The 71,105-nt window shown below is 49.1% G+C and overlaps 1 protein-coding gene and 2 pseudogenes across 1 annotated transcript; 2 read left to right on the top strand and 1 right to left on the bottom strand.

Annotated features, from left to right (window-relative positions):
• Nucleotides 1-14,185: 14,185 nt before the first annotated feature.
• On the bottom strand, nt 14,186-22,003 carry Tfap2c (transcription factor AP-2 gamma). The gene is made up of 7 exons (XM_075963950.1): nt 21,956-22,003; nt 19,926-20,411; nt 19,770-19,821; nt 18,149-18,365; nt 17,614-17,732; nt 15,571-15,715; nt 14,186-14,696 (listed from the first exon to the last, which is right to left on the bottom strand). The coding sequence occupies exons 1-7, from the start codon at nt 22,001-22,003 to the stop codon at nt 14,411-14,413; spliced, it is 1,353 nt and encodes a 450-aa protein (XP_075820065.1). The 3' UTR covers nt 14,186-14,410.
• Nucleotides 22,004-31,101: 9,098 nt separating this feature from the next.
• On the top strand, nt 31,102-31,518 carry LOC142845193 (large ribosomal subunit protein eL34-like; annotated as a pseudogene).
• Nucleotides 31,519-43,642: 12,124 nt separating this feature from the next.
• On the top strand, nt 43,643-44,493 carry LOC142845192 (small ribosomal subunit protein uS5 pseudogene; annotated as a pseudogene).
• Nucleotides 44,494-71,105: the final 26,612 nt, after the last annotated feature.

Genomic DNA, 71,105 nt, shown 5'->3' with positions numbered 1-71,105 from the left:
GCAGGGATGGTTCAACATACAAAAATCTGTCAATGTAATCCACTATATAATCAAACTGGAAAAAAAAACCATGATCATCTCATTAGATGCTGAAAAAGCCTTCAACAAAATACAACATCCCTTCATGATAAAGGCCTTGGAGAGAGCAGGGATACAAGGAACAGACCTAGCCATAATAAAGGCAATATACAGCAAGCCAACAGCAAATATTAAACTAAATGGAGAGAAACTCATAGCGATTCCACTGAAATCAGGAACAAGACAAGGTTGTCCACTCTCTCCATATCTATTCAATATAGTTCTTGAGATCCTAGCTAGAACAATAAGACAACAAAAGGAGATCAAGGAGATACAAATCGGAAAAGAAGAAGTCAAACTCTCACTGTTTGCTGATGACATAAAAGTTTACATAAGTGATGGTCAAAATTCTACCAAGGAACTTCTATAACTCATAAACTTTTTCAGTAATGTAGCAGGATACAAGATTAACTAAAAAAAAAATCAGTAGCCCTCTTTACACAGATGATAAGCAGGCTGAGAAAGAAATCAGAGAAACATCACCCTTCACAATAGCCACAAATAGCATACAATATCTCAGAGTAACTCTAACCAAACAAGTGGAAGGCCTGTATGACAAGACCTTTAAATCTTTGAAGAAAGAAATTGAAGAAGACACCAGAAAGTGGAAAGATCTTCCATGCTCTTGGGTAGGGAGAATCAACAGTGAAAATGGCAATGTTACCAAAAACAATCTACCAGATTCATTGCAATGCCCATCAAAATCTCAGCAAAATTCTTCGCAGACCACAAAAAAACAGTACTCAGTACTCATTCCCCGATGGGGAGCCAAAAAAAAAAAAAAAAGAACAGTACTCAACTTCATATGGAAAAGCAAAAAACCTAAGATAGCCAAAACAATCCTGCACAATAAAGGAACTTCCGGAGGTATCACAATCCCTGACTTCAAACTCTACTACAGAGCTACAGTACTGAAAACAGCCTGGTATTGGCATGAAAACAGACAGGAGGACCAATGGAACCAAATCAAAGATACAGATATTAATCCACACACCTATGAACACCTGATTTTTGACAAAGAAGCAAAAAATATCAAATGAAAAAAGAAAGCATATTTAACAAATAGTGCTGGTATAACTGGATATTAACATGTAGAAGAATGAAAATAGATCCATATCTGTCACCATGCACAAAACTCAAGTCCAAATGGATCAAAGACCTCAATATAAAGCCAACCACACTAAACCTCATAGAAGAGAAAGTGGGAAATACACTTGAATGCATTGGCACAGGAGATCACTTCCTAAATATAACCACAGCAGCACAGACACTGAGAGAAACAATTAATAAATGGGACCTCCTGAAACTAAAAAGCTTCTGTAAAGCAAAGGACATGGTCAACAAGACAAAACGACAGCCTACAGAATGGGAAAACATCTTCACCAATTCCACATCAGACAGAGGACTGATCTCCAAAATATACAAAGAACTCAAGAAATTGGCCATCAAAAGAGCAAATAATCCAATAAAAAAAAATGAAGTACAGACCTAAACAGAGAACTCACAACAGAGGAATCTAAAATGACTGAAAGACACTTAAGGAAATGCTCAACATCCTTAGCCATCAGAGAAATGCAAATCAAAACAACTCTGAGATTCCATCTTATTTTTGTAAGAATGGCCAAGATCAAAAACAACGATGACAACTTATGCTGGAGAGGATGTAGGGTAAAGGGAACACTTCTGCATTGCTGGTGGGAGTGCAAGCTGGTACAGGCACTTTGGATATCAGTATGGCAATTTCTCAGAAAATTAGGAAACAACCCTCCACTTTTGGGAATATACCCAAAGGATGCTTAATTGTACCACAAGGACATGTGCTCAACTATGTTCATAGCAGCATTGTTTGTCATAGCCAGAACCCAGAAACAACCTAAATGCCCCTTGACTGAAGAATGGATAAGAAAAATGTGTTTTATTTACACAATGGAGTACTACACAGCAGAAAAAAATAATGACATCTTGAAATTTGCAGGCAAATGGATGGATCTAGAAAACATCATATTGAGTGAGGTAACCCAGACCCAGAACGTCAATTATCATATGTACTCACTCATATGTGGTTTTTAGACAAAAAGCAAACAAAACCAGCCTACAAATCACAATTCCAGAGAACCTAGACAACAATGAGGACCCTAAGAGAGATATATATGGATCTAACCTACATGGGAAGTAGTAAGTATAAAAAGACAAGATCTGAGTAAATTGGGAGCCTGGGGACTATGAGAGAGGGTAGAAGGAAAGGGAGAGGAAGGAAGGGGAGCAAAGAAAAATGTATAGCTCAATAAAATCAGTAATAATAATTTACCTCCTGCTTGGGAGGTGTAAAGATTTGAAAACCTGAACACTGCCAGGACCCCACACCCAACCAGCATCATTTAGTTTCTCCTCTCTCTTTCTCTCTTTCTCTTGACAGCGTATCTCTGTGTAGGCCTGGCTATCCTGGAACTCGCTCTGTAGGCTGGCCTCAAACTCACAGAGATCTGCCCGTCTCTGCCTCCAGAGAACTGGGACTAAAGGCGTGCGCCACCACTGCCCAGAGTCTGGTCTTAAACTCCTAATCCTCCTCCTTCTGCCTCCAAGTGCTGTGATTATGGATATGTGCTACCATGCCCAGTTTATTCCATCCAGAGGATGGAACCCAGGGTTCCCTGCAATCTAGGCAAGCACACCCCAGACCCCATAACCCGGTCTCCAAAAAGTCTTTACTAGGGAGTAATGGCTTCCAACCACATCACAGCAGGGCTGAGGGAAGGGGCGGGGTTCTGTGAGCTGGAGCTGACTAGAGAAGTCTCTGCCTGAGCTGCAGCTGCTGAGAGGCAGTAATCCTGTCAGAACACAACGCTAGGTGGACAGGGTGTGGCAGCTGGACGCAGACAAGGCCAGCTCCCAGCCTAGAGGCCAGCCTCGGGTTTCTCCAGCTACAGAAGGGACAGTAGCTGTCGGGCTACACACCTGATCCTTCAACCAGGCACAAGTCAGTGGTCCTAGCACCTGCTATGTATTGAGCCTAGAGCAGGCAAGCAACTAGCAGACCAGGTGATGTCTGTTCTCTTCTAAGAGCCCTGATTTTTAAAAGGATGAGGCAGCAGGTTCAGCGGGGTGAAGAGAGTTAACTAAGACCACAGCCACAGTCCTGGATCTGTAACGGGAATGACTCAGCAGCCGGTTTTCCCATCCAGAAAACAGGAGTCATTCACTCCCTACCACGTGCAAAGTTCACTTACTGAACAGAGAGGTAACTTAGCTCTGAAGAGTGCTTGACTAGGTGCTCAAGCCCTGGGTTCAGTCACCTGCAATGCGTGGTGGGGCACCTCTGTCTTCAGGAGTTCAAGGCCAGTCTGAGCTGCGTGAGACCTTGTCTCAACAAAATAGCTCATTTACTCCAGTGATCCTTTACCAAGTCCCCGAAGAAGGCTGCACGCCAGCTCACACTGCCGGCCACAGCCAGCAAGTTCAAACTGGTGTCAGCTGTGGGGCCAGACTGTGGAACACACAGGACTGATAACCAGAAAGGCCCAGAGAAGGCCGCCAGCCTGTGTTCTCAGCGGGAAGCATGACCGCACTCTTCATAGGCTGACCGGGGCTGGGGTGGCTGTTTTGTGGAACCACCGCACCCATCCATTGTATTTTGGACATGTAGGTTTTTTGTTCATTTGTCTGGTTCATTGTGTTTCGTTTTTGTGACAGGGTCTCACTCTGACACCAGGCTGGCCTGGAACTCACGGGATCTACCTTCCTCTGTCTCCTGAGTGCTGGGATCGTAGGCGTACAATTCCCTGCCCCTACATAAAGCTTGCTTTAATTTAGCTTTGTTTAGGTTTTTTATTTTGCTTGTGAAAAGTCTTGCTATGTAGCCCAGGCTGTCCTGAAACTCACTAGGAAGCCCAGCCTTCTCTAAACTCAGGGTGATGTTCTTGTCTTTGCCTCTGGAGCACTGTGCCACCTACTTCACGTGTTTCTGTTTTTCAAGACAGGGTTTCTCTGTGTATCCCTGGCTGTCCCCAGACTCGCTCTGCAGACCAGGCTGGCCTCAAACTCACAGAGGTCTACTTGCTTCTGCCTCCCAAGTGCAGGGATTAAAGTTGTGTGCCACGGCTGCCACTGTGTGTGTCTGTGGTTGTGTTAGGTTTTGAGACAGGGTCTCCCTAGACAACCCCGCCTGACCTGAAACTTGCCCGTGCAGAGCGGACTGACCTTGAATTCGTGGAAACCGGGAAATCCACCTGTCCCTATCTCCCTACTGCTGGCATTAAAGGCGTGGCCACCCCGCCCAGCTTTGTAAAACTGGGTGGGTCTTTGGTTATTTTGTTTTTGTTTTTTCAGTTTTTTTCCTTTCTTTCTTTCTTTCTTTCTTTCTTTTCTTTTTTTGTTTTTGGTTTTTCAAGACAGGGTTTCTCTGTGGTTTTGGACCCTGTCCTCGAACTAGCTCTTGTAGACCAGGCTAGTCTCGAACTCACAGAGATCCGCCTGCCTCTGCCTCCCGAGTGCTGGGATTAAAGGCGTGCGCCACCACCACCCGGCTTTTCTTTCTTTCTTTTTTTGAGATAAGGTATTAGTCTGTTCCCAGGCTGGTTTATAATTTCTGGCTCAAGTAATTTTCCTGACTCAGCCTCCCTAGTAGGTAGCACTGAAGGTACAGGCCTCTAAGCCTACTTAGCTTTAACTTTTTTTCCTTGTGTATGTGGTATGTATGCATTATGTCCGTGTATGTATGCTTTCATGCCTGTGGTCATATATGCAGCTGCCTGTGCACACAAAATAGGTGTGTGCATGGAGGCCTGAGGTGGATGTTGGGCGCCTCCCCTTCTGCCTTACATCTTAAATTGGGGTGTCTTAGCTGATCCCTGAGACTCAACTATCCTACCCAGACAGATTGCCCCAGGGACCCAAGTCTTTTTTCTTTCTTTTTCTTTCTTGTTGTTGTTTTTCTGAGGCAGGGTTTTCCCGTATAGTCCTGGTTGTTCTGGAACTGCCTCTGTAGGCCAGGCTGGCCTCAAACTCAGAGATCCGCCTGCCTCTAGGTATGTGCCACCACCACCCGGCTCAAGTTTTCATCTTTTGAGCATCAGAATTTCGGTCAATCTGTCCATCATTCAGTCCATCAGTGAGTCATCATCAGGAGCCACGGGAGCTGGGATTTGAACTCAGGCCCTTATACCTGAGTGAAATCTCTTCAGTCCCTAGTATAGCCTTATATATATGTAATTTAAAATATACATTTTATAATTTGTTATTTTCCATGCTTTAGTGTTTTGCCTGCATGAATGTCAGTGTACCACATCCTTGCCTGGGGCCTGAGGTTGTGGGAGCATAGAAGTTAAAGGACAATGTTACAGGGGTTGGCTCTTTCCTTCCACCCTGGTTCCGGGGATTGAATTTATTTGGGTCGTCTATCTTTCACAGCAAGCATTTTTTACCTTCTGAGCTATCCCACACACCCAGTTTTTACACTATTTAATGGTTGAAAAAACACTGAAGCAAGAATGTTTCCAGACAGCTGAAAATTATGTGAAATTCAAGTTCTCCTCTGTGACTCTGTCACACACCTGCACTTACAGAAGGTCTCAGGAGATGCTCCTACCCCAGTAAGAACCAAGCTCAGCCCAGGCTAGGCAGCACTGGTAAGACAGCCACCCTCTCAGAGCGTGTGTGCTGGGAGTACACAGAAAAGAAAGAGCCGACAGGGCTCTGGTCTACGTCAGTGAAGATGGCTTGGGAGATAGCCTGACCTTGAGATCAGCTTTTCTCTGGACGACGGGAGGAAGAGCAGTCTCCAAGGCAACAGCAGCAGGTGCAAAGGACCTGAGACAGGATGAGCTGGGGTCTGGGTTGGACCAGGAGAGAGGCTGGCAGGGAGCCAGGGCCAGGTCCAGCCTGGGCTGGAAGAGAGTCATGAGTGCAGGGAATGAGTGCAGGGTGCTCTGCGTCAGTCTGGGCTCAGGTGAGAGCAGACACCAAGGAAGCAGAGCATGGCAAGGTGTGGCCCCATTATTCTCTGTCACTTGGGCTACCTGATGGGGAAAAACCTATAGTAGGGCAGAGGGCACTCAGGATACCTGACACGGATGAGTGGAGTGGTGGCTGTGGGTGAGAGGAGGCAGTGCTGGAGACTGCGTGACTCATAGCCTTGCCTGACACTTCCATCGAAAGGGAAAGTCGAGGAGGTAACCAGCACCCTCTTAAATCATTTTGCAAAGCTTACTCTGTGTGTGTGTGTGTGTGTGTGTGTGTGTGTGTGTGTGTGTGTGTGTGTGTGATTCAAGGCATACACCACCATGCCTGGCCTGGTATCCTGTTATGCCTTCAAAAGTTTCCTACTGTCAGGTGGTGCTGGGGCACGCCTTTAATCCCAACACTCTGGGAGGCAGAGACAGGAGGATCTCTGTGAGTTCAAGGCCACTGGTCTACAAAGTGAGTTCCAAGGAAAGCTCCAAAACTACGGGAGAAACCTTGTCTCAGGGGAAAAAAAGAGAAAGCTCCCTCCCACCCTCCTTCTTCCCTTTCTTTTCTTTCTCTTCCTCCTCCTCCTCCTCCTCCTCCTCCTCCTCCTCCTCCTCCTCCTCCTCCTCCTCCTCCTCCTTCTTCTTCTTCTTCTTCTTCTTCTTCTCTCTCTCTCTCTCTCTCTCTCTCTCTCTCTCTCTCTCTCTCTCTCTCAGACAAGATCTCCCTATGTAGTTCTGGCTGTCCTGGAACTATGTAGACCAGGCTAGCCTCAGACTCACAGAGATTCACCTGCCTCTGCCTCCCAAGTGCTGGTATTAAAAGCTTGTGCCACTGTGCTAGAGACAGTCTTAAATAGCCTAGGTTGCCCCAACTTTTTATCTATCCTGGGGTAACCTTGAACTTCTGCAGTCCCCATCTCCTGAGTGTAGAGATTACATATGTGCATCTCCATCCACACCCAGCTTGCGTGATTCTAATGGAGCCCAGGGTGACAGGTGTGCTAAGTGCCAGCAACCCTGCTCTTTTTCTTTTGATTGTTTTACTCCCTCAGTTTAAACTTGGATTAAAATCTGAGCCTGTGAGGCAGATGTTCTGCTATGAACCATGCCCCCAGCTATGATCCCACACCATCCTCTTTTAAAAATTTTTATTTTTATAATTTATATCTTATTTTTATTGTATATGTTTTGCCTGCATGTATGCATGTCTACCGTGTGTGTGTGTGTGTGTGTGTATATATACTTTATGCCTGAGTAGGTCCAAAGTCCTCTGGCACTGGATTAACAGGTGGTTGTGAGCAGTCGTGTGTGTGCTGGGGATCAAGTCCAGATTCTCTACATGAGCAGCCAGTGTTCTTAACCATTTCTCCAGCTCCTTCTATTTCTTTTTGATTCTCTGAGTGGGGATAAACTATGAAATACGTACAACAGAGCCTGGGCCTTGCTCTCCAGGGTATTAAGATTCCCAGTGATTCTGACAGACCATCACCTGTCTGGGTGTGGCAGACATAGAAAACATAGAAACAGAAAAGACAGAGAAGAGAGACTGGACCGCCCAGATGGCTCAGTGGGTAAAGGCACTTGCTGCCTGCTGTGCCTAGAAGAGGAGCCATGAGTTCTACACTCTGCCTCCCCAGAGCAAAGGCTGGTGCACGTGCACACACACACACCCCACACACATACCACACCACACAGACACACCATACGCACATAGACAAAACATACACACATAACACACACACACATACGAATCAATCAATCAATAAATATAACAAAAATCTAAAAGAATAGAAAAAAGAGAAAAGGCTGAGTCCCGGCACTCAGAATGATGCCAGAATCTTGGCGATAACAAGATGAATGGCTGGATTCCACCTTCTTCTCACTCCCAGGCCGAGCTCCCACCCCTAGACACAGTCAGAGGGAAGGATGTATCTGGTGACAGGATGGCTCGGCCACCCAACACAGGTATTTCCCTAGAGACAGGAAGGCACGGAGATGTGAACATGACTGTTCTCAGTCGCTCTCTTTGGAAAGACAAGGGAAACAGCCCGAGTGTCCATCACCTCCGACGTTAGGCCAGCAGCCATGGCGGAGGCGCACAGAGCGGCAGACGAGAGATCCAGACTATTGCTTGGTATAGGCAGCGGCCCGACAGATCGCATGTGTCTTGTGCTGAAGGAAAGAATCGCACTGCATGCACTTTACTGACAGAACAAAGTGACCACGCGCTGAAGAGTGACTGACCGAGGGGAGCCTGATACATGCTGTGATCTCAAGTTGTCCTCTGGCCCTCACATGTGTGTTGTGGCATGCTACCCCTTACCCTTGGGCATACAGAATAAATTAAAAACATAAAAAAAATAAGGTCTCACTATGTAGCCCCAGCTGGCCTAGAACTTGCTATGTAGGCCAGCTTGATCTCAGACTCACAGAGACCCCCATCTCTGAATGCTGGGAGTACAGACATCTGCTATCTTTAGCTCTTTTTGTTGCTTTGTAACCAGTTGTATTGGATGAGGGCCACGCCACTATGATCCATCTTACTATCTGAAACAACCCTAAGTCCAAATAGGGTCATATTTTGAGGTACTGGGGGTTAGGACCTTATTTGTGTGTGTGTGTGTGTGTGTGTGTGTGTGTGTATTTCATGCACATGGGTGTGCAGGTGCATGAGCCTGACGTGAACATGTGTCTTCCTCTATCCCTGCTGTGGTAGTTTGAATGTAATTGGCCCCTATAATCTCACAGGGAGTGGTACTTTTAGGAGGTATGGCCTTGTCATTGGAGGTCTCCTATGCTCAAGATACCATGCAGTGTAAGAGTCCACTTCCTGTTGTTTTCTGATCAAGATGTAGCTAGCACCATGCCTGCCTGCATGCTGCCGTGCTTCCTGCCACGATGATAATGGATGGAACCTCTGAAGCTGTAAGCAAGTCACCCCTATTAAATGTTTTCCTTGTAAGAGTTGCTGTGGTCATGGTGTCTCTTTGCAGCAATAGAAACCCTAACTAAGATCGAAGCTCACCGGTTCGGTCTCCCTGACTGGCCAGTGAGAGCCAGGCCTCTTCCTGTCACGACTTCCCCAGTGCTAGTACAGACCGCTCACCATGCCTGGCTTTTTAAACATGGGTTCTGGAACTCTAACTCGGGCTCTCTGGTTTGCTGGACGAGCACTATACCGACAGAGCTCTCTCCCTAGACTCTACTTTAACAGATTCTTTGGGGAACATAAACCTACCTAAGAAATCCCAATGGCTTAGAGCCAGTGAGGGCTAGATGCCATGACATCTTTTCAACCTTTCTCACTTGTGAGGGTTATTTGTAAAACCCCTCCTTAAAAAATGTTGAAACTCTCCAAATAATACATACGCACACACACACATATATACACAAACACGCCACTCTAAAACAGCTTTGACCTCAAAAATCTTAACAAAGCTATACGTTGGCTAGGTCTCTAAAATCAGCCTTTCAATTTCAATTTCTACTCTTTTCCCCTATTCATTTCATCCAGGGAGATGTTGTCCAAAAGAACCAAGGAAATTACTCGTGTTGCTGGGCAGTGGTGGTATGCGCCTAGGCAGGCAGATCTCTGTGAGTTCAAGGCCAGCCTGGTCTACAAGAGCTAGTTCCAGGACAGGTTCCAAAGCTACAGAGAAACCCTGTCTAGAAAAACCAAAAAAAAAGAAATTGCTTGTATCATTGTGCCAAAACCAGCGAGTGATCCGTGAAGTACGGACTCTACTGTAAGTCACTTAAAGTTCCCGAGGTCAAGTTCATCTCCGCAGAAGATCAAGTTTCCTGTTATCAACAAAGACGCTCAAGGTGTGATTTGCTTCTTGGCATCAGAATGGACATTAGGTAGACTGCCAACCTGGGTGTCACAGAGCCAGGAAAGGGTTAGGTTTTGATGGCACCCAGAGCCTCCATCCTTCCTATAGGAGAGAGACCCACAGGCCTCAGGAGGCAAAGGGGGCTGTGGACAGGAAGAGAAGCCCAAGGCCCATCAGCTCTGACAGAGGGAAGTCAATATATCATCCAAGAGAAACTTCTAGTCCAGAAGGGACATTTGTAAGTCATAGCCTCGCAGTGTGGAAAACAGAAAGACCTTCCTCCATTGCCACCCCCAGGGGAACTCTTCACAGCCCACTGGGCTCAGTTGGTTGAAGGCGACCTTGCAAAGGGTCACTGCCAATACAGGACCCAGAGAGCCCCATTATCCGCCCAGCACCAGGCCTTCATTTGCCAAATAGGTTTCAGGGAATCATACGCTCATCACACAACAGATGGACAAGTCACTTCAAAGTCATTCCCAGGCACGGAAAGGCAGGCAGATTTGACTGTGACTTTGGGACACTGTTCTCCCCCTCTGCAGGAAGTGAAGACCTGAGAAATTCCGAGGTCATCAGAAGGCACCGCAGCCTCCTCAGGAACATACACTAGCCTGCGTTTTCCTGGGGAAGCAGACAGTGGGCTCCAGGGCCCCAGGCTGTGCCTGGCCCTCAGAGAAGTCTCTTTGTTTCTCACCCGTCCGTGACCCTACCTTGTTTCGCTTTGGTTTTTAACGGTTCAAATCCAGGAAGTTGAGGTCCCAGGGCTCAGCCTCACATCAGACCCCCCAAAAGAAAAGAATGCCCGCCATTGTTACGGAATCATCTCAAATGAGAAACAGCCGCCTTGTCTCTTGCCTAACCCACGGCTCAAATCACATGCACATGGAAGATAAGACAAGCGTGAACAGCCACAGAAAACACTCTCCCTGTCCTCCCAGAGAACCTACAGGTGTGCTGTATGCAGGGGAAGGGGGCACCTGGTAGGTGCCAGGTACCCGGATGCCAGCTAAGAGATGTACAGTCCTGCCGAGATTTCCCTTATGGGCATGGAATTCCGGGCAGCGTGTGCCTTCAGACACAGTGGGTTTCCTTCAGCAAGCTGGGACAAAGGAGCCTGTTGAATACTTTTCCCAGAGGGCAGCGACAACATATGCCTTAAAAAAGGGAAGCTCATAGTTGGGCATGGTGGTGCATGCCTATAATCCTAGCCCCACCCCCAGAGGTGGAGATAGGAGGATAGTAAGTATAAGGCCAGCCTGAGCTACATAGTGTATTTCAGGTCAGTCATAGCTGTATAGCAAAACCTTGTTTCAAAACACCAGAGAGCTGCCAGGGAGACAGCTCAGTCAGCTAAGTGTTGTGCACCGTGAGGACTGCAGCTTGGGTCCCTGGCACCCATAAAAAAGTCAGGCAAGGAGCGCTGGAGAGATGCTTCCGCCATTAAGAGCACTTGCTCTTGCAGAGGACCTGGGCTGGGTTCCCTCCACCCACATTCGGCGGCTCACAACCACCTGTAACTCCAGTTACATACAGGCACACGCAGTACACATGCATGCCACCACTCACACAGACACAGAACGTAAAAATTACGAATAGATTTCTTTTAAAAAGCTGGGCTCAGCAGCACACACCTAGAATGCCAGAGCTGGGGAGCTAGACGGGAGGCCCCTGGAGCTCTCTGGCCAGCAGCCTAGCCGAATCAGTGGGCTGGCGGTTCCCTGAGTGATTGCCATCTCCGAAATTAAGGTGGAGAGCTATAGAGGAAGACACCTGACGTACCCTCCGCAAGCATGCACACACGCACCCTCATGTGCACACATACACCAGACACAGAAATAAAAGCAGCAGTGTGTGGGATGGCCAGCATATGGCCAGAGAGCAGGAAGAAAGCACAGGGTGCTCTCTTAGGTGAAGCTTAAACGGAAACCCATCCTGCTCAGGTTCAAGTGCTTTTGAACCTGATGCCAGAAGGCACAGCCCCTTATTTTCCTAGTGGGCTGCAGCTCCTTGGGAACATTGTCAGAAGGCAAGGTGTCTGTGAGTTCCCTGTGAAAGATCTGGTTCTGCTCCACAGGGTACCAGGCTTTGGACACCAAGTAAAGGGAACTCGCCCCCTGTATTTCTAAGGGTATCGGTAAGATGTAACCATACTGAACCAGGTATGAGAGCCTGTCTGTGGTTCTCTTTGGTCGTTTGACTTTTAGGGAGCTCCCAGCAGGCTGCCTGCACGTCCGGAGCCTTTAAAATCCACCCTCTGGTCCTGAAGCAGGTTTGCCAATAAGAAAGCCACCCTTATTCTCTCAGCCCTTTGCCCCCCATGACTTCCTTTCTACACCCAGCGTCTTGAGTCTTGATTGAGAAACAACTGCCAACCTCAGACCTCTTTGCTGTGCTTGGAAGCAAAGCCAATTGTGATCTTGACACATCATCCAGATAAATCCAACTTAATGGGGATGTACAGGGACCACGGACGAGCTGCCAAGAGCAAGTATGGGGTTGGCAGTGCTTAAATTACTTAAGAACGTCGTCCCATGCCAATGTGAAGTCAGGAGCGGCTGTGCACTGGGGAGGGAATTAGGAATTAAGGATTATAAAAACGGAGCTGAAGCCATGACTTTATCCAAAGTGGAAAATCCTCCTGCCCCCACCTCCCTTGGAAGCTCAGCCATGCATGCCAAACTATTAACCTCTCACTTCCTGGAGGCTATGCCAGGCCACTTGAACTAGAAACTGAGTACAGGCAGTGTGCATCCAAGCTCCAAAAGCCCAGAAAACACACAGGCCCCCGGGCTCCTGCAATCCCTCTAACTCACCGGTCGCTCAGACAAAATGAAGAAACCGAGAGGACAGCCTTCACTGTCTCCGACAACAGAGAATTCCCTTTCCATTAAACACACTGATACCCTCAGGTCACCATTCTTGGGTCTGATTGATGCTATTTCCTCCCCTTAGGACCTGCCCAAGGAACACCAGTGTAGACCTCAAGCCCATTCAACCAACTACGGTTGAAAGTTGTAATTGATACCCAATGCTTCTCAGATAAAAAACGCTTCTTAAAATTGTGGCCCTATGCTTGAGCAGCAGAGCACATGCTAAGCGTACCGGAGGACCATCACAAAAACAAAACTTATTTAACCCCCTCAGTGGCGAACTGCTCCCTCTCTGAACCCCCAGGTGCTGGCACTCAGGTAACGAGGGAGAAGATGAGAGAGCGAAGGGTATGGGGCAGCTGAGCATCGTCATTAGGGAGAGAAAAGAAGACCCTTCCACAGCACCAAGACTGCTTACTCCATTTACAGACTTAGCTAAGCCACATTCAAGCCTCAAGTTCGCCCTGATTGAGCCTACCCATCCTAGAAGCCGGGAAAAAAAAATGGGTCAGAACCAGGCTTTCACAGATTCTATCGAGAATATTTTTTATTATACAGGCATTATACGCACAATTACTTTGGGAGCACTGACAGGCATAGAAGTTCAATTCCAATCCACACTTCACCCACACAAGCTATATACTCTACCCTTCTGGTTCAGCCCAAAGGAACGAGACGTTATTGCTTTCTAAAGAGCTCCAATTAGATAGTGCCTGAGCAGCCCCGCATCAGCGTCAATCTTAACACCCCGTGTGCATCTGCATAAAATCTAGGTGCTATGTTACCCATCACCATTAAAAGTTAATATTAAAATCGAATCCCGTTTCACAAAAAGTCCTAAGAAGTATTTACAGATCCCATTAAATTATGCATAAATAAAATCTGTACACTCAACAGTTTCTCCACACAGAGCCTCCTTGGGGATTTGGGGATGACAGGCGCTGCTGTGTGCCTACCCTCTTCAAGTTTACGTGGAAAAAAAAAAATCAAGATATGAAATAAATAAGCAAATAAAGCTTCTATACCTTAAAGGAACAGGTCACTTAAAAAACTCTATTAGCTAAAGAATTTTAAACTTTCAACATCTTTTTTTTAAAGAGGAAGGAAACGTGAAACAATCAGCAGGCTTTGCTTTCCAAATTCCTTAGAACCAGGACACCCCCCCTTCTGAACGCAGGGCTGGAAGCCTGTCACACACCTCTGTGAATAGCTGCTAAGAACGTCCGACCTTCGCCTCCTACCAGAAGGTGTGATCACTGACGGGGCGGGGAGAGCTAGATAAATACTAATTTTTTAGATAAATATTTTAGTGGACATAAAAGCCAGACATTATCTTAACACTGAAAAAAAAATAAGTTATGATTGATCCCTGTATCTCCCATCCAACTGCCATGTCAGCAGCTCAGCGTGGGGTTTCTCCTTAGCCCATGCGGATTTCACAAAGGGATTCTAAAACTCATAGCACCTTTCAGAGAGGAAATGGATTTCCAAAAAAATAAACGTTTAATGAGTGAAAGAATCAAACCAAATCGCTTCGGGATAGTATGTCCGGGGTTAATAGAAAAGCCACCGACTCCAAGAAGCAGGCAGGTCCAGGGTGAGGTGGATGGTAGCTGTTGGCCCCGCCCAGACTGGTGCTTCTCAGGTCCTCTCCCTTCACACTCTGGCCTTCGTGCACCCCACTTTATTTCCGGTGCTTTTCCATTTTCTCCATGGTCTTGTTGGAGTCAGCAGGACTTTGGTCTCCCGGGTTCATATAGGACTTGTCAATGGCGAGCAAAGCCTCCTTGATGTAATTCTGCACCGCAGACACCGCAGCGCAGATGGCCTGGCTGCCAAAGCCGTGAGTTATCAGACTGAAATGAGACAGGCAGTTTTGTATGTTCGTCTCCAAGACTGGAGTGGGCCTGTTGTTCCCGTTGGGTGTTCGATCTTGAATCAGAAGATCTGTGAATTCTTTGCACACTTGCCTGTGGAGACAGTCAGTTGGTGAACTTTACCTGGCTCGTAACAGACTAAATCTCCCTGATCCTATTAGAATAAATAAGGAGAATGTGTTTACTTACTTTCTATTGATTAGTGTTTTTGAGACATCTCAAAAGGTTGCAGGCTGGCCTTGAACCCACAAAGGAGCCAAGAACAGCCTTGAATTTATAGCTTTCCTGTGGGGAAGTCTTCTCTGTTATTCTTGGTCTATGCAGTGCTGGGGCTTGCATGCACGCTAGGCAAGCACTCTTAAGTGAGACATTCTGGCCCCATACTAGTGTCGGATCGCCACACCTCCATGCTTAGCACCTAGCACATGTCAGGGCCCGAATCCCCAGAGTCCCCCAGTGCACACTCCCACACGCCAGGGCCCGATTTCCCCAGTGCTATCTCATTTAACCTAGGCACCCACAAGAAGAGATAAGTGGATTAAGTCGAGTCACCTGGCCAAGGTCAAGAGAGCCAGTCTCAAGTAGCCCAGACTAGCCTTGGAACTCACTTTGTAGCTAAGGATGACTTTTAACTTTTGCTCTTCTAGCTCCCGCGTTCCAAACGCTGGCATTACAGGCACACACCAGCTCCGTTTTATACACCACTGGATCTGTTTGTACGTGATGCCGAGGATGGCTTAGCTTTATGCACAGTCAGCAAACACTACTGGAGCTACACAAATTCTCGAATATATGCAAACGCAATGAGCAGGGTGTTGTGACTGCTGTGAGCTGAGTCAGCAGCCTCCAAGCCACCTGGGATGGAGCAATTCACCATGGCTCTACTAGAGGCTGCAGCTGCTCTGGCTGGACAAAGCTCTAGCCATTTCCTTTCTGGTTGAGAATTCTGCACAAGTCCAATACTCACTGTGCTGCCAGCAGCATACTCTTCCTCGTGGCCATCTCATTTCGGCCCCCGAGATGTGGTCTGGTTAAGTAGTCGGCCACTGCTTTACTGGGAAATTCAGCCTCGCACACATAAGCAAAGTCCCGCGCCAAGTGGACGGCTTCACCTGTGATGATCAGGGTTGAAGGTAGCTGTGGTCAGTACAGTTACTTTGCCTTGTAAACTGAAACCAGATACAGGACACTTTGAGCTGTCGTTGGGTGCTCACTTTTCTCTGTGTTATTTGGGGTGAGGTGGGGTGGCAGATTGAGACAGGGTTTCTCTGTGCAGCTGCCTTTGGCCGTCCTAGAACTCAGAAATTCGCCTGCCTCTGCCTCCCCAGTGCTGGGATTAAAGGTGTGCACCACCACCGCCTCTTTGTTATTCTTTAATTGTCCATGTATGCACCTATGAGTTTGAGCGCTGCTACATGGATGTTTAGGAGTTGGTTCTCCTGGTTTGAGGCAGGATCTTCTAATGTCCACCATTGCTTCATACTTTGGTAATCTAGAATCTTTCTTTCAAGACTGGGTTTCACTCTGTGACCCTGGCTCCTGTAACCTGTGGACCAAGATGGCCTTGAACTCAAGAGCCAGCAGCCCCGGTGTTAGGATTAAAGGTGTACACCACCACTCCTTAAAAAGAAAAAAAAAATTCTAAGAAGTGAAGGTGGGAGGCTCAGGAGTTCAAGTTCACTCTAGGTAACACAGTCAAACTGGGAGACCAGAGACCCAGTCTCAAGAGAAAAAAAAAAAGCCAGTGTAGCTTGTGACCTGGTGTTTGGTGTTCAGGCGCCTAAGGTTCAAGGCCACCCTGGGTTTAATCAGCGATACTAGAAAGACAGTGGAGGGTGGGTGTTTCCTAAGACTAGTCCCAGCTCCAAGTTGAGGGGTGGGAGAGTGGGAAGCAGAGTAAAGAGTAAGTAGGGGGGGAATCATCATTTGTTCTCCCACTAAAGGTGACCTGGCTTCAGGGTTCAAATCCCGATAACTCCAAAAACCCAGACTGTGGAGAGGCAGGCCTAAGGTGAGTCAGAACCCAGGTGCCATGGCTGGAACGCCCGATCTCTTGTTTAAATTTCTCAGTGTAGTTAGTAAGGAAGCCTGGCAGAACCTCATCAGAACCACCCCCTCCCTGTTCTCCATGCAAGACAGCTGCTCTCTCTCAGTGAGGCTTTTGCTGGTCCTGACCTCCAGAGGTGCCAGAGAAGAGGCTTGGGGAAGAGGGGGCGGTTCTGCCAAGTCCCTTTCAGCACTGCAGACATACCATGTGGCATTCAAAGACAGCTCTGCTCTGGAGAGCCCGCTTCTGTGGCCATCCTCAACCTTAACCAGCCAGCACAGTCTGGGAGGACAGCACAGGGGCCTGGGGACTTAGGCTGAGGCACTGGCATCTAAGCCCCTCTTCCTGGCTTCCTATAATAATGTGCCCCCCCCCCCCTTTTCGGTTTTGTTTGTTTTAAGTATTTACTTTTCTTTTAAAGGCTCCATGGCAGTCTTGGCTACCTTCCAGGCTGGGGGAAGGGTCTACATTCAAAACCCGCAGTGACGTAGCTATGACCTGAGGAAAAGGGCTCATTTGTAGACCAGGGGTTTCACGCCTTAAAAAATCTTTTGATGGAAAGGAAGAAATGGGGAATTGAGCCAGTGCCCACTGCATCCCTTGAGCAGGATCCTTACACCCACAGCTAGGAAAAGCACAGCAGAAGATAGCAATTGTGACTTTTGATGGGCCTACCATCCACAGACGGCACCTCAACTCTCAAAGCTAGTTCCCCTCACAAGGAACGGTCTGCCGCTCCGTAGGATTTCATAGGTTCAGAAAAGTAAAATTTTAGTAACATCCATCGGCTTTCTGAGTGAAGACCCCAAACAACAGAGGTGTGGATGTCACGTTATCAGGTAAAGAGTCAGGATTCACAGCAAGGGACAGATAGTCTAAACTGCTTTCATTTCTGCGTGTGGCTCTCTTTCCTCCCGCAGTCTTGAAGTCAGACGGTAAAAATGAAAACTCAGCTGCACTGACCTTCCACGAGAGACGTGAGCAGAGTGACGTGGGCGGCTTTCCGTCTCCCAGCTGGAAGGTTCAAGCCAATTTTGTCCAACTTCTCCCGCAAGGACCGGCCTCCGTTTTTGGATTTTGCTCTGTGGGAAGAAGAATGTTGGCTACTCTCAAAGAATAAAAAACAAACCAGCCTCCCCCAGCCAAAAATAAATAAATAAATAAATAAAAAATCACAGAATGCTGCCACAGTGGGGGTGAAGAAAAACCTTCAGCTAGCAGTCCCCAAGAAACTCCCTGGGGGGACAAAACACTCGAAGTTGAGCCCCCCCCATGCAGCTGGTGTGGCCTGATCTCAAATGCTAACCTGTTACTGCTGTTTTACACCTTTTGCATTTGGCACTTGGAAAAGAAGCCAAGCACTAAAAAGCTCTCTTTCCGCAGATTAGAATTCAGCGGTGAGATATAAAAGTTACAGAAATGATAAAAATACCTCCAGGCCCTCACACACAGTCACCTTCAACTACCCATCCCCCAGGGGGCCCTGAACATGTGTCACCTTCGAAGCACACCTCCCAGGAGCGAGGCATTTAGGCATTCAGGTGGTGACAGTCGCCTCTGTACCTCGGCCACTGTCACTTTGTATTTGGACGTGGAGCTGAGCAGGGACAGTCTTCCAGGAACGGAGCAGAAGACCTCACTGGGGTTCATAACGGCTCCTACCAGGTCCTTCTGGCAGGGGAGGCCCAAAGGGTTCTTGGTCATTGAGATGGGTCCTGTGGGGGACAGTAGAACAGGAGGGGGCAGAGATCGCATCAAAAGGGCAAGTCAAAGCTGAATTCAGCCTTCGGTAAAGTCTGCACACAGAGCTATGTAGCGCAAGAAGGCTTCTAAGAGCCACATTCGTTCTTCAAAGGCTGCAGTCTGAAATCATGAGTTAACACCTCCGGAACCTTAATTAGTCGAGATTCCATGTGTGGAGGAGTTGTTTTTTTTTTCTCCCAGCTCCTGGCCATCACAGTAATCTGTTTAATTAAAACATTTGCTTTCTGAAGACTGCTTCAATACGAAATAAATGGCATCCTCCCCCTCCGTCAGGGAGCTGGAACTTCAGGACTCAGATCAGCCGCCAAGCCCTTCGTCCTTCAGTGCCGCTGACACCAGGGGATTCAGAAACACAGATTAACCAGCTCTGGTTAAGTTTAGCCAGAGATGTTAGTTTGTTTTCCAGGTTTTTCTCCCAACCCTGCCCACCCTCTTCCAATTTACTTTCAAGACCACAGATACCTGTAATTTTAGGATGCTTCCATTTCCCCTCAAACAGACTGATAACTTTAACTTAATCAAGAGCCACCCACTCACTGTAGCCCGCCTTCCCCAACCCCCTCTCTCCTATAAAACCCCTAAAGGCTGTCCTTATTAAGGCAGTACATTAGGAGTAACCGACTCAACAGTGTTAGAGTCAAGGGCCTCTCCAATAGCTCTGCACCGCAGAGGAAATAAAATCCCTCCTACAGCAGCGAGTGCCCAGCATTAAAAGTGCTTGCTCCCAAGCTTGAAACAGGACTTCAACCTCTGGAGCCCAAAGAGCAGCAAGAGAAAACGGACTTCTGCAGGTTGGCTTTCCATCTCCCGCCCCAGACAGGGACTCTCAGTGTAGCACTGACTGTTCTGGAACTCTCTCTGTAGACTAGGCTGGCCCCTAACTCCTGAGATCTGCCAGCCTCTGGCTGATAGTACTAAAGGCGTGTGCCACCACCAACTGGCTTGGGTTGGATTTTGACCTTTGTACAGATCTACACCCCCTCCCACCGTGATAAACTTTACTTCTAAAAAGTAAAATTAAATCAATTTGTTCAACAGTTAAAAAACTGCCATAGAATCAGAAAACGTTTGATCTCGCTTTCAAGTTAAAGTCTCCCACCTACAATGTCAGCACTAGGGAGGTACAGAATGAACAAAATACCACCACCACCAAGAATCTTTTAAAATTTACAGGTCCTCAAAGTTTTTTTCGTTCAGGTCAGAAAATAATGTCTCTTTCTTCTTCTACAAAGGTAGGAGACATCGCCAGGTCCCCCCTCACTAGATGACCCACGTTAACCACTTAACACTTCCACTTTGCCAGAAAAGGGACAACTTCCCAGGTTGGGGCCGCACCAACAGTGGTCAATGTTTACCTTTGCGAATGACAGTCTGATCGTGTAGAAGCAGGTGCGGGTCGTCCACATTCTGGGGAGGAGAAATGACAGTTTCTTTTAAGTTTTGGGGGAAGTGGAGCGGCTGGAAGGTAAGTGAGGCGGTAAGATGGCCTCTCCCTAGCCCCTGCAGCTCACCTGCACCTCCTCAATGGGGTGAGCCATGTCGTGCAGTCCGAGGTTTTCTGCCAGGCCAGCGGCTTCCAGAGCGTGTGCGTGTGGCAGCAGCAGGTCGGATCGGCGGTAGGCTTCCCGCCGGGCACTCACCGCACCGCCTTCTAGCCCTGAAATGTGGGGTAGCAGGCCGGCAGGGCGGCCATGGTGCGGGGCTAGGCTAGCGCCCTCCTGGCTCTGTCTACCCGGCCAGGCCTGCTGCTGGCTGCCGGTGGGCGCAGGCTGGTGCAGGGGGTTGATGGCAGCAGCATAAGCTTCCCCCAGGTGCGAGTAGGGGTCAGCGGACTGCGAGTATGCCAGCTGCTGGTAGGGCGGCGGGAAGTACGGGGGCGGCTGGTACTCTGCAACCCCGGTGTGCGAGAGAGGTGGCGCGGGGCTGTAGAGGTGTTGTCCGGCAGAAGAAAGGTGGGGGATGCGCGGGTTCCCATTGCTGCTCGCATCGTGACGATCCTGGGAGAGAAACAGCAGAAACCCGGTTAAGACGAAACCCCTGCTACAGCGAACAGGCAAGCCAAGGGAGGGGCACCTGGGCACCCCACCAGGCTCGCCCCACCCGTCTCGACCCGCCCCCGAGCCCTAGGGCAGCCGGGGACAAAGCGCCCCAGGGACTTCGTTGTAAACCACAGTCTAAGACCTGTGGGAACGAGTCCTCCGGGCACACTGGAGAACGCACGGGAGCTACGCTGCGGGCGGCGCTCGGAGGTGCCAAGGGCGAGCTCCAGGCCACCGTCGGGGTGAGGCCGCGGCTGTGGCGGTAATCCCCACCCCAGGAGGTCGGCGTGCGGCGAACTCGGCGCAAAGACCCCTCTTTCACCATCCCGCCCATGTTGCTGCAGCGCGCCAAAAAGAGCCTGCGCGGATAATGTGCGAAGCCGAAGAGCTCATTTCCCCCGCCCTACGGACCACCCCGCCCTCTCACTCCCTTCAAGGCGAGGTCGCCGCAGGAGTGTCGTTCCCAGGTAAGGCCAGACAGTTCGGCCGCAGGGACTCGAGCGCCAACACGAGGGACCGGAGCTGTGATCCTTGCTAGTCAGGCCCGTGCCTTCTGCGCCTTAGGAAGCGAGGTCTTCCAGCCCGGCTACGGTCAAGGTTCTCACACATCCCGGTGCAAAGAAGGAATGAAAAGACTCTGCCAAATTGGGCAACCTTTGCCTGCGCACGTCCCCTCGCCCCAAGGCGGTCAGGCTTAATTCCTAAAAGATGTGTCTTCATCAGTCCCGGGGGTCACAAGGGTAGCGGGGGGACACAGGAGCGGGGCACTGTCGCCCCCTAGCGGAAGTGACCGTGCCTGCAAGCAGGGGCAGCCCCTCGAGGTCGTGCGGACATCGTGCGCTCCCGCAGCCTGGCCGTCTTGGCTCTTCTCTCCTCGCTCCCCTGCGCTCTCCTCGCGCCGCCTGAATCTTCTTCCTCTTCCCGCTCGTCGCCTCCCTCCCTCCTACTCTCCGAAACTCTAGCTCAACCTGTCCGACAGGCTGGAGTACTCGCGAGCGCTCAAGGCCCCATCCTGGCCTCACCCCCACCCCTTAGTCCCCAGCCCCCACTTCTCTTGAAAACCAAGCTGCAGCTGTTTATATTTTTTTTTTCTTTCCCGAGGAGGTAGCGGGGCAGGTGACAAGCCCGCCTTGGAGAAGACTCCGCAAAGGTGTCCCTGGCAGGGAGGCCTCCGTGGACACTTTGGACAGACTTCGTGGGAAAAAGCCACGTCTGAGTCGGAGACAGGGCGCTCTTCGGGGAAAACGGAAAGGGGGGGCCGTGCGCTCCGTTGGAACCCACTGTTGAGCTCTGCAGGTGGGTCTGCCACGCGCTTGCCAGGCCTCGTTCCCGAGGGACAAGACCCGATTCAACAAGGGACTCAGGAGGTGGCCAAGGGGTGTCCGGGACTGGCCCTCGTCCCGCCCAGAGGCGAGGGCTCCGCGCGAACGTCCCCAGCCCCGGCCTGCGGCCCGGGGACGCTGCTCAGACCGGCGGGGCTGCGTTCCCTAGCCACTGCTCACCTCGCAATCCTCTTCATACTTGACATTATCTGTTATTTTCCACAACATGGCGTCCGGCGTCCCCCAAAAAAGTCGCCAGTTAAATCCAGGCTCCCCCCACCCCCCGAGCGGTAAATCCACAATCGGGGTCACGGTGGCCAGGCGTCTGCCGCCACCCCCGCCACACGCGGGCCTCGCTGTCCCGGTCACTGGATGCGCATCGGTGGTTGTGCGCCTAGATGTGGCCGCCGTGGGTGTGTAGAGGCCGCCGCCGTGGACCGGAGAAGCCTCACCCTCAGTGTGTCCCGGCGATAGCCGGGGGGACCCGAACGCCTTAATGAGAAGGAAATTATCATAACTCCTCCCCGGGGGCCGGCGCGGAGGCCCAGGCGCCGGGCGGGGCAGCTCCTAGCCAGTCCCTGCCTAGCTCCGCCCCGCACCCTGCCTGGCGTCTTGCAGGACCGGGCGTAGCCAGGGGCTTGCAGGGGCATCAGTGGGCGGTCTCTGACAACCGCAGACCCATCGCGGCTTCCTATGCCAGCCCTAGGCACACCTGAGATTGGCAGAGCTGACAACCGGGATTTCCCCACCTCAAGAACCTTTCTCCATCCTCTAAAAGATGGACGTCACTTAAGAGAGACTCCTCATTCCGAGGTGTCTCATCTCCCGGGGTTTCCTGACATCTTGCCCCAGCCGCTCCAGAGACTCGAGAATTGGCCTGGGAAGCAACTGAAGCCCCAATAAGCCCTAGTGTCTCCCCCTTCCCCTCTCCCTGGGCACTTTATTGTACTGCCCGCTGGGGTAAGGGAGGAGGGCTTGTTTAGAGTCTGCCCCCCCCAAGCTCTATCCGCTCCCCCACCCCAGTTCTGAAGAGGCAACTCACTGTAATACCGGCTCAGAATAAATCGGACAGCGGCACGTCACCGCTGTCGCCCGAAGGTGTATCTCTGGCTGCTGGCTGCAGCTAGAGGAGACCCGAGTTCCCCACCCAGGCCCATCCCTGCTACGATGCCCATCCCTGCAGTGTGCCTGTTCCGCAGCTGGCACGAGCGGGCCATTCAGAAGCCTCAACTCGCCCGGGAAAATAGGTTCCAGGCAGAATAAACCTCCAGCGCAATGGGCAAGGTGGGGTGAGGAGGAGCCGGGAAGTGGGAGGGGGCTACTACAGAGAAGTCACCCTTGGGCACTCCTCATCCCACAGAAAGGCAGAAAGCAAAGCTTCCTTCCACAGAATGCTGCCGAGCCTGGAATTTACCACTCAAGCCCCAAAACAACAATGAATGTTAATGTTTTTAAATTCAAGAAACGAAATAAATTGGCCCAATTATTATAACTGATTTTTTTCATTTCAAACACAGGGTCGATAATTCTCCAAAGTTAATTTTGTTGGTCTATCCTAACAGTACATGGAGATTGACTTCAAACGTTCAGAGGGAATTGGAGGCAGGGACTATTTCGGTTTGATTCCGAAGCCAATTATGCAATCCTTGATACCATCAGCCCGGTGGCCAGAACCTGTAGTGGACGTGGACGTGCCTCCCCCATCCACAGAATAAAGTCGTTTACCATCTTCCTGCCCCATCTCTAGGATGTATAAACATTTCTTTAAACCCAGATCGGCCTAAAATAAAGTAACTATAATTAAAATAGATGTCATTCAAGCCAACCGTTCCCCGTCACCTTAGAGAATAAGAGTAGCCACCCACAAGGAGGTTTTCCGACCAGTTGAGCTAACAAACCCAGGAAGTAGGAACCGCGGGAACTAAGGGGGTTTTCCGAGTGCGTTTAAAAGAGGCTCTCAGTCCTGACGCTAAGCTTCCGAAACACAGAGGCCTTAGCATTAGCAGGAGAAGAGGGCACCTGCTCAAGGAAGAACAGGGTTCAGTGTGTCCGCATGCTGGTGCCCCCAAAAAAGATCAGGTCCCAGACTCTCGCCGGATGGCGACCGAGACGCCCTAGAAGCCGTGTCTGATGGGGTCAAGTCCTGTCCTAGCCTGGGGTGTGGTTCGGCCCTATCCCAGGCCCTCGCTGTTCTTCCCGCATCTGCGCTAGCCCAAGCAGCCCAGAAGGACCAAGTCGTTTCTGCTCCTGAGCTGCTGGCGAGGAGACAGAGGGCGTGAGTGTCTACGCTCGCCTCTCAGAAACCTGGGGACTTGGGAACCGCTTGACAAGGCTATTCATTCTCTCTAGAGAGACAACGCAGAGCTTAATAGAGAGGGCACGCATGACCTCCTCGACTCTGGGGGACCCTACCCCACCCACACCGGGCCTGAGGGCCGGAACCTGGACACACATCACAGTCCAGGTGCGGGAAGCTTCCGCCTTCCTTGAGCTCAACTTCTCATTCCTTGGCACCCGAACTCTAAACAAATCTATAACCCTCGTCCACGGAAAGACCGTGGGAAGGTGCCCACTCTGCACCACCCACACCATGCCTAAGAACTTGCTATGAGGTCCGGGTTCAGTTGAAGCAAAGATGAGGGAATGGAAGGCTGTCAGGGGCTTGCTCTGCCGCCCCCTAGGGAGCCTGCAGTCACTCACACTCTGGCAACCCAGGACCCACTCCCGAGCCAGTAGGTGGCCCAGGAAACCAGATCAGAGGCCATCAGGTGTATGCAAGGCCACCGGCGCCCCGAATGTAAACCACCTCCAAAGAAGCAGGCGTGGGTGACTCTGGCAACGCGGTTTGGGGGCTTCACGCTTTGTCCCTGCCACCACCCCGACCCAAGGTCAGAGAAGGCAGCTTGGAGTTATCTATAAACTGGACTGCCTCGCGACAAGACTCCTCTTTCCCCCTTAAGGAAGGGGGCTCCCGAGAGCAGGTGGATCCCAAACACTTTCGCAAACGCGGCGCCACGTGCCGGGGCTCTGTTCCGCCCCTCCGGACAGTGAAGGACTGGGTCCTTGCCTGGGTTGGGCAGGGCCCTGGAATCTCAGGAGAAGGGTGCTCACCCATGCCCCATTCCCTTGTCCTAGCTTGGGTACGCGTTGGACCTAGGGCTTAAAAGAGCTCCCAAACAGGACGGTGAGATGGTTCGTGGGTAAAGGCGCTTGCTGCCAAGTTTAAAAACACAAATTGGATCCCCAGGATGCACAGTGGGAGGAGATAACCGACTCCCTCAAGCTGTCCACCGGCATACACACAGTGCACACACACTAAATACATACATAAATGAACACATACCTTTAAAAAATACAAAGAACTTCCAGAACTAAGCCTAGGGGTGCTGCTGACACCAATCCTCCGGTGTTCCAAAATAATACCTATCGATTTTTAAATTATAAGCGAAATAAACCCCACGCTAAGAGGACGCATACCCAGATGCCGGGGCCTCAGCTCCACTCAGGTCCCTGAACTGCTTGGCTAGCTCAAGGCCACAGAGGCCCAAAGCAGTTTCTCGGCCTTGCGTCTTCCTACCTGGCAACTCTTAACAGACAAAATGACGCGGAATTAAGGATCCTTGCATCTACCAGGCTTCCAGCGACCCCATTCTGTCCCAAGTCTGGAACTCGCACTCCTTGGCTCCGCGTTGACCAAACCCACCTGGCTCTCTTCCGGAGCAGCTAAGGTGTGTTTGGTTTTAACTTCCTTCAAGCGGCAAAGTTGCCTGGTATCTAAGGCCTCTCTCCTAAATACTACAAAATCCCTAAGGAGGCAAGCCTGGGACTGCCCTACCCTGCCCCCGGGGACCCTCGAACACTTAGAAGGTAGCCCTGGCTTGTCACCTTCCCAAGGCGTACCCGGGTCGATCCCCTGAGCGACCTAACCGCTCCGAGCGCAGGCGGGAGACCCATATACCTAGAGGCCTTCTAGGGTCCTAGGCTTCCACACACCTCTAGGCCAGCTGAGCCCCGCGGCCTTAAGTTACTTATCTTAGTCGCCGCCAGGCGAAAGGGAGGCCCGCTGAGGCCAAGGACTGGCGAGGGCGGCGGCTCGACGGCGCCATCGACCCTGCGCCGGCAGACGCCCCGTCCAGCCCGCGATCACCGCCAGCGGTCATCCTCTGCCTAGCTGGTGTCTGGAGTCTCGGGTACCCTGCCAGCTCCTCACCCTTAGCAACTGGAAACTCATGGCGTTAGCTCGCGAGCCGTCGGTGAGCTGGGGTTTAAGATAGAAGGGCGGCCGAAAAGAGCTCCCCGAGGGCCGAGGCGTGAGCTGTAAACTCGCTCGGAGCGTTTATTTCTTAAAGGCAAAAAGGGGTGGGTCGAGAGTTCCAGGAGGCCAGCTGTCGCTATTGGAAGGCGCTCCTGGACTGGTCTCCTCCCTCCTACCTGGCCTCCCTCCCGCCCCCTCGGAAACTCCACCTTTGCAAAGGGTCTCCTGAGGTTTTAAAAACGTTTTGCTTGTGGGCGTAAAAAGAATCTTTAAGAACATTTAACTTCCAAGGCCCAAATCACTGACATTTCCACGAATTTTCATCCTCTTTTCTAGTTTTGATCTGACTTCAGGCACCTCGCACTCTCCCAGATGTAGCCTGAATTAAATTGGGGAGGGAGTAATGAATTATCGGGGTGATGTGGAAGGGCATGAGGCTGGGGGTCTTCAGAGGCTGCTCTGGTCACTAAGGAAACAGTCCAAGTTCTCAGGTGTAGGGGTTGAAAAAGAGGAAACAAAGTGTACGGTAGAATGCGAAAACAGGCAAGGCTAAACACAAAACTGGAACAGATGTGGCAGCTCACAGGTGAACCCCTAACACTGGGGTAGCTGAGGCAGGAGGATGGAAAGTAAGGTCAACATAGCCTACAGCAATGAGTTCCAGGCCCGCCAGGGCCTCACGGTGTAAGATCCTGCTGCAAAAGAACAGAAATAAATACACACCGACCTCCTCCTACTGTGGTGGCCACGAATTGCTCGGTAGGGAGCTCAAACACCCCCAGAGACCTTTTCTCACTCCCCGGGCTTGTGGGTGGGGGAGGGTTCTGATGGTTTTCATACATAGCACCCTGTCCTGGCAACGTCCATGACTTTTGAAGGGCAAATCCTCCTGAGTTTGTCTAACGTTCTAACGTAATGGCTTATAAGAGAAAAGGGGACTAGGAGAAACCAGCAACTTCCACCCAGTTTCCGCTTGATACCTTCAGGGTCTCAGGAGCCTGCGGAGCTACGGGTTTAAATGCTTACAGAGATTTTACGACAGAGCCACAGAGCCGAGCTCAGAAAGAAATGTAAATTTTTACCTTGTGTAAAGCAAACAGTGATTGGAGCTCAGACACAATGCCACCACAAGGGGCTTGTTTGTCTGTTTTTGTTTTTAGCATTCTCTTCTAGTCACTTCTTGGGGGAGAGAATAGAACACAAAATTTCAGGAAGCTTGCTATACTTGGGATCATAACTAGGATTTTGTGGAGTATGATGGTGGGGGCGGTTCTTTAAAAAAACCACCGACTCACGGTGGAGCTTCCTGCCTCAGCCTCCTAAGTGTTCTCGCCTGCTTGCGTTGCTATTGTTTAGAGTCCAGGTTCCTGGGCCTGCTGTATTCTCAGGGCCACCTCTACAACCGAGTCCGGCACCAGGACTTTAGTTATTAATATAAAGCATTCTAATAGCAGCACAGACTGCCCAGTAAATCCTGTCAGAGGACTCAGGCCGACTTTACCCTGAAGCCATAGGACGTGGTTGGGGGAGGGGAGGCGTGTTGATAAAGCTGACGCATTTCCTTACAGCCTTCTTTTCTGCTGGGTTTGTTTGTTTTCCTTGGGGAGGGGTTTGCAATTACTGTCTCATTGATCTTTCAAAAGAAACACTGTAATCACTCTTGAATATTGTGGTTTCATTTCAGACTTCAGTCCAGAGAAGAAGTTTTGTTTACTTCTTTTTGTTGTTGTTCCATGTTTTCGGGCTTTGTTGTGGTCTGCTGTTCCGGTCCTTCTGATTGCATGTGACTTTTATAATTAAAAAAGAAAACAAATTCAAAAGCTGCAAGAAACTAAATGTAGAGCCAACACTCAGAAGGCTGAGACAGGAAGATCCTGAGTTCCAGTTTGGGCTACGTTCCTTAACAAGTCCCTGGGGAGAAAGACAAAGCAGTCCAGAATTGTTTCCTTCAGAAACAGGGGTGTCTGGTCTTATCAGAGAAGATCATGAAAATTTGGCGCTTGGGTCTGTCATGGTGGCTCATGCCTCTGATCTACACTTGGGAGAGGAGCACAGTGAAGAGCTATTCGAAGTCATCTTTGACTGTAGGTATAGTTCTGAGAGCTGCCTAGGCTACAGGGGCACTTGTGGGGAGAGAGAGAGAGGAGAGAAGAAAGTAGTACCGGGGCAGGATGTGTGGAAGCTGGAAGCCACTCTGGTTTAAAGGAAGTCCAGGCTGTCAGGACTATAACGCAAGATCTTGCCTCTAAATAAATAAATAAATAAATAACAAAAATTGGGACTGAGGGTTGGAGATGGAGCACTTTATTGGCACGGGGAAAGCTCTCTGGGGTTCCATTCCCAGAACTGTAAAAACAAACAAACAAACAATAACCCAATAATCAGCATATGACCAAGGTTCCAGATCCCTGTTCCTCTAAGGTCCCACCCTCCTGAGGCAGTGGCACCAGCCAGGCAAGCATCAGCAACTAAAGGGCAGATTTTTCTCCTCTGGCCATTTTTCTGAAGTCCCCGAAGCCACACTGCAATGTCTTCAGGTTTTTTCAGCTTCCTCCTCAGGAGGCACATAAGCATCTTCCTGACCAACTCCCCCTCCCCCCATGCCAAGCTCAGAATCTTTCATGTCAGAACTCATTTCAGCCAGTGGTCGGCCCAAAACAACACCAAAAGGCCAAAAATGTCACCATGACAACCCAAGGATCCAGACGGAAACTCCGTCCAGTAAATATCAACACCTAATTAAAACCAGAAACTGAAAGAAAATGATGTCAGCTTTGAAATCTGCTCTGTAGCAAAAAGTCATCTCTAGCCCCTTTCTTGACTACATAGACCTGGATGGCCTGAAACTGTGGCAATCCTCCTGACTCAGTCTCTTGAGTGCTGCTGGGATTACAGGTATGACACACATAGGCACATGCAAGTGTGCACACACCTCTAAAAGATTTAAAATGTTAATGTGTATGAGAGTTTGCCTGCATGTATGCATGTGCACTACATACATGTAGTGTTCATGGAGGCCAGAAGAGGGCTTTGGATCCCCTGGATTTGGAGTTCAGGTTATGGTTATGATCACTTTATGGGTGCTAGGATTTGAACCCGAGTCCTTTGCAAGAGCAGCAAGTGCTCTAGAAGGCCATCTCTTTAGCCCCCAAACCCCCTGCCAAGCTAAAAAAAAAAACACATATTTGTATGTGTGTATGCACACATATTTTTCACATCTACTGAACAAATCTTTAGCACTCAAAACCAAAAATGAGAGATGTCTTAAGCCAACATTTCCTCTTCATAAGGAAGTTAAGACAGACACGGTAAAAGAAGCTTCCTAACTCTGCCTACCTGATTTGACCCCCTGAGGTGATAACACAGCTTCATCTTCTGGCAGACGCCTGCAGCTCTGGAAGAAGGCCATTAGGATCACACGCCATCTTGTGTGTTTCCAGGAGTCCTGCAGTTAACCACAGAATTAGTGGATGTCATCTAAAGCAGGGTTCTCAAAGGCCAGGGGTACCATGTGGAAATATGAAGACCTCCCACCTGAGTCAGAGCCTGACGTGGAGACCAGCAGCCTGAGCTTGGATGGCACCCATGCCCCACCTCTCCCCCATGGCTTCCACTCAATCTCTCTCTCTCTCTCTCTCTCTCTCTCTCTCTCTCTCTCTCTCTCTCTCTCTCTCTCTCGTTCCCGGAGGGCTGGATCAGAAACCCACTTTAATTTTGACCCTGGAAATCCTGAAGGCCTCAAAACAGGCAAACAGAAGGAAGCCGCTCTTGCTGCTTCACACCTGACCCTGGCAGAGGCCGGAACTGAGTTAAGAAGGATAGGTACAGAGATCCTACCCCATCGGGACAGGCCCCTAATCCGGGCACTCTGGAGGCAGAGTCAGGGAGATCTGGAGTTCAAGGTTAGCCCGAGCTGCAAAGAAAGAGCCTGCCATTACAATCCGCTATTCTCCCGAAGAACAGGAGACTGGGGTTAGGGATTCTGCTCTAGGAAGGACAGCAGGTATAACACAGTGTCTCAGTGACTTTCTGGGACAGCGATCAAATACTATGATCAAGACAACCTAGAGAAGGCAAGATTTATTTGAGCTTATGGTTTCAGAGAGTCCATCATGGCAGGGAGAGATGGCAGCAGGCAAACATGTGGCCGGAACAGGAAGCTAAGCGCTCAGATCTTCCAACACAAGCATAAAGGAGGGGGAGGCAGAGAGAGAGACAGAGAGAGGCAGAGGGGGAGAGAGAGAGGCAGAGGGGGAGAGAGAGAGAGGCAGAGGGGGAGAGAGGGGGGGGGCAGAGGGAAAGAGGGAGGCAGAGAGACGGAGAGGGGCAGAGGGGGAGAGAGAGAGAGGGAGGGAGAGAGAGGAAGAGAGACAAAGACAGAGAGAGACAGAGGGAGAATCAGAGAGAGAGAGGCAGAGAGAGAGACAGAGAGAGGCAGAAATAGAAAGACAGAGACAGAGAGAGAGGCAGAGAGAGAGAGACAGAGAGAGGCAGAGAGAGAGGCAGAGAGAGAGAGACAGAGAGAGGCAGAGAGAGAGAGAGAGAGGCAGAGAGAGAGACAGAGAGAGGCAGAGAGAGAGAGAGGCAGAGAGAGAGAGACAGAGAGAGGCAGAAATAGAAAGACAGAGAGATACAGAGAGCGTCGGAAGCACAGTGAGTAATAAACTCCCCAGCCTGTCTCTGGAAACACATCTCTTCCAGCGAGGCTGCACCACCTAATCCTCCCCAAACAGCACCTCCAGCTGGGCAGCAGGTGTTTAAAGACATGAACCTATAGGGTCCATTCTCATTCAAACCACCAAACCCCCACATTCTACTCCCCGGCACTCATAGGCTCGTGGCCATATCATGATGCAGAACGCATTAGTCCAGCTTCAAAAGTTCCCATAGTCTTCCATGGTCCCAATACTTTGAAAAGTCCAGAATGTCTTAACTGTAACTCCCTCAAAATAAAAAGGCAAGTGACACACTTCCAACATACAAGGGCACATAATATGTATTACCATTCCAAAAGAGAGGAAAGGGAACATAACTAGGAAATACTGGACTAAAATCCAGTAGGGAGCCTTTTCCTCTTCCGGGGACGGTGCTTAGAGGCACTCAGGATGGTCCAGCGTTTGACATACCGTCGTAGGCTCTCCTACAACACAGCCTCCAACAAAACTAGGCTGTCTCGAACCCCTGGCAACAGGATTGTTTACCTTTACACCAAGAAGGTTGGAAAAGCACCTAAATCAGCGTGAGGTGTGTGCCCAGGCCGACTCCGAGGGGTTCGTGCTGTGAGACCGAAAGTCCTCATGAGATTGTCGAAGACAAAGAAGCATGTCAGCCGGGCCTATGGTGGCTCCATGTGTGCCAAGTGTGTCCGTGACAGGATCAAGCGGGCTTTCCTTATTGAGGAGCAGAAAATTGTTGTGAAAGTGTTGAAGGCACAAGCGCAGAGTCAGAAAGCGAAATAAACGTGCGGCTTTTTTAATTAAAAAAAAAATCCAGTAGGGAAAAAATCCTGAATCTTATAATTCCATGTCGGTAGCAAGGGTTAAATGGCTCTGCCATTCCAGTCTTGCTGCTGCAACAGATCTCTCTTTCTCAGGCCCTCTCCACTCTCTGTGTGAAGCTCTCTTCGGCAGATATCCCATAGCTCAGACACCCCTTGAGTCTCCAATACAACCCAGGCTTCATCTTCACTTCATACAATGACCTCTTAGGGTGTCCTGACATCTTAGGGCCTTTACGTGGGGACTCTCCTGCCACATGCTGCCTGGCCTCAGTTCTCTGAAACCCCGGAGGAGGAATCTATGACCCCTTTACGCTTGCGTCCTTCATACTAAAGCCAGCACCAAGTCGTTGGCACTGCCCGGTTCTGCAGTCAGCTTTCAACCCTCATCCCCTTGAACCACAACGGCCGCAGTTTTCATCTGTAGTTGCTTTCTAGGAGCAGAATGCTTTAGGCTGTAATGTCACAAATCAAAGAGTTGTGTGGGGCTTGGCCTGGGAGACCTCTTCTGTTTGTTCCAGTCAGATCATGAAAGTCGCTCATCTTAACAATACAGCCTGGGTCCAGCACAGACCCAGGATGTGATGCCAAGTTTGTACCATTTTTTAACTTAGCCACAGGCAGGTTCTCAGGTCATGTCAGAAGAAGGCAGCCAGATTCTTTGCCAAATTATCCCACGAATGGCCTCTAGCCCATTTGCTAACATCATTCCCCTCTGACACCTCTTCAGCTGGGCCTCCCTAGTCCACACGGCTCTCAGCACTACGACTGCCTTTAGGACCGTACTAGAATGACCCCTTAGTTTCTTCTAACAGTGTCCAACTATTTTCCCAATCCAAAGCCCTAAAATCTTTGTATTTCTCTAAAACAAAAACAGAACAGCGGCCAGTCTTTTCAACATCTCCGACAGTGACTTCTGTATTAGTTTATCTTCTATGATGTGACCAAGACAGCTTTTGAAGGAGGATTTTATCTGGGCTAGGCTTCCAGAGGTCTAAGAATGACTGCAACAGGAAGACACGGTGGCCAAAACAGCAAGCAGAGAGCTCACAAACACAAGCACCAGCACCCCAGGCAGGGCTTGCAGATTAAAGCACCAGCCGCCAAAGGAGGTAATTTGACACCCGTGGAACATTTTGCAAAGTCTGGAGAAGCCTTCTGCAGTCGGAGGAGGGAAGGTGAAGCTGGCACCTAGCAGAGAGGAAACAGTCCTGGACTGGAGCAAAACCAAGTATCTCTGACAGCTGGAAGAACAGACAATCTGGGGCACAGGGCTGTTCCCAGTGCTGTGGCTGGTCTCTGAGCCCAGCTACTCAGGAAGCGGACACGAGGGTGAGCCCTGGGCGTCAGCTCTAGACTTGTACCTGTCACCTGTCACACAGCCCATCAGCACGTGTGTCTATGGCTCTAGAGGCATAAGCCTAAATCATCCCTCATGCTGTGACTCTCCTTGGTCATGGTGTTTCATCGCAGCAGCAGAGGTGACTGAGACAACAGCGGTGTGAACCCAAGGACAGCGGGCAGCTCTGTGAAACCTTGCCTTAAATACAAGATGAAAAGAGGGGAGAGCACATAGCTCAGAGCACAGAGCCTGTACGACTTGCTCAGAGCCCTGGGTTCTATCTCTAGTGCCATTTTGTTTTTAAAATGTGGACCGAGGAGATGGCTTAGTGGGTTAAGTTCTTGGCACACAAGCATGAGGATTGGAGTTCAGATCTCCAGAACCCGTGTAAAGTTGGACGTGGTGGCACTTCGTTGTCAGGGTGGGGAACAGAGGCAGGGGAATCCCATGAAGCTAGCCTGGCACCTGCAGCTACAAGCCGCACGAGACTCTTACCCTTTACAAAATTTAATTTATTACTTTAGTATTATTATTTTATGTGCGTAGATTCTTTACTCACATGTATGTCTGTGCACCATGTGTGTGCCTGGTACCATCATCGGAGGCTAAAGGAGGGTGTCAAGCTGGAGTTACAGGTGGTTGTGAAATGCTGTGTGTGGGTTGGGAATTGAACCCTGGTCCTATGGGACAGTAGTCAGGGATCTTGACCACTGAGCTATCTCTCCAGTCCACCTCTTAATTTTTTTGAACATTTATTTAGTTATTTATGTGTGTGTGTGTGTGTGTGTGTGTGTGTGTGTGTGTGTGTGTGTGAGAGAGAGAGAGAGAGAGAGAGAGAGAGAGAGAGAGAGAGAGAGGTGGGATGGGAGATGGCACAGCGTGGCATATACGGAGGTCAGAAAACAACTTTCAGGGGTCAGTTCTTTCTCGTCACCCTGTGGGTCCCAGAGATCCAACTCCAGTTATCAGGCTTGACAGCAAGCACCTACTGAGCCATCTCAACGGCCAAGAGACTCTATTGTCAACAAGGTTGACGATGAATATCTGCATAGGAGGTTGTTCCCTGAGCTCTACATGTATGCCACGGCACATGCATGCCCCTGCTCACACATGAACATTCATGCACGTGCACAAGCATGTAAACATACACGGGATTTTTTTAAATGTGGTATCTGTCTACAATGGTGTCTAGAACGGGTATTTATGAGACTCACAGACAGAATGCTGCCAGATGTGGACTCACAGACAGAAGGCTGACAGATGTGGAAGCTCTCGAGTAGAGGGCTTTGTCACTGGTGGTTGTAAAGTTCTGATGGCTAATCTTGGCTGTCAACTTGACATGCCCGGGGAGAGGAAGGCTCATTGAAGAGTTGCCTCCATCAGATTGGCCTGTGGGCATGTCTGTAGGGCATTTGCTTGCTTGATAATTGATGGAGGAGGGCCTAGTCCACTGTGGGCGGTGCCACCCTTAGGCAGGCGGGCCTGGGCCATGTAAGAAAGGAGGCTGAATGTGAACTTGATAGCAAAGCATTGCTTCCCTGTGATCTCCACTTCAGTTCCTGCCTCCAGGTTCTTGCTGCTAGTTATCTCCTGACTTCCCTCAACGATCACAGACTGTGACCTGGAAGTGCAGGATAAAATAAAACTCATTTCCCAGCCTTGCATTTGGTCGGAAAGAAACTAGAATAGATAATTGATCTTTGTGATTAGTTTGAGTAGATTTGGAATCACCTAGGAGACACACACCTGGAGTCTGAGGCTGAAGATGAAGAGGATGGAGGAGAGCTGAGCTGGGCCAAGATTCACCTCTCTGTACTTCCTGACTGTGGATGGACTGTGACCAGCCGTCCCACACCCCCAGTACCATGTGGGGCCAATGGTTTGGAAAGAGCAGGAGAGGACCTTTCATGGGCAATGGAATGTTCTAGATTTCATGTTAGGTATTGTTTCAAGAAGTTATCCACTGGAGGTGGGGGTTCCTTGGACTTCCCACAGGACAGGGAACCCTGATTGCTTTTCGGGCTGGGGGGGGACTTAATTGGGGGAGGGGGAGGGAAATGGGAGGCGGTGGCGGGGAAGAGACAGAAATCTTTAATAAATAAATAAATTTAAAAAAAAAGAAGTTATCCACCAAGTGTCGGCTAAACTCCATATGGCGATGTAAGCACTTGAGTTTGTGTATCTTGTATGCCATTATTTTTTTGTTTTATTTATATGTTTTATACATTGGGGTCTGCAACATGCCTGGGGCCCACAGAGTTTAGAAGAGGACGCTGGATCCCCTGTAGCTGAAACCACCATGTGGGTGCTGGGAATCAAATCTGGGTTCCTCGCTAAGAGCAGCCACTACTCTTAGCATCTGAGCCATCTTTCCAGCCCCAATGCCCAGCTTTAAAATCAATACATTTTACTGGGGGTGGTGGCACATGTCTGTAATCCCAGAACTCAGGAGGTAGAGACAGGGGAGTCAAGAGTTCAAGGACAACCTTGTCCATACAGTAATTAGAGGTTAGCCTGGGTTACATGAGACCCCAACATAAAAAAAAAAACAAAAGCTAAATATACAAAATGACATATTTTTGTAACTCTAACGCCTACCAGTATTTGAACAACTGGATTTCCATATACAGAAAATGAAGTCAACGAAAATTAACTCAAAGAAGATTAAAGTCTTAAATGAAGGATTTGAAGTTATAAAGGTCACTTGATGAAAACCCAGGGAACAGCCCCATGGCATGCATCCAGACAGTGAGTGTCTGAATAAGAACCCAAAACCTCAGACAATAGATGAGAACAGACAAGCGTGGCCAAGACGGCAAATGTCAACACGGCCAAGCCAACCACAGAGTAAAGGAACAACATGGATAACAGAAGAAACAGTCACATCCACACTATAAGTCAGTTAGACAAGCAGAACCACAGTGGGTATAAGATCTTGAAAACAGGCGATCTACGTAGATGTTTTTCAAAGGAAGACACACAAGGGCCGACAAGATAGTTCTTGGGGCCAGGCATGGTGGCATGCGCCTTCAAACCCAGCACTCGGGAGGCAGAGGTAGGGGGATCTCTATGAGTTTAAGGCCAGCCTGGTCTACATAACCAGTTCCAGGTCAGCCAGGGTTACAAAGTGAGAAATAAACAAAGAAGGATGAATTGATGGGTAAAACGCTTGCTCGCTGTGTGGCCTGAGAACCAAGCAAAAATCTCAGGACCCACGGAGGAAAAGGCAAAACGACTCCACAAAACTTGCCTCTGCCCTCGACATACACACCGGTAATGATCCTAGTTTTGTTCGGTTTTTGAGACAGGGTCTCACTATGTAGACTTGGCTGTCCTGAAGCTCACTGTGAAGACCTGGCTGACCTCAAAACTCATACAGATTTGCCTGCCTCGGTGTCCTCCTGAGTGCTGGTTTGAAAGTGTGTGGCACCATGTCAAGCTATTAATACATTTCTTAAGTTTTATTTTTATTTTATGTGTATGAGTTGTTGCTTGCATGCATACATATGTATCATGTTCGTGCCTGGGAATGGAAGAGATCAGAAGACGGCATCAGATCCTCTGGAACCAGAGTGATGGATGATTGTGAGCTGCCTTGTGGATGACGGGAGCCAAATCTGGGTCCTCTGTTAGAGCGGCCATGCTTGTAACTGCTAAGCCAACTCTAAAGCCCGTAACTTAAAATTTTCCTTTTTTTTTTTTTCCGAGACAGGGTTTCTCTGTAGCTTTGGAGCCTGTCCTGGAACTAGTTCTTGTAGACCAGGTTGGCCTTGCACTCACAGAGATCCACCCACCTCTGCCTCCCGAGTGCTGGGATTAAAGGCGTGCGCCATCACTGCCCGACAAATTTTCCAATTTTTAAAGAAAGATTTTTATTATTTTATGAGTGGTTTACCTTCATATGTCTGTGCGCTACATACATGTCTGGTACCCAGGGAGACCAGAAGACGGCATTGGATGTTGGATTGGAATAATAGACAGTTGTGAGTCACCGCGTGGGTGTTGGGAATCGAACCTGAGTTTTCAGCAAGAGAAGAAAGTGCTCTTACACAGCCAGGCAACTCTCCAGCCCTCTTCGTCTACTTAATTTTCTTTTAAAGAAGCCGTGAAGGGCGGGAGAGATGGCTCAGCCTTTAAGAGCAGGGGTCTAGGCACGCAGGTCTCAAGCTGATGTGTGTAGTCAAGGCTACACTTAAATTCTCACTCTTTCCTCCTCTATCTCTAGGGTCAAACACTACAGGCATGCCCCACCAGGCCTAGTTCATGCGGTAATGGACTGAACCTAGGGCTTGTGTGTACTAGGCAAGCATGCCACCAGCTAAGCTCCATCTTCATCTCTAGGCCTCATTTTTACATAGAACTCCGTGATGTGAGCCCTGGACACCCCACTATGTCACTTAGTATCAAGCAGGTGGAAGGCCACCAGGAAATATTGGTTTTATTGATGAAGGCCCACCTTTCCTCTAAAACATCAAACCCTGGCAGAGAATCTGTTACCTGCAACAGAAAATGCCCCAGCGAGAACAGTCCTAAGAACTGGTTAGCTGTAAACGCTCCCTTGATGTGCCCATGAGTCAAGTCTCTGTTCTCTCCTCACCTATAGAGGGTTAATGAGTCTCTGAGAAGCCACATGGCTTGCCCAAGGCCGCACACCACGGGTTCTAGCCCGAGCTACACACTTCAGACTCCTGTACACCTGAGCCAGCTGCAACGCTAATCCCCCAAGGAAACATTCGGTCCTATGGGGGAGTGAAAGAGAAGGTCTAGAAAGAGCTACAGGGAAGAACTACAGAGTCACAAGAGCCATGAAAGTTGGTGGCCACCCCAGGCAGACATCATCACCACACCGGAAACTTTGTGTAACCTGGAGAACTTGGCACTCAGCATCGTAGATCCAGGAATCTTTCAGAGGTGCCTCGGCTCACCCATGTTTCATGATCTCAGATGCCATCTGCCTCCCCTTTGACTCTGAATAGTGGAATTTTCCAGGGCCTGCCTGAGGTGTGACATTACAGCACCCAGAAGGTAGAGGCGGTGGATCCTACTCTGCAGCCTAGGCTGATCTTGAACTTGCGATAGACCTACTTACTGCCTTAGTTTCCCAAGTGCTGGAGTCACAGGTGCTTGCCACCATCCCTGGCCTGGTTGTCTCTGATAACCCAGAAAAGGATTCATGGAAATTACTTTGATTAACTATTTTCAGAGGATATGAGTTGGCACTGTCACCAAGACTGAGTTTGAGCCCTGGGACCCACATGGTGGAAGTAGACACCTGACCCTTGAGTGGAATCCTCTCACCTCCATACAACCCCACCCCCTACATAGTCACAAAACAAACAAAGACGCAGTGGTTTCAAAATGAATAAATAAGATGAGCACAATGGCCCACACCTTTAATCCCAGCAGTGGGAGGCAGAAGTAGGTGAATCTCTGTGAGTTCGAGGCAAACCTGGTCTACATAGAGAATTCCAGGCCAACCAGGGTTACAACATAGTGAGACCCTGGCTCAAACTAACTCAGTCAACAAGAGAGTCTTCTCTGAAATTTTTGTTTGTTTGAGGCAGAGTCTGCTTGAGACTATAATTCCTAGATTCAAGCAATCCTCCTGTCTCAGTGTGGGGAGTAACTGGGACTACAAATGGCATACTATTAAATGTCTCAGTGATCTCTAATACAGAAAAAGGGAGAGGGACTTTTTTGTTTCTCATTTATTTTTTGAGAAAGAGTGTAATCATATAGACCAGGTTTAGTGCACATAACCCAGCCTGGTCTTGAGCTTGCTATGCAGCTAAGAGATTGATCTTGAATTCCTGATCCTTCTGCCTTCACCTCCCAAAGGCTGGTATTAGTGGACTTGAAACATGAACTGAATGCTGTTTTGTGCCCAGGGCCTTCCCTGCGCTAGGCAAGCGCTCTACCACTGAGTTGTGCTCCCAACCCCGTACCAAGGCTTCTGTGAAGTTAGTGTTTGATGTTCATATGAACAAAATCTTTCTGAGATACTCAGTAACTCCCCCGCCCCGAAACAGGGTTTCTCTGTGTAGTCCTGGCTGTCCTGGAACTCACTAATATCGACCTGCCTCCGCCTCCCGAGTGCCGGGATTAAGGGTGTGTGCTAGCACCGCCTGGCTGAGGTGCTCAGTCACTTGGGAAAGTAAAGCAGCACCATCCAGGAAGGGTCAGCTCTCTGAGGACGCAGGTGAGCTTGCAGCTTGAGGGATAAACCCAGCAGACTGAAGAGGACAAGGCGGTGGGGGCGACAGTGACTCCTGAGTCCCCCAACACCCTTAGCAGATGGCCTCTCTGGTGCACACAGTGGCCACCCCAGCCCTCAGAGCACCGTCTTACCACATGGACCTAGGGCTTGGTGATAACCGTTGCTCTCAGGCCTCCCACAGAAAGAAGAAAAGTTCTGGGATGCTGGGCACGGGTTTCCATCTGAGATAAGCCTGGGTAAAGGGCTTGCTCCTCTGGTACCCACTTGGCACAGAGCATACCCATGGTGGGTAACAGTACTGGTACCCAGCCGCACACGGCACAGAACAGCCAGATACGGAGCATCAACTCATCTGGATTCTCCCATCACCCCCATAAAAGGTATCCTGGGAACATTTCCATTGCAGATGTGGAAACTGTGGGCTTAGCTGATGTCAGGCAAGCGTGCCCTAGGTGGAGGCAGTCACTTCCATGCTACCTGGTTCCACAAAGACCTGGGGTGGGCTCTGGGGTCACAGAGCCATGGTTCCTTCTGTCCTCATCTCTCACTAGACCGTCTCCCATCTCTGCAGGTCTCAGTTCCCACCTCCAAAATCAAGACCGGGGCTGGAGATGGGGCTCCGCTGATAGAGTGTTTACAGTGCTTGGAGCCCTAGGCTGGATCCCCAGCGCTGCTGAACCGTGGGTCCTAGGTGCATGCCTGAACTCCCAAGATGGGGGAGGTGCTGACAGGAGGATCAAAAGTTCCAAGGTCACCTTCAGCTACACTGAGGGTGTAGCTACCTGAGACCAGCCTAGGCTTCAGGAGACCCTGCCTAAAAAGAAAATTTAAAATAGAATAAAGAATAGAAAACATTGTCAGTTGTTTGGTACGGAGGGACAAAGAAACGCTTAGCATGCTCATCCTGTGAGGAAGGACTGGTCCTTAACAAAGGAATGGGGATCCTGCATCTGTGTGGTTTAAAGCATGGGCATCTCACAGAGGCTGGCTGCCCGGTCCCCTCTGGAATGAGCCTCAGGTTACACGTGTCATCTGTCCATCCAGTCACCTGGGCCTATCAAGGTCCTCTCCTCTGCCCTTGTCTGCTCTGTATGAATTCCCAAAACATCTCAGGCCTTGTGCTGGGAAGTAAAGGGACCGAAATCCTTGACTTCTGGAGCCTCACTCTGGACAGCAGGAGATGGCACGAAGAGCCCCACAACGACACAAGGACTGTGATTGCTACAGCGACAGGAGAGGCATCAAACAGCCCTGCCACACGAGGCTGAGGAAGGCATCCTCACAGAAACGGCCGTCCTGAAATCCCTATGGTACTGAGGAGCAGGCTAGATAGCCAAGGAAGGGGATGGAGTCCAGGGCCTTGGGGGCATAAACTACAGTATAAACAGGGGTCATTTATCTAGGCAGCTGGAACACAAGGTTGGGGAACAGGCAGATCTTTTTTTTTTCTTTTTAAGACACAGTCTCAGGTTGCCCAGGCTGGCCTCAGACTTGCTATGTATGTTGCCAAGAATGATCCCGAAACTCTGATGCCCCTGCCTCCACCTCTCAAATTCTATATATACCTGGGCTACCATACCCAGTTTTATGTAGTGTTGGAGCTCAAACACAGGGACCAGCAACTTTCTTAAATCACATGGGGGCAACTAAGCCAGTTCTTTGTACAATAGACACTCTGAGCACAAACATGAGCTGAGCCTGGTTGGGAAGCCGAGGGACAAAAGTAACAAAACCTTCAAGACACTGGGGTGAGGGCGGGGGACCAGAGGGCACAGTGTCCTACACCAGGAACCTCTCTGAAGGCCGAGAAAGGCAGGAGAGGGAAAGGGTTGGTGTCTAAAGTGGTGAGAAGGTCTCTCTTCGCAGATCAAGATAACAACTCCCCACACTCATGAGGGTCCCCCAGGCAAACAGCTTTGCAGGTTTGCCCCTTCAGGCCAGGCAGGTAGCTGGAGATAATCTCTCACCAGGTGCTAAAGCGTTTGCTCTAGGATCAACTAGTACCCTGCCTGACTGAGAGACATCTTTACACAGCTCCTGTGGCCTAAGCAGAAGCCATCTGAAGGCTGTTCAGGACCCAGGAGCCTTGAAGACTTGGGAAATCCTTTGCTGAAGGTAAAGATCTAACCAGCCAGAATGCACAGAACGTGCAGAATCAGGCAGGCACATTCTATAGGGCAACAGAAATAAGGACTCTAACCTACTTAGTGGGACACCCCGCCACCTCCAAGTTCACTGTACACTCAAAGCCATAGGAATCACCCCGCCACCTCCAAGTTCACTGTACACTCAAAGCCATAGGAATTCCTCAGCATCCACACAACTGACATGTTTGTGTCCTCTGGGTCTTGTCTTTGATCACGATCCCAATTCTTTTTCCTTTCTGCTGTTTTGTTTGTTGGTTGGTTTTTCCCAAGACAGGGTTTCTCTGTTGTAGCCCTAACTGTCCTGGAACTCGTTCTGTAAGACCAGGCTGGCCTCGAACTCAGAGATTCGCCTGCCTCTGCCTCCCAAGAGCTGGAGTCACCGCCTGTGGTTTTGTGCAGTTTTGCAGATTTTATTATTTCGCGTGTGTGGCTTTATCATCAGGCGTCATCCTTTCCCTGTATCAGTTTAACCACAGCCAAAGTCCATCATGTTGTGGACCTGCGGGTTCTGACGGTGGGGACACTACAGTGAGGCCCACTCTCCCTGTCTTCCTAGACACTCGATTTCTTCTTCCGTGGACTGCCTGTTCGTACCAATTACCCCCATTTTCAGTGAGCCTTCTTCTGTCTGGCTTGTTTCGAGACACTTTCTCGGCATTTGCTTTTTATTAGCTTTGGGTCTTGAATGTACATGGAGTTGTAGAATGTTCCGGAGCCTGGGGAAGAAGCCCCAGGTTAGTGTTTTCAAACAGATGGACTGTAGCCGGAGGTGTCAGGGAGCATTTGTTCAAAGTCCCACCCATTTCGTCTCCATTTTTCAGGATTCCCTTATTTGTGATCCGGACTGAGCTATGGGTTGGAAGGGACTGTCACCTGTGCATGGACACCGACAGGACCTTGAGCTGTGTGTGGACACCGGACAGGACCTTGAGCTGCGTGTGGACGCCGGACAGGACCTTGAGTACCGGAAGGAGCCATGACTTCTCTGCTGGCTTTATCTCTCCTGGGTTCACCTTTGCAATGAGTTCTAGACTCTGTTCAGTAGGCTCCCTTGTTCCCTCTGCTGTGCCTCTAACTCTGAGTGGAATTACAGTGATTGTCTTATAGTCTGAAGGGTTTAAGATCCTTGTACTAATCAAACAAATTTGGCCAGGGTTGTTCCAAAAAGGACAGTTTCAAAAACAGAAAAAGCCAAAAAACAAAAAACCCCAAACAGCTCCTTGACCTAGAGCCCTTGGGTTAAAAAATGATACAGTTCCAAAGAGGTGGCCTGGAGGATGTCCCCAAGGGCATGGAGCCCCTTAGTGACTCATGCTGAGGCTGCTTCTGGTGGGGGCGTGGCAACTCCAGGCTGTCCGCCCCAGGTGAGGTTAAGGGGTACCTGGGACAGAGTGCAGTTTCCCTCCAGTTTCAGGATAGTTTGCATCAGGGTCTTTCCTGATAGGAAACTTTTCTACAGATTGAAACAATAGAAAAAGGAGCTGATTCAAGCGTTGATTGCACTAGGTGCTCTGATGGATTGGCCGATGACGGTGGCTTCTACCGGACAATATCAACATGACTCGGCATGCCCTAAGTGTGGTGTGGGAGGAGGTCATGGGTCTCACATCCTGGCTGGATGTGAAGCAAGGGGCAGAAGTCGTGAGATGTGAGCTGGACCCCTGGAGAAGAGAAGACAGCAGAGGAGACTCCAGGGAAGAAGGCTGCGGAGAGCTGAGGAGCCGAAGTCCTTACCTGGTTGCCAGTTGGCCATCACACCTGCCCTTTGTCTCTTTCACTCAAATGAAAGTTAAGGAAAGGCAGGGCCCCAGGTGACACTCCTGTCCAGCAAGGAAAAGGACTCCTTCAGAGATGACGGAGTCCTGGCCTCTGTGGCAGCAGTTGGGACAGTCATTCTTACACTTCCGTGGCTGCTGTTGCTTTCCCCAAACCTCTATAGACTAGGGTTTTGAATTTAGAGGACGTAGGCCTGGGCCTGGGTCTGGAATGTCACCTTTCTAACAGGGCCACGGGTGGCTTGGGGGTCATATGCCTCTTGTTTCCAATGCTTCCAACACAGTCCTGGAAGGGAGTTGTTTAAACGCCTTATGACATGTGCTTAGTTTCCAGACTTTCAGGTCTTCTTGTGGCCTGATTTAACAATGTAAAATTGACATAGGTGTGTTCTCCCCAGCACTGGGAAGAAGGAAAAAAGGAAGGAGAGAGAGGAGACAAAAAAAAAAAAAGAAAAGGAGGGGAGAGGTCGCCAGGTGTGGTGGTGTCTGTGGTCCAGGCGCTCACAATGTGAAGGCAGAAGGATGTGAGGTTGAAGGACATTCTCCTCTACACAGTGAGCTCTAGGCCAATTTAGGCCGCATGAAATTCTATCTTAAAGACAGAGGGAGAGCTTCTTTTTCTGGAAAACACCAAATGGCAGATGACACCGGTGCAGCGGGAGGGCCCAGAGGACCCGGGGGGCCCAGGATTAGGAGGCCGTGGCAGCTTCCTCGGAGGATTCGGCAGTGGTCTGAGGGGCGCCGGCTGACGTCGAGGCCGTGGGGCTCGCGGAGGTAAAGCTGAAGACAAGAAGTGGATTCCCGTCACCAAGCTGGGCCGCCTGGTTAAGAACGTGAAAATCAAGTCCGTAGAGGAGATCTACCTGTTCTCCCTGCCCATTAAGGACTTTTTCCTGGGAGCATCCCTAAAGGATGAGGTTCTGAAGATCATGCCCATGCAGAAGCAGACGAGGGCAGGCCAGCGGACCAGGTTCAAGGTTTTCGTCACTATTGGGGACTACAATGGTCACGTAGGTCTCGGTGTCAAGTGCTCCAAGGAGGTAGCCACTGCCATCCAAGGGGCCATCATCTTGGCCAAGCTTTCCATTGTCCCTGTGCGGAGAGGCTACTGGGGGAACAAGATTGACAAGCCCCACACTCTTCCTTGCAAAGTGACAGGCCGCTGTGGTTCTGTGCTGGTGCGTCTCATCCCTGCCCCCAGAGGCACTGGCATAGTCTCCGCTCCTGTGCCCAAGAAGCTACTGATGATGGCTGGCATTGATGATTGCTACACATCAGCCAGGGGCTGTACTGCCACCCTGGGCAACTTTGCCAAGGCCACCTTTGATGCCATCTCTAAGACCTACAGCTACCTGACCCCCGACCTCTGGAAAGAGACTGTGTTCACCAAGTCTCCTTATCAGGAACTCACTGACCATCTTGTGAAAACCCATACCAGAGTCTCTGTTCAGAGGACCCAGGCTCCAGCTGTGGCCACCACATAAGGGTTTTCTTTCTTTCTTTCTTTCTTTCTTTTGGTTTTTCGAGACAGGGTTTCTCTGTGGTTTTGGAGCCTGTCCTGGAACTAGCTCTGTAGACCAGGCTGGTCTCGAACTCACAGAGATCCGCCTGCTTCTGCCTCCCGAGTGCTGGGATTAAAGGCGTGCGCCACCACTGCCCGGCTACATAAGGGTTTTTATACAAGGAAAGTAAAAGTGAATTAAGTCTGTTAAAAAAAAGACAGAGGGAGAGAGAGAGATGGGTAGATAGATAGGTAGATAGATAGATCCATCCATACATTCATACATACATTCATACATACATACATACAGAGATGTTAGATAGACACATAGATATATAGATGATCGATGGTAGATACACGATACATACATACATGGGTACAAGATACATAGATGATGGATGGATGAAATAAATAGTTATGACTATCCGAGTCTCTGTTGGGAGTGATGCTCATGTCAGGGCTAGGTGCTTAAACAGCAAACACATATGACGTTTTCTGCTAAGAGTGTGGCTGACATTTGTGTGTCTCTGCTCAAAGCCTGAGACCTGAGGAATAAGGTGTAGCAGGAGGGGCAGAGGCGGCAGTTCCTGGAATGGAGCCCTGCTGAGCCTCTGCTTGCAATTCCCTTTAGACTTGTCGGAAGTTTCCGGCGACAGCAGGAAGAACAGTGGGACCAGGATGTGCACTGGCTTTCTTTCTTTTTAAGATTTATTTTAGTGTGTGTGTGTGTGTGTGTGTGTGTGTGTGGTGTATCCACATATGCATGCTCAGGTGCCCATAAAAGAGAAAGGGGTATTCGATGCCTTGGAGCTGCAGTTACAGACATTTGTGAGCTGCCCAGTGTAGGTGGTGGGATCCGAATTCAGGACCTCTGATAGAGCACTCAAGACTCTGACCCAACTCTCCAGCCCCGACTTCCTTCCTCCCTCCCTTCCTCCCTTCTTTCCTCCCTCCCTCCTTCCCTCCCTTCCTTCCTAAGTTTGTTTTGGGACAGGATCTTCAGTCCAGGTCTCTGGCCTCAAGTTCACTGTGTGGTCAAGGATGACCTTGAAGTTCTGACCCTCACACTTCTACTTCCAGGGTGCTGGAATTACAAGTGTGTGTCGCCACGCCCTTTTTTTTTTTTTTTTTTTTTTACGGGCGCTAGAGGTGGAAGGAAGGGCTTCTCCAACCCCTGGCACTCCATCAGCCAAGCTACAGCCCAGCTGTGCACACCTGTTTTCAGGAAAGGGGCTGACAGTAGAGTGGACACAGTGCCAGGAGGACACCAGCAACTGGCCTGCTCTCACAACGTTAGTATAAAAAGCCAGTGCTTAGGTGAGTGTGCGCGAGCCTCTAGATGCAAGTCCCAACCTCTCTAGGCTGTGCTAGATGGGCCGTCTTTGTTTTTTTCTCCTTTTCTCCATTGTATAATTGCTCTTTCCTGTGACCACACCCAATACACAAACACCCAATTTTACTGCAAAAAAGCATGGGCTATTAATGTCTTCTCAAAACAAAAATATTTATTTGCATGGGGGCAATCACAGCTAAGGGCCGACAGTTTATGGGTGGCTACCTGGAAAGAGGAGGGTAGGTCAATGGGTGGGGACGGGCCTTGCATTTTTTTCTCTTTAAAACTTGCAGTTACCCTTGGAGTTTAATGCCCTGTGCTCTTCTTTTTAATAACATAGTAGCACACACACACACACATTTGAGTTAGAAAATACTGTTCAAATCCGTATAAATGTTGAGTGGAAGAACACAAAAGCTTGCCTCTCTCAGTCTTATTCTAGGAGGAAGTTTAATTGTGAGGCATTCCAGGAGGGGATGGGCCTCTTTTCCCCTGGCCTTCCAGTAACAAGGGGACCAACTTTTGTTCTGAGGACTGACCTGGTGTGGTGGTCCCTCCATTCCCCAAACGCAGGAGGCTGAGGCAGGAAGCTCGTGAGTTTTAGGGCAACCTGGGCTGCACTCTGAGACTTTTTTCCCTAAATAATAAACGAGGGGAATTTGGTAATATTCTCAAAGTTTTTGTTTTGTTTTTACAGTGCTGGGAACGCGGCACCACTGAGCTACACTCCCGGCTTGCTGGGTCTCTTATCTCTGTATTTATATCCATTTCTGTCTCTCTCATCTCTGTATTTATATCCATTTCTGTCTGGCGCTACTGTATAGGAAGATTTCTGTTTGTCATCTAACATAAACCTACCACTTACTGAGTGTTCTTGGCTATTCCCCTATTGTGTGTGTGTCAGAGTTTTGTTTTTTTCTGTTTTTGAGACAGGATTTCACTATGCAGCTGTGCTTGGCCTTAAACTGGAGCCATAAACCACATTTGCCATGAATTCACAGAGACCCACCTGCCTCTGTTTCCTAAGTGCTAAGATTAAAGATGTGCACCACACACTTGGTTATTTTTTTCTTTTTATTATTTTGTTTTTTTACACACTTGACTTTTTCTATATTATGTGTCTAGCTCACCCCAAATCTCATTTTCCCTTCACTATCTATTCTTCCCAGTTTTATTAACGTATACTTGACAAGTGAAAATTGCTCCTGAAGGATTAATCAAGTTATTTAATATACCTACTTTCTTATGTTCTGCTCCTTCATTTGCGGTGAGGACCTTGGAGCCTGCTCTCCGGGTGCTTCTGAAGTGTTCTCTATACACCAGGACTAACTGTGGTCATCAGGTTGTGCAGAGAATTCCAGAATCTATTCAGTGCCATTTAGCTAACGTCTCCCACCAGTCCCCAACACCCTCCTCACTCTCTAAGACAGGGTCTCACTATGTAGCTCCAGCTGGCCTGTAGCTTTCTGGGTGGATCAGGTGGGACTTGAACTTGTGAACAGAGGAGGAGCTGCAGGAGGGGACAGGCTCTTTTTCCTCTGGCTTTCTGGTAACAGGACTAAGTGTTGTCTCCTCACGAGAAGCAATTCTGTTTCTGAGGACTGACCTGGTGTGGTGACCACTGTATTCCCTGAACTCAGGAGGCTGAGGCAGGAAGATCATGAGTCTAAGCGTGTTGGGATTGCAGGTGTGCACCCCCAGGCCAAGTATGCCTGTGCTTGGTAAGCACACCTAAAGAGGCCGACATCCCTGGTCCCTATCTGTCTGCAATATGTGGAGTTCATGTTTTGGGTTTGTTTGTTTGTTTGTTTGTTTATTCATTTGGTTGGTTGGTTTTGTTTTATTTAGTTTTTAGGGTGCTTTTTTTCGAGACAGGGTTTCTCTGTGTAGCCCTGTCGTGGAACTCTGTAGACCAGGCTGACCGCAAACTCACAGAGATCCACCTGCCTCTGCCTCCCGAGTGCTGGGATTAAAGGTGTGCGCCACCACTGCCTAGAGTCTTTTGTTTTGTTTTTGTAATTTTTAGAGAAACTTCTTATTTTATTTATTCACTGATTTTATTACTTTAAATATTATTTTTTATTTGTGTGTTTGTGTGTGTGTCTGTGTATGCATGGGTGTGTGTGCTCTCAGAGGTCAGAAAAAGAGTGACTCCTTGGAGCTTAAGTTCCAGGTGTGTGTTAGCGGCCCCGCATGGGGACTGGGCTTCAAGCCTTAGTTCTCATGAGAGGTCAGCTATGGCTCTTACCTGCTGAGCCATCTCTCCAGCCTCCTCTATTTTTTTTAAAAAAAATAAGTTAGATTTAAAAAAATATTTTACATGTGTGAGGGTTCTGCCGGCATGTATGTACATGTACCACATGTATGCTTGGTGCCCATGGAGATCAGGAGAGTGCATTGGATCCCATGGGACTGGACTTTTAGATGCTTGACCCCTGAGCCATCCCACCAGCAGCCCTCTTTATTGATGTGTGTGTGTGTGCGCGCACGTGCACACACGCGTGAATGTATTCTACACATGTACCAGTACCCGAGGATCCCCTGCAGCTGGAATTGCAGGTAGCACGAGCCTCCTAATATGGGTGCTGGGAACCTAAGTCAGGTCCCCTGTAAGAGGAGCAGATGCTCTTGACCACGGAGCCGTTTCTCCAGCTCTTCTTTCTTTGTGTTTGTTGTTTGAGAAAGGGTCTCACATAGCTCAGGGTGGCCTTAACTGACTTCATGTCTCCATTTTCCATACCTAACTAACACATTTGGTAGGATCCAAACCCATCAGAGTTTGGAATTGCTTTTTCTGGTGTGTGTGCCAGCGACTCAAACTAGTGACTTGCTTTTAACAGGCAAGTAGACACTCTCCCACCAGGCTACACCCTCGCTTCAATCAGAAACACAGGCCTTAGCTTTTGTTGATATCTGGAGTAGAACATCAAGACTTGCAACGTTTGTTATTCTAGTTATCCAGAGAAAATCCTAGAAGAATGAGGAGCATCACTCTTATTAGGAGGCAGCAAACCCTAAAGATGCTCTTTGCTCCCTAAACGTGGTATTGGGGGAAGTCCTGAGCCTCGACTGCCCAGTCCAAAAACAGGTAGCAAAATATGGGTGAGCCCCAAAGAGCCCAGTGTGGGGGCATGGGGTTTTCCCCACCTCCTGGGTCTCCAGGGCAGGAAGTTGACTTCTTATCCATGTTTAGGCAGGAGCAGCTGAGTGATGAGCTACCTGTTACTCAGAGGCTCCTGGTTACTCAGAGGCACAGGACCTTTGCGTCTATGATGATCACTGTGTGTGACAGCCTGTCCTGTTTGGAAACCTGTGCCCTACAATAAACTTCCCACCAGCCCCGGAGGACTCAGCACTAGCCTCAAGGGAGGCAGTGCCTGCTTGTGGGTGAACTCCCTCCAGCACACACTTACGTGTCCACGTATGCCTTTCCCTAGCACCATGCACTAGTGCAAGTCTCCTCGTTGACCCGCAAATACCCACCAAATAGCTCCTGTGCAGTTACATGACCGCAGGCTTTGGACACGCGCAGTATCCGCTGTGGACTTTCTGGACTGTTGTGTAAGGCTTTAGAAATCAAATGTGTGATGTTGCAAGGCTGGGGATGTAGCTGAGTGACAGAGCTCTTGCCTGGTACCTGGAGGTCCAGAGCTCCATTCACAGCAACACAGACATACACGCACGCGCGCGCGCGCGCACACACACACACACACACACACACACACACACACACACACACACAGGGCACAACAGCTTCTTGTCAAATGTAAAGTAACAAAGTTGGAGCCCTGCTTCCTTACTCCAGCCTGGAGCGCTCTGCCTCCACCCCAGCAGTAGGACCCATTTCTGTTCTTTTATAGGAACAATTCTCACTAACATCGTTTTAACTAACTCCAAAGGCGCACCATTTCCAATAAAGGAAAAGAATGAGAACCTTCTCCTTGCCTAACTCCGAGGCTTGGTGGAGCCAAAATTGAGTTCTTACTTGTACAGGGTTCTAGTTCCCTAATCTCACTGTGAACTCTAACCCAGAGTCTGACCTTTGGAAGGTGGAACAGGAGCCAGGATGTGAGACTCTAGCATTATTTACCGTAAGCATGTGTTTTGAGGGACCGGAAATGTAACTCAAAGATGGCTTTCCTGGCACGTGGGGAACCCTGGGCTCCATCTCCAGCACAAAAAGCAAAATGGATGAAGGAGGAGGAATAGCTGCAAAGACACTAAGGAGCCAAAGAATTTGCCTTGCAAACCCGAGGATGTAAGTTCGATTCCTGGATTCCACCATGGGAGGAGACAGCCTTGGTATACTCTCTCTCACTCTCTCATCCTCTCCCTTTCACAATAACAATGATGATGATGACAATGATGGTAGGACTGAAATGTAAAAAAAAAAAAGGAAGAAAAACATGTTTAAAAACAAAACGTTTTGTTTTCTTTCCTTCTCTCTTTTTATTATGATTTATTTTTAGTCAGACATGGTGGCACAGGCCTTTAATTCCAGCACTAGGGAGACAAAAGCCAGAGTACCTCTGAGTTCAAGGTCAGCCTGGTATATAAATCAAATTCCAGGACAGACGAGGCCACACAATAAGACTCTATCTCAAATAACCAGAAAACAAACAAAAATTTTATTCACACAGGCATGTGTGTGTGTGTGTTTGCACCATGTGTGTTCAAGTACCAGAAGGGGCCAGAAACATCAGATTCCTTAAAGTTGAAATTACAGATGGTTGTGAGCCACCATGTGGGTACTGGCAACCAAACCTAGGTCTTTTGAGAGAGCCTCCAGTCTTAAACAACGATTCATCTCTTTAGCCCTGTGTTATTTTTAGAGAAAAAAAATCTGTATCCTAGGCTGTCCCAAAAATTGCAGCAATCCTCCTGTTGTAGCCTCATGAGTATTGCGATCAGCCAGGGTGAGCTGCCATGGCCAGCAACAATGCAATAACACTTTTCTCCTTCCTTCCTTCCTTCCCTCCTTTCTTAGTTTTGACAGGCGGTCTTATTGTGCAGACCTGGCTGGCCTGGAACTCTTCCTATGGACCAGGCTGACCCAGAAGAAACAGCTCCACCTGCCTCTGCTTCCGAGTGGTGGAAAGGTGTGTGCCACCGCTCCTGGCTATAATTCCGTTTTTAAAACATTTTATCTCAGTGCTATACATATATAAAGTGCTATATCAGTGCCAAGGTAGTCAGGGTAAGAGGACAGAATAGCAAGTCCGTGGTGTGTTCAGCGTGCCGCTGCTGTGTGCGTGGGGGACGGGTACATAGTAAACATGTCATTCCACTTTACTCAGGAAGAGGGGCTGGGGAAGGAAACAGTAACTCCTTCCAAACAGAAGGATAAAACGAAAGGAAACAAACGGGAGACAGCAAGAACATCAATGATAGCCACAAAGCACAGTCAAAGCCCCAGCTATCCTGCTGCCAGAGGGCTCAGTGGGTGAAGGTAACCTGAGTTCAATCCCCGGGCCCCAAGTGACGCAAGGAGACTTGACTCCCTGGAAGCTGTCATCTGACCTCGCATTAGCACTGCACACCCCCAGCTAAAAAGCATAAATGAATATGATAAAATTTTCAATAAAATAAATACATGCTCAATCACAGACAAGACTCAACACCAGAGCATGAAGGAAAAGATGACCACAATTGATTACCAAAGGATTTCAATAGTCGAGGAAGCAGCAGTGGCGCCCGCCTTTAATCCTAGCACTCAGGAGGCAGAGGCACACGATGTCTGAGCTTGAGGCCAGCTCGCTCTTCAGAGTCCTGGACAGCCAGGACTACTCAGGGAAACCCTGTCTCAAAAACAAAAGAAATCAGACAAAAAAAATTCAAGCGTGAAATATTTCAGATATAAAGATGAAAGAGAATAGACCAGTTGTAGGGGTATGTGTGAGGATGGCAAAAGGACCAAAAGAAAAAAAGAAGAAAGAAAGAAAGAAAAAAAGAAAGAAACAAACAAAGAAAGAAAGAAAGAAAGAAAGAAAGAAAGAAAGAAAGAAAGAAAGAAGGAAGGAAAGAAATGAGGTGTTGGGGCGTGGCAACTAGACCGCCCACTGATGGTTTCCTTTCAAGTCCGGAATGTAACGCTATTCAGAGCCTGGAGTTTTTCCCTCTGTGCAGACTTCAGCTTCTCATTTGCCCTGTAAGAACCCAGAAATTAGCCATAGGTATAGAATTCTACAAGGCCAGCAAACACAGCCCACAGGGTGCTCCGTTCCTCTTGGCCCTTACAGGCCTGTTTCTGTTGGGCGTTCACTTCTAGACCCCCATTGGCAGATTCAGAGACTGAGGCCAGAGGAGACTCCACTGTGTGTATGTAGCCTGTGGCTGAAGAGAATCCACTGTGCAGTTAGCCGATGGCAGAAGAAAATTTACTGTGTGCTTAGGTGACTGGACACCTGCCAGAGCCCAGTTTCCCTCCCGGGAGCCATTGTCAATGCTAGCTCCCACGAAGGGTGTAACAAGGAGACACATCACCCCAGGAAGAGCCGCCACCCTGGCTGAGCCTGATGAGGTACCTTCTGGTCTCTGGTTGGGCAGGATCTTTCACCCCAATGGCTGTTGCTACGGGACCTCTCCAGCTATGGTTCCTAAAGAGCAACCCCCATCAACAGCATCCCCTCTCACAGAAGAACTTTAGACATGCTCATTGCTGGGGTCCACCCAGAACACCTGAATCCAAGCCTGGGAGCGGCCCCATGATCTGCCCTGAGATTGGGACAGCCTCGTGACCACTGCTCAGGCTCACCTGTCTCAGGAATCTGAGCTGCGGCGAGATTTCATCTCCCGTAGCCCCAGGCCAGCAGTGTATAAGGAAATTGTGATCTTTTATTAAGCTTCGTGCTGAGCTGAACCCGCACAGTGTGGAAAGTTGCTTAATAATTGCTTCAGCAAATGCTTCCTCGAGGCTTGCCTGGTATGGTCGGGTTTTGTTTCTTTAGGTCTTCCCGCCCTCCCCATGGAGTTGTGTTGCTTAGGCTGGTCTGAACTCTCTACATTGTCCACAACTTTGAACTTCTGATTTTCTTGCCTCAAGTTCTGGGAGTATAATGTACACCACTAACCCCAGTTTATGGGGTGCTGGGGAAAGAATCCAGGGCCGTGTGTGTGTGTGTGTGTGTGTGTGTGTGTGTGTGTGTGTGTGTCACACATACGCTAGACCAGTCTTCTACCAACTGAGCCCTGGCCTGTGCTAGCAGTTTTCTTGGGACCCTTAGATTCTCGCAAGGGGTTGTAGAAAGAGCAGTACTTTCCACTCTTGAATGTGAAGGCGATTCCTGAATGTAAGGGTAATCTTCCTGACCCCCATCACTGGTCTGTGCTGATGGCTGTCAACCTCCCACATCTTGGGGATCAGGCACTGAGGAAGCACCAAGGATGTGTAGAATGGAAAAGGGGAGCTCCTGGCATCCAGCTGGTTGCTTAGGGGCAAAAGTCACCTCTGATCCACATTCACTGGACTTGGTAGGTTCCAGAACTTAAGGTTGACAGATTGGAAAGTCACTCCTGTTAACTGAGAAGCAGCATTCGGTCTGCTTGGGTAAAGCCTGGGACTCCGCGAACACAGGAATTCAGTAGGGGAAGAGGAAGGGGAGGAGTTGGGAACAAGGGATGGGACACAGAACACCCTGTGGAGCCTGAATTACCCAGAAATAACATATATCTTCTTCTGGGGGAGGGGACTGTTGGGAAGAGGGTGTTGGAGGGGAGGGGGGATGGAGGCTTGAGTGCTGAATTCAGGGTGGGGTAGGCCTGGGTCTGGCTGCAGGTCTTCAGCTCTTTCCAGAGTTCCTGTGGAGCTGGGGGAGGTGACAGGCTCGCAGACAAGTCGTGGTACAGATGTTAATGAGGTCCTAGCTGGTTTGCAAAGTCCTGGGAAACTGTTCTGGGGGTGAAGCCTCCGAAAGCTGCTTTTGATTTTCAGCTTTCCTCTGTCTTCCCATATTTTATGTGGGTCACAAAGGTGTCTTAGTTCTATAACTAAAAACCAATTGTTTGCCTTTGATTCCAGCACTTGGGAGGCAAAGACTGGTGGATCTCTGTGAGTTCAAGGTCACACTGGTCTATATATTGAATTCCTGGACAGTTAGGGTTGCATAATAATATCATGTCTCAAAAACAAACCAAACAAACCAAAAATAGAACAAAAACCACCATCAATGAGCCAACTGTTAATTGTAACCCAGCTCTGAGGAAATGGTAATAGGTTCAGAAATTCAAAGTCACCCTCAGCTAAGTGATGAGTCTGAAGTCAGTTTGGGCCACTTCAGGTCCTGTCTTGAAACAAAACAAACAGAACAATTGTTAAAGATAAGAAATAGGTAGTATTTAATCCCAGCACTCAAGAGGCAGAGGCAGGCCGATCTCTGTGAGTTCGAGGCCAGCCTGGTCTACAAGAGCTAGTGCCAGGACAGGCTCCAAAGCTACAGAGAAACCCTTTCTTGAAAAACCTTAAAAAAAAAGCAAAAACTAAAAGGGGAAATAAAACCCCCAAAACAGAAAGATGCAGCAGGGATTAACATTCCTGAGACCTAACATCCCAGCTATCCAGGGTCACAATTTCAAAGCCTGCCTGGGCTGAAGAGCCAGTTCAAGGAACTTGGAAAGGTAGTGAACCAACAGATAAGCAAAGTAAAGTTTGTCCTGATTAGCCGGGCGATGGTGGCGCACGCCTTTAATCCCAGCACTCGGGAGGCAGAGGCAGGCGGATCTCTGTGAGTTCGAGACCAGCCTGGTCTACAGAGCTAGTTCCAGGACAGGCTCCAAAACCACAGAGAAACCCTGTCTTGAAAAACCAAAAAAAAAAAAAAAAAGTTTGTCCTGATTGTCCTCCCAGGTGGTCAGAAGGACTGCAAATTCAAGGTCAGTGGGTGTGTGGAGTATCCACCACAGCAGACCCCTTGGACACAAGTTCAAGCCAACAGGAAGTCTTTACTAGCCAGCCAGCGACTACACTGTGTTTGGGACTCAAGTGCAGTTCTGCGTCTTTCAGGGTGGGCTTTTAAGCACAGTCCCACCTCCTGGGTCGACACACCTCAGTTAGCAAGAACAGTTAGCCAGAAGCAGAAGTACAGAGGCCAAAAAGCAAGGTTAATGCATTCAGTGGCTTTCCCAGAACTATGGGCTTTGATGGATTAAGGTCTTTGTTCTTGCTCTGGCAGGTGGTTCTGTCTGTGTGCTGGGTTCCAAGGCCTGAATGGTACTTCCATCATGGAGATGGTAGTGCCAAGGTCTGGTGGTCTGTTGTTACTCCTGGACAACTCAGTGAGCTCCTGCCTCAAAACAGAAAGAAAAAGAGGGTCGGGATATATCCCAGTGACTGAGAGTAATTGAATATTCTAAGTTCAGTCGTCCGTACTGGAGTAATAACAATAATAACTAAGATTTAACCCACTATCAAAGGCTGAACCCCGCACTCTTGGGAATCTCCCTCTTAAACCAGCTCCCCAGAGCACAGACTGTACCCTTTCCTGTTATGGGCCAGGACTGAGCCCGTTGACTCCAGTGCGCAAGTTTGTATTAGGAGATCCTAGTCAGGGTGAAGCAGCTGACCCCTAGCATCAGGGATGGGGTTCCTGTTTGCGATAAATCTGCCTGTTGCTGGTCCCACATGCGGTAGCCTGTTAGTTAGGGAAGGGAGTGGACCATATGGAGGCTTGGCTGTGGGTCAGTCAGCTTTCCCTGTATCTCAAAAAAATATTTTGAAGGAAAAACTTAAATGAAAATTAAGGCCAAGCCAGGCAGTAGTGGTGCGAACTTTTAATCCCAGCATTCGGGAGGCAGAAGCAGACAGATCTCTCAGTTTGAGGACAGCTTAGTCTATAGAGTAAATTCCAGGACAGCCTGGGCTACACAGAGAAGCCATGTCTCAAGCAAAACAAACCCCAAAACAAAAACAAACAAACAACAACAACAACAAAAAGAAGATAAACTCTGTAGCCCAGACTAGCCTCGAACCTTCTCTGTAGCAGAGATTGCCTTGACTCCTTGATCCCCTTGTTTCTGAGATCCTAGCATGTGCCACCATGCCCCGATGGCTCCAAACCTTGGCTTTATGCCCATTTTTAAAGAAGAAAATGATGATTATTAAAGGAATGGCAGGGTCGTCTCTTAATATGCTATCTCCAGAGTCTCTCCCTGGCTTCAGCTGCTGCTGTCATCTGTGCAGTGTGGACAGGAAGGCACCGAGAGTCATTGGATGCAGGGACAGTGACGTGCAATCGCTGTCAGCCGCCAGGAGAAAACCGTGCGAAGCGTCAGCAGGACTTCCAGGAGGATGTGTCGTCCATCTGGTAAGATAGATGGCAAAGACTTTTAAAGGTCAAAAGAGAACGCAGAGATCCTGCAGCTTTGACACGTGATCTCTGTCGTGCAGCAGGAAACGTGTTCTCTCAGGCTCCAGAGAATGAAAAGAAAATATCTGTTAACTGGGGTGTGTTCCTGCCACAGCATGAATACAGAGGTCAGAGGCCATCTTGTGGGAGTCAGTTCTCTCCTCCCACCAAGTGGATCCCAGGGATCAAATTCAACTGGTCAGTTTATAGAGGCCTCAGCAATGAAACAAAAAATTCTACATACCCCGCATATCCAGTTCCAAGCCGCGTGTAGCGGTGTAGCGAGAACTTGGCTTAAAACAAAAACAAACAAAACCAAAAAACAATATATAAGGGAATTAGTCTTTGTATAGCTTTTAAAAATAAGCAAATTTGGGGGCTGGAGAGATGTCTCAGCTGTTAAGAGCATTAGCTACTTTTCCAGAGTACCCCGGTTCAATTCCACATGGTGCTCACAACTATCTGTAACTCCAGTTCTAGAAGATCGGACGCCCTCACACAGATACATGCAGGCAAAACACCAATGCATAATAAACAAATAAATAAGATATTTTAAAAATAAGATATTGGGACTAAAGAAGTTGTGGCCAAAGGCTTGCCTTTGCCTAGCAGTTGTAAGGCCCTGGGTTCCCTCCCCACAATACACACCACACACACACACACACTCACATACACTCTCTCGTACACGCGCGCACACACACACTAAAACCTACTGACAAACAGTAACCAAGCACACTGTAATTTCATTGTCAACTCACACTTTCTTTTTGGGTGGAGAAATTGAATTCAAAGTCTGAACTAAGGACTAGGAATGTGGCTCCGATGCTTAAGTGCTTGCCTGGCGTGCACGAAGCCCAAACCACATCCCAGCACCGCATAAAACCAGAACCGGTGGCTCACACCGTGTAAGGCCAGCACTTGGATCATGGGGTCCAGCTCAGCCTTGGCTGCATATGAAGTCTGAGACCAGCTTGGGTTGCCATGAGTCCCCGTCTTGAAATGAGAACAGTCAAGACTACAGCTCTTGTGTGCTGCTTCCTGGGTTAACCTGTGTTTGGTGTGGAAACTGCACTTTCACTGATTTGGTTACAAATAGTTCCCAAGAGCTATGCTGTTTTTGAAGTTCCAGCCACGCTCCAAGTCCCACAGTACATACAACGTTACAGGAAATTCTCCCCCCAATCACTGCGACTGCACTCCCTACTAAAGCCGTCCTTTCACCAGTCTCAAGGATCTCACACATCTGCTCTCTCAGCATCAACCTCTCTCTCTCCTTCCCCACTTCTCTGTTTGTTTTGTTTTGTTTTTCTTTTTTTGAGACAGGGTCTCACTATGAAGTTCTGGCCGTCCTGAACTCAATATGTAGCCCAGACTGGCCTCAAACTCACAGAGATCTGCTTGCCTCTGCCTCCCTGAGTGCTGGGATTAAAGGTGTGCACCACCACCTGGCATTTTCCTTAAGACTGGATCTCATGTAGCTCAGCCTGACCTGGAACTCCGCTCTTCTTAACACGACTCCCCAAGTTCTGGAATTACAGACGTGAGCCACGGAGCCTGGGCTCCCCTCTTTCTATTAGTTTTCTCCTGTGTCCTATGCATCTAGGCTGAATTTATCTACTTGGAGGACTTGAATGAGACACCTGTTCTGTTTTAATTTTTATCCCCCGAGATGGGGCTCAATAGCCTGGTCTGGCTTTGACCATACAATCCTGCTGCCCCAGCCTCCCGACTGCTGCGGTTACAGGTGCGATCCACCATGGCCAACTGAGCTGTTGCTTTTCTCTTTGTCCAGCTGACACCGTCCTCATCATTGGTCTTCCCCTCCCTTACCCGGTCCTCCCTGCTCTTCCTGCTCCTCCTCATACTACTGAGAGGATCTTCTCCTTATTTACTGCCAGAGCCGCAGAAGCGCAGGGACCTGGCCTGTGGTCATTACTCTTTGTACGCCCACCCCCACATCTGTTCATGGAACTGCAGGGGAAGATTCAATTCTGGCCTAATTAGCTGTGTGCGTGTGCGTGTGTGTGTGTGTGTGTGTGTGTGTGGTGTGTGCACGCGTGGTGGTGGGACTGTTGAAGTAGAAACTTCTAGAACAAACTGAATGCCTTCCAGAATTTCACTCAAATTGTCTTATCTCAGGATCTTTCCATTTACTGTGGCCTTAAAGAACATTTGGGTGCAGTTGGACCGCAGGAACAGGGACGTTGGACGGCCACATTTCAGAAGCGGCAGTCATTTGGCTCCGGCTGCAGCTGTGGAATGCTCCGGCGGGTGTCTGTCATTACTGGGTTAGAGTCTTATCGCCCAGGGGACCTGGTGCCACACACGGGGATCATGATGCTATCAGCACAGCTAGACTTTTTTCCAGGAAAAATTCCAGTGTGGTGTGGCAAGAAGCCGTGGCCCGCAGCTGTCAACCCCAGCAGGCAGGATGATCAGGAGCTCACAGTAACTCAGCTACAGAGATGAGGACGGGTGGACTACCGAGGGGGTGGGGGAGGAAGGTGAATAGGAAGGAAAATATGCTAGTTGTTTAACCAGTCCGTGAGGAGACCCCAAGGAACCCCTGACGCACATGGGCCACAATAGTACCGTATATTATCATGTACAGTCGTTCTCAGCCGAGGTGATCGGAGACAAATTCTCCTGGAGGCTTTGTGCTGGCTTTCTTTTTTTAGTTATTATTTATTTATTTATTGTGACCAGGTCTCACTATATAGCTTTGGTTGACTGGGAACTGACTGTGTAGACCAGACTGGCCTCAGATTCAGAGATCAACTTGTCCTGGTCTCCCAAGTGAGAGGCTTAAAGGCCGGTGCCACTAAGCCTAGCTTACCCACCTCAACTCCTGCCCCAGAATCTTGTGTAACCCAGGCTGGCTTCAAACTCATCACTTAGCCAAGGATGCCCTTGAACCTTTAATGCTCCTGCGTCTTCCTCCTGAGAGCTGTGGTCACAGGATGCACCGACATCCCTGCTTTATGCCCAAGGTTTCTGGGACAGTAGACAAAGGACTTTATCAATTGAGCACATTCCCAGTGTGTGTGTGTGCGCGCGCGTGTGTGTGCATTGTGTGTCTGTGTTTGTCTGTCTGTCTCTGTCTGTGTGTATCTGTGCTGTGTTAACTATGGCTTTGCCACTGGACTACATGTCTAGGCCTGGAGAAAATTTTGATTGACACCTGGGAAAGGGTAGCAACAGGCTTTGTGGTGACTAGAGGCCAGGAAGGCTGTCACAAGACAGATCATCTTCAAAGTCAGCGGGATGCTAGGAGACCTTGACTTACTGTGCACTTTAACCCTAGTCAGAAGGAAATTGGGTTGAATTTTTGAAATTTGGGGGAAATGGGTGTTAAGATGAAAAGTTTTTCAAGACCTATCATATCATATGTTAGTGTGTTTTTTTCTAATTTATTTATTTATTAAGGATTTCTGCCTCCTCCCCGCCACCGCCTCCCATTTCCCTCCCCCTCCCCCATCAAGTCCCTCTCCCTCATCACCTCAAAGAGCAATCAAGCTTCCCTGACCTGTGGGAAGTCCAAGGACCGCCCACCTCCATCCAGGTTTGGTAAGGTGAGCATCCAAACTGCATAGGCTCCCCCAAAGCCAGTACGTGCAGTAGGATCAAAAACCCATTACCATTGTTCTTGAGTTCTCAGTAGTCCTCATTGTCCGCTGTGTTCAGCAAGCCCGGTTTTATCCCATGCTTTTTCAGACCCAGGCCAGGTGGCCTTGGTGAATTCCCGATAGAACATTCCCATTGTCTCAGTGAAATGCAAATCAAGACAACTTTAAGATACCATCTTACACCTGTCAGAATGGCTAAAATAAAAAACACCAATGATAGCCTTTGCTGAAGAGGTTGTGGAGAAAGGGGTACACTCATCCATTGCTGGTGGAATCCAAACTTGTGCAACCACTCTGGAAAGTAGTGTGGCGGTTTCTCAGGAAATTCGGGATCAACCTACCCCTGGACCCAGCAATACCACCCTTGGGAATATACCCAAGAGAGGCCCTATCATACAACAAAAGTATATGCTCAACTATGTTCATAGCAGCATTGTTTGTAATAGCCAGAACCTGGAAACAACCTAGATGCCCTTCAATGGAAGAATGTTAGTGTGTTTTGCCTGCATGTATGTAGGTGCATAGTGCGTTAGGTGTGTATCCCAAGGAGGCCCTGTTCGTGAGCCACCTCTGCAAGAGCAACAAGGGTTTTGGCCACGGAGCCCTCTCTCCCGACCCCGAGGTGAAGCTTAGTCGAGCTCCCCAGTCACTCGCAGGGACACAGAAAGCCTCGACCACCAAGGACACACTTGAGCTATTAACCCTGACATTTCCTCACAAAGGAAGCAGAGGCTGTTGAAAGCCCCGGCAGGACGCTCTTTTCAGGTCCCTTTTGTTTGTTTTAATGCCTCTAGTGTTTTCTAAAGTGACTCCAGCCACACTTAAAGGTTGTTTCTTCTTTGACACCCAGTGGGGTGTTAGACAGAAACATTTAGCATTTCAAGGGCCCTGGCTGTTATTCGGGATCTCCGCCTGCAGAGGCTTTGTTTTCTGGCTTCTGCCCCACCTCCCCTTCCAAGCCCAAAATTACCCTTTGCGCCTTCCCTGACGGACTGGTGACCTCTCCCCTCCATGCCGCCCCCAGCTGTTCCAGTTTTTCTGCTTTTAGGTCAGGAGATAAAACTGTCCTCCTGCCATGCCCACACCTGTCCCGGCACACCTGCTTAGTCCTGTATTGAAAATGAAGCTCCGGGGACCATAACTGCTGAGTCACCGGGCTGGGGCGGGGGTGGTCTGCAAAGATTGCGCAAAAGATTGCACAACTTCTAAAAAAAAAAACCCACTCATAGAGAGGGTCTTCATACTCCACTAGACCGTTCACCTAAATACATGTAGGAGACATAATTTCCTGCCACCCACGAGACCCCTGAAGGGAAGCCCAAGGCACATGTCTTTATCTGCAAAGAGGAGGCAGCATTACAGGCTTGTGGCCCTGTCCAGTTGGATGGCAATAAATTTGTGAGTGCAAAGCACAGGGTTTACAGGGGGGAGAAACCCTCACAGTTCAGTTTTCTAGTCAGTCTTTTGACTTCTGGAGTCAGTCTTGAACCCACATAGAGGGCAGTGATTCCAGTTCCTGATGGTACCCGGCTCTGAAAGGTCACACACAGTGACAGAGACGGAGGGCTGGTTTCTTCCAGTGTTCACAATGATTCAGGTGGTGATGGGTGGCGGTGGCTATGACAGAGGTAATGCTGTGGGAGTGATGATGGTCACCTGCGATGGGTAGAGTGATGAGAGTATGGTGATGATGATGGTGGAGGTGAGGATGGTGAGCATGGTGATGATGTGAGTGATATCTAATGCTGGTGATACTATTGATGGTGATGAGAATGATGGTGGTGGTAATGGTGGTGGTGATGATGACTTCAGTAACGAGGGGGGTGTGGTTATGGGGATGAGAGTGATGCCTATGATGGTCATGATGAAAATGACGATGGTGGTGATGGTGACCAAGAAGACAGTGTGGGGCCAGGTCTTGTCTGTCACCAAGTGACCTGACGGCTGGAGTGGTGAGCTCCAGAGATATGTCTCAGGATGGCAGAAACACTTGCAGATGTGGGCACTGGCCTTGTGGAGCACACCCGGGCACAGGCTAAGCATTTTCAGGTTGGCCTCAAGCCATGAGGACATGCCTTGTCTTCACTGGCCAACATGTTGGGAACTAGGTGTAGGCCAGGCCCATCAAATTTGGGCTGTTAACGCGAGAGTCGTGCAAATATATACAATATTTATAAAATCTGTTACTATGTTAGGGTTTGGGAGTCATTCAGGCAGGAATGGCATTTGGTCTGTCCTGCAGGGTTTTTTCTTTTAATTTGTTTTTGAATATGTGTGTATATATGTGAGTCTATCCCTATGTGTGCATATGTGTGAGAGAACCCATATGTGTACAGAGTCCAGAAGAGGGCATCAAGCCCCCTCTTCTCCTACCTCTACCTATTCCTTTGAGGCAGAAGAGCTCTCTGAACCCTGGGCTCAGATTTCCTCAGCTAGGCTGAATGCCAGCAAGTCCCAGAAATCTCCTGTCTCTGCACCAATCAGAGTTGGAGTTACAGGATGTATGGGGCACTGCCTCCTTATGTGAGTTTTAGGATCTGAATTCTAGAACTCCTGATGGCTCAACAAAAGCTCACAATGGCTGGGCCATCTCTCCAGCCCTGCCCTACAGATTAACATCAACAAAAACCTGACACATGGTCTGGCAGGGGTGGTGCTCACCTTCAGTCCCAGCACTTGGGAGGCAGAGGCAGGCGGATGTCGGAGTTTGAGGCCAGCCTGATTTACAGAGCAAGTTCCAGGACAGCCTGGGGCTACACAGAGAAATCTGTTACAAAAACCAAAAAAACAAAACTCAGTCTGACACATGATAATCTTCTGTATTTATTTTTATGGGGACCAGAGTAATCCATCCATCAATCCTCCCTCCCTCCCTCCCTCCCTCCCTCCCTCCCTCCCTCCCTCCCTCCCTCCTTCCCTCCCTTTCCTGGAGACAGGGCCTCATGCTTTGTAGGCAAGCATGCTACCACCTAGGCACACTCCAGCTCTGTGGTACAGAGTTCTATACACATCTACACTGTGTCATAGCAAGGTCATTAGTACCCCGAACACCTCCATCCAGCATCCATCTCCTAGCTATTCTGAAGTAGGCAACTAATCATCAGCCACCCCAGTCCTATGATGTTACAGAACACTAAAAGTTATTCTTGTGTACCCAACATCTGCAATCAATCATATTCCTCTCTCTACCCCTTAACCCTGTTACCCCTTACCTCTGGTAACCCTGTTCAACTCTATTTTTAAGGCATTTATCTATCTATCATTTATTTGTGTCTGGTGCCTTCAGAGTCCAGAAGAGAGCTTCAGATACCCTGGGACTAGAGTTAGAAGCGGTTGGAAGCTGCCATGTGAGTGCCATGTCCTCTGGAGAAGCAATCAGTGCTCTTAACCACCGAACCATCTTTTTAGTCCTATCAACTCTATTGATCTGTTAATTGGTTGGGCTTTTTGTTTTGTTTTGTTTGTTTTCTTTAGTTTTGTTAAGATGGCGTTGTCCTGGAACTCACTGTGTAAACCAGGCTGTCCTCAAACTCACAGAGATCCACCTGCTTCTACATCCCGACTGCTGGGATTAAAGGCATGTGCCACCACTGCCTGGCATCAACTCTATTTTTAAGAAATTATTTCTTTATTATTTTTATGTTTATGTGTGCATGCGTACCTATGTGACTCTTATGTGCACCGCTGTGTACAGGAGTTCCCAGGGGCCCGAGGAAGGCATCTGATCTCCTGGAACCGGAGTTAGAGATGACTGTGAACTGCCATGTAGAGGCTGGGAACTGAACCTGGGTCCTTTGCAAGAGCAGTGATCTTAACCATTGAGCCATCTCTCCACGACTAGGACCTAGGATATTCAATCCTGGACGTTTTGACTCCAAAACCCAAAAGGGGAAAAGAATTACTGTGTTGTCTGGAGATAAAGTTGAAACAGCCTACCTTCAGCGTGGTTGTCATTGCCAAAAATACATCCAGGTGGCCCAGCCTGTAGGAGAGAGCACAAAGTGGGAGGCGTACAATGTACAGTGTTTAGCTGGGCAAGGTACCTCAGGCGGGCCTATAATTGAAGCACTTGAGAAGCTGAGGCAAGAGGATGATTGTGAGTTTGAGGCCAACCTGGGCTACTGAGTGGGACCTGTTTTAAAATAAACCAAAGCAGCCAGGGCTGCACGCCTTTACTCCCAGCACTCAGGAGGCAGAGGCAGGCAGAGCTCTGTGAGTTCAAGGCCAGCCTTGTCTATGAAGTGAGCTAGGACTGTCAGGGCCGGCTGCTACACAGAGAAACTCTATCTCGAAAACCAATAGATAGATAGATAGTTGGGTAGATAGACAGATAGAAAGATATGATAGATGATAGATAGATAGATAGATAGATAGATAGATAGATAGATAGATAGATAGATAGATGATAGAGACGATAGATAAAGTAAACCAAAGCATAGTAATGAACAAGCAGTAACCATCACATAATCACTGTGTCAAGCCACCAGTCTGTGTTCTCAGGCAAATGTTTCCTCTCTCCAGGTGCACAAGATTGCACGGCCGGCCGCCTCCAAGTAGGCGAGGAGCTGCATCCATATTTCACAGAGGCATGAAGCAAGCTGCTGAAGGCACGGTCGTAGGATCAACTTGGGTGGTGGGGTCTTCTTTCTGTCCCCCCCCCCCGCCACTTCCTCCTCTTGCCTCCCTCTTCTCAACCCCTCCCCCTCCTCTTCATTACCCTCTCTCCTCCCCACTCTTTTTTCCCTCCTCCCCTCTTGTGCCCCCTTTCCTCCTCTGTCTCTCCTATCTTCACTTCCTCTCCCTCCCTCCTGTTATCACCTCCTCAGCCTTCTCCCCCTCTCCCACCTCTCCTCTTCTTCCTCTTCCAACTCCTCCTTTCCTCCTTTTCATTCCCTCCCTCCCATCCCTCCTCACTTTCTCAACGTCTCTTTCCTCCTCCTCTTTTCTTCCTACTTTCTTCTTCCCCCTGCCTCTCCTTCTTCTTCCCCCTCCTCCTCTTCCCCTCTCTCCTTCCTCCTGTCTTCTTTTGCTTGACTTCACAGATGGCTTCAGAGACAGAACAATGGGGAGGAATGGCATTACAGATGGTGGCAGCAAACAAGAGGAGGGTTCTTGAGGTGGCAATGGGGCACTGATTCTGCGTTGGGAGATCTCAAAGGAGTGGCCTCCATAAAGCAAGTCGGTCCTGAGACAGGGGGATTCTCACCGCTGTGCTGTGGTCCTCAGGGAACCTCTGGTTTTCATTTGTTTTCATGTACTTCAGGATGACCAGGAATTCCTTAACTTCCAACCTCACCTGTGCTGGAATTACCCAAGCTTGCCACCATGTCCCCCAAGAAGATGGGGAAAAACTCCTACGCTGGCCGGAATGTCTCTACCGTGGCAAGGAAGAACATTCTAGAAAGTCACTTTTCCCCTTCTCTGGCTTTTAGAGTCCTCAAACGGTGGGCCCCAAAGAATGAAGGCCATGATTAAAGGAGTGTGCCACTGCATTGGACTCCATGCACTAAATTTTTTTTGTCTTGTTTGGTTTTTCATCTTTTCTTCAGTGTAAGCCCCTCTTCTGGCTCAGGAGCAATTTGGTCCTTTTTAGTGAGGGTCACGTCCACGTGGCCGGAGGTGCTTATGATCCACGTGGCCTTCATCTTGGTTACCCTGGCCATGTTTGATGATCAGAGAATCTGCATCCAAACCCTTACGTTCAGCCGCACTCAGTGCTTTTCGGCATATGAAGCAAAACTTCAGCACTCTTTGGACCAAGCATCCTCTGTCCAGCCCTACTGTTTGGCTTGGGCGTGTCTATTGACCCCATTACATCACTGAATAGCAGACACTGCCTCTTTAAGATGACATCTTTCAGATGTTTGGAGGCTTCTCAGGTAAGTGTCCCCTCAATGGCCTGGCTGTCACACCGATGTCCAGAAAGTCAGCACAAAAATTTGAACCTCTTGTGTGATTTGACTGGCTGTCTGGGTCAAATGATTAGCAAATCATCTTCCTCAGGTCGCCTCACAGAGAAAGATAACCGCCTAGTGTTAGTGTTGTTGGGAAACAAGATTTTTTTTTCTGAAGACAACTACATCACCCAGTCCTCACACAAAGAAAAGCAAAATATCAGGTGTGGTAATTCATGCAATCTTAAAACTGAAGCAGCAAGGCTCTTGGGAATTTGAGGTGAGCCAAGGCTTTACCATGAGTTATAGTCCAGCCTGGGCTACAGAATGGGACCCTGCCTCAAAACCAAAAAAGGTTGAAAAAAAATTCACTGGACATTTAATCAGGCATGTGGTATTTGATATATGATAGTATGTAGCGGCTGTCACTTTCCTGTGGTAAGAGGAATGAATGGTTGACCAGAGCTGGTAAAATGGCTCAGTAGGTAAGAGAGCTTGCCTTGCAAGCTTGAGGGGTGAGTTCAAATCCCCAGCACCCAAGTAAAAAACTGGGCGTGGCTTTGGGCGCCTATGACCCTAGTGCTGAGATCAGAGACAATCTGGCAAGGCAAGATTTTGGTTCAAGTTAAGAGACCCTGTCTCAAGGAAGCACTCTAGAGGAAGGTGTTTGACATTCCTGCCCTAGCCTCTTCACCTACATTCGTACACAAACATGTATGCACACACACTCACTTGTCCACACACACACACACACACACACACACACATATACACACACTCAGTGCCAGCTTCCCTCTTCCTTGCCCCTCCCCTTCCCTCGGAATCCAGGGTCTCATGTAGAACTCTGCGTAGCTCTATAAGCTCTTAAACTTTGATTCTTGTGCCCTCAGCTCCCGAGTGCCGGGATTCCAGGTGTACACCACCACAACCTTGTATGTGCACCAGGATGGGACACAGGGCCTCGGGCACAAGACACAAACCTCAGCTTCCAGAGTGTTGGCATTACTGGCATGGGCTTTTGATCTGTTTTGTTTTGCTCTGATCCAGGATTAGGCTGACATGGAACCCATGATCTTCTTGCCTCAGCCTCCCGAGCTCCTGAGTGATGGGATTTCAAACATGAGCCCCACAGCTAGGTAAATCACCTATTCCTTTATGGGGTCCCGGTTCCTCCAGCAAAGGTAACATTCAGAAACCAAGATTTGGGCATGAGGTTCCTGTGGTTCTTGGGTGATGCTCCTCCCCAGCTCCCATGGTGGACAAAATAGAAGGGTGTGTAAGCACACGTGCATGCATGTGCTGTGTGTGTAGGCATGCCTTCACGTCTGTAATTAATTCAGTATCACCGTGTTGAGCAACACACAGTCACATAAAACCACCCCGCTCTGAAGAGTTACACTGTCTTCATTGTCTTGTTCCCCTCCATGCTTGGGTCTCCTTCATCCAATAGCAAGGAAGACAAGCCAGACATGGTGGTGTGCACTCCTGTAATCCAGACATTTGGAGGGTAGGGGCAGGGGAAGCAGGAGTTCAAAATCATCCTCTGCTACTCAACTGCATAGCGAGTCTGAGGCCAGCCTGGGTTATATTAAACAGTCTCTAGGGAGATAGAAAAAATACATTATTTTTAAAATGAAACAAGAAAAAGCTGCTGAGCGGTGGTGGCACACACCTTTAATCCCAGCACTTGGGAGGCAGAGGCTGGCGGAGCTCTGTGTGTTCAAGGCCAGCCTGGTCTATAGAGTGAGTTCCAGGACAAGCTCTAAAGCTACAGAGAAACCCTGTCTTGGAAAAAAAAAAAAAGTAAAGCAAAAATTAGCAATTAGCAACAACAAAAAGGAAAATATTTTTAGTATGTGCGGCTGGATATAGAGTTTGAGGGTGTCACAAGCTATAGACTCTAATGTATAAAACAGACAGATTATCACCTGTAGGCAGAGGCTGCTCGTTTGTTTCCCGGCCACCCAGACCCAAAATAATTACACAGAAACAGTATTACAACATTGCTTGGCCTTTTAGCTCACACTTCTTATTGACTAGCTCTTATATCTTAAGTTAATCCATTTCTATTCATCTGTGTATCACCATGTGATTGTGGCCTACTGGTAAGATTCCATCCAGCGTCCGGCATCTGTCTCCTGTGTGTGGCTACACGGCTTCTCTTGACTCCGCCTACTCTCTCCTCTATCTGCTTGGAATTCGGCCTTGCTCTGCTCTGCACTACAATAGACCGGAAGCAGTTTTATTCATTAACCAATGGTATTCACAGCATACAGAGGGGAGTCCCACATCAGTCACCTGAACTTGTGAGGCTGAGAAAAAGTCCAAGACAGACAGGATTTACTGTTGGTGATGGATGAGGAGATAGCCCTTCCCCCAAAGAGTTTTGAGACCCAAAAGAAAGCACCTAGCCCCCTTCCCCTTCATAGCTCCTTCATTCCTGCCACGCCCATGAATGGAAAGATTCCTGTCACCCCAACCCCGGCTGAGTCCCAACTGCTTATGAAGGGATAGGAAAATAATTGAAGTAATGTCCGTCCTGTCTATATGGCCTGAGACATTAGCTGGGGATGTTGGTGTGTAGCTTTATTTTGTTTTGTTTGCCTTGCAGAAGACGGAGGTCAGGACTTTCAGCATGTGGGACGAACACTACCACTGAGCCCCACCCTGGAGGCGGCTGCAATGTGTTGCTTTGAGTGACTTGTGGGGAGGAGAATCAGGCCCAGCGTCTCCTCTGGGTGATGCCTGCTCCTCCACCCCATCCTCTTCTCTCATCAGGCTGTCCCAGGTCTCCAGGGGCGGGGATTTTGCTCTCTGAGGGGAAGCTGGGGTATTTCCAGCGAGGGATGTCCCAACTTCTCTTCCCTGGGTGCACTGTCAAGTAGGTAGCACAGGTCTATCCTTCCCAACCCTGGGGCACTGCATAGAGCAGGCAGGTTCTCTGGTCCTCTGGCTCCTGAAGCAGGGTGTGGTCCAAAGCTGCTGAGGTGCCTTCAGGAGAGCAGGAAACGCCTGTGGTGTGTGTGTGTGTGTGTGTGTGTGTGTGTGTATGTGTGTGTACTTGGCAAGCCTCTGCCACTGAGCCTCAACCTCAGACCAGCATTGCCATTTTGTGCCTTTCTCTTCATGTTTTGAAACGTAAGGAGTGGAACCGCTCTGTAGGTGAAGGGTTTTTCACACAAGTGTGAGGACTGCATTTGGATCCCAGCATCCATGGAAGGAGCTGGGTGGAATGGTGTGTGCCTGTGATCCCGGCACCCATGGAAGGAGCTGGGTGGGACATGGACACACACACGAGAGGGGGGGGATAGCAATGAGTAAGTGTACTAGTGTGACCCCGGCCACAGAAAATACCTAAAATCTTTATTTTGTTTATTAATCTTTGAGACAGGGTCTCTCTATGTAGTCCTGGCTGTCATGCAGCTTGTTATGTAGACCAAGCTGACCAAAAACTCACAGAGATCCTCCTGCCTCTCTGCCTGGTTATACCCAAAACTGTAGAGACTCTGAAGCTTGCCTCCCACTTACTCTCCCCAGAACACTTACTGTCTCCGCTCCTACTTTCTCGAGAAAGGGCCCCACAGATTCCAGGATGGCCTCAAACTCTGTGAGTTCCTGTGAATGGCATTGAACTCCTGATCTGCCTGCCTCCACCTCCCAAGTGCTGGGGTTACAGCCATGTGTCACCACACCCGGTTTAAACTGTCCTAGGACCGAATCCAGGGCTCCCTGCGTGGGAGGCAAGCACTCCATTAGCAACAATCGAGTCATGTGCCCAGCCCAACACTTTCTCCTCACAAGCCTCCAGAAGAGCTCAGGGCCTGTGTGGGGAGCACACACATCAGTGGTGATGAGCCTCTTGTCTGGGTCTAGTGGCGATATTCAGCTCCCTTCTCTTCTTAACCTTACAGGGGTGTCCAATCACGGCCCAAGGGTTGTGAGAACACACCTACATTTATTTTAGATGGCGTTCTGACACCGTGTTGTCATCTACACTGTCATCTATAAAGTTCACACTTGAGTACTAGGCAGAATCACAGTACAGTAAAATAAAATCTCACCATGTTCTCCGATTTTGTGCTGGATCATGAAGCTGTCCTAGGTGATAAGTTGGACACCCCCCGCATCACGCTATCTGTAGATAGGGCTATTAGCAAGGCTCTGGAAAGGTGAGATAGCATAGCTATAAAGTACATATTTTTGAGGCTTCTTCATGAGAATGAGCACTTTGTCAGATGTGGATGAAGGGCCGCGACCTCAGACATACAGTTTACAGCTGCCGCGCAAGGCTCCAGATAGCAGCGCGGTGTCCCGAGGCGAGGGCCCTCTTCCCTCAGCCTTCCAGTTTCCTCTTCTGCAAAGCCAGGGAGCATTGGGTAAGATCTTCGCCAGATGCCTGACATTCTACACACCTAGAGCATGCCTTGGAGCACAGGCTCCACTGAGGACCACAGCAGCAGCAGGAAGGAGCCTGCTGTGGGGGGAGGAATGACTTCTGGCCTCACTGGTTTCGTTCCTGAGCCCTGCTCTGGATCACCCTACGCCCTTACTCCCTCGCCAGGCCAGTCCCCACCTGGAGCTTGGAGCCCCAGGTTCTGCGTTCCAAACTCAGACCCCAGAACCATCTCTGTTTCTGTGTGCACATGTATGGACTGGAAGGACACAGGATGGTTAGCTCGGCCCTGAGCACTGATGATATCACGACACTGGCAGCATTTTCTGTAAAGAAATCCATTGCTATCAATGCCAGTTAATTAAATAAATAAAATAAAAGTCGATTAAGAAATCTTGCCTGTTGCTTCCTTCTTGCTTCTTCCACTTTGAAGGAAGGCCAAGGCTGGGAGTGTGAGGTCACAGGTTCCACCACCACCCCACCACCCCACCACCCCACCACCCCACCACCCCACCACTCCACCTCACAAATGCAAAGTAAGCCAAGGGTGGCAGCGTATAGTAGAGGCAGGAGGATCACTGTATGCTTGGGGCCAGTCAGGCCTATGTAGTGAAGCCAAGTAAATAAAACAGTCTTACCTAGAGATATCTCAAATCCCTCCTTGGCCTAGATGAAAATCCTTGGATATCTGTTTTTTGTTGTTGTTGTTGCTCTGAGAGGACATCGAAGAAAGATGTTCTAGGCTTCTTCTGTGAAAAATAATTCCCACAAACCACACACACTTACCTGTACACAGACAGATATACACATACAGACACACACACAAATATACTTTCTCTAAATATGTACATATATGCACACATATACATGTACTCACACACATATAAAGATCACACACAGGTTATTGAGACACAGTAATATCTTCCAATTCTTTCCTCCTTGGGCCTTTACTCTGAGAAATGTGTCTTCAGCTATACGGCTGGGAGCTATGGCTTGAGTTTGTGAGAACT

The sequence above is a fragment of the Microtus pennsylvanicus genome, chromosome 2, assembly GCF_037038515.1.
Source record: "Microtus pennsylvanicus isolate mMicPen1 chromosome 2, mMicPen1.hap1, whole genome shotgun sequence".
NCBI classification, from domain to species: Eukaryota; Metazoa; Chordata; class Mammalia; order Rodentia; family Cricetidae; genus Microtus; species Microtus pennsylvanicus.
Note: the sequence above shows the minus strand (reverse complement) of the source record. Positions and strands in the feature narration are given on the sequence as shown.

Coding starts and splice junctions, on each gene's coding strand:
- Tfap2c (XM_075963950.1), bottom strand. CDS start 22,003: ATGTTGTGGAAAATAACAGATAATGTCAAGTATGAAGAGGATTGCGAG. Junction 19,822..19,925: donor ACCCCATTGAGGAGGTGCAG/GTGAGCTGCAGG, acceptor TCTCCTCCCCAG/AATGTGGACGACCCGCACCT. Junction 15,716..17,613: donor GCTCACGTCTCTCGTGGAAG/GTCAGTGCAGCT, acceptor TGATCATCACAG/GTGAAGCCGTCCACTTGGCG.